Here is a 69738-nt window from a genome sequence, read left to right on the forward strand (position 1 = left end):
GTTTCATCTACTCAGGAGTTGTCATTTGAGAACTTGCTCCTTACCCTTCTACTCAATCTTTCTCCATCACCAGTGGGAACATCCGGGTCGCCCAGCAGTGTGGCTGGCCTTGTGTCCCTCCCCAGGAACAGCCCTCCCTCCTCCAGTGAGCCACCTGTGGATCTATCCAGGTTGATCAGGCCTTTTGTCCTCGGCTTTAGGTTGGGCCTATGGCTGCCCCTGACATGGGGGTATCTCCTTCACCTCCTACCTGCAAGGCCCACGGGGGAGAGGGAGAGGGGGATTCTTGCTAGGTAATGGCCCCACCTACCCAGCCACACTAATCCAGTGGGGGATGCTGAGGGTGGCAGTGGGGGTCGGCAGGTACAAACTGGGAGTGGTTTATTGGTCGTGTGAGAAGCCTATATGTACAAGAAGGCACAGGGAGGGGGAGGGAGCTCCCCGGCTACAGTACCGTGGAAGGAGGTTGGGGCAGGGGAGTAGGCCACCAATGGGGGCAGGAGCCAGGAGAGGATTTCTAGAACCAGCCTCGGCTTCTGGAATGGGGCAGTGGGCAGAGCCAGGTTGGCCCTGACAGCCAAGGACAGTCACAATCCCCTCCAGGCCCCCAGCCCATGGTCAAGGGCTACCTGGGTGAGGGACAGGCCAAGGGACCCTCCCCGCCTACATTCACACGTCACTCTGTGTCCCCCAGGCCCTCGTGGGGAGGCAGCGATGGGGGTGGTCTGTCAGAATGGCTAGTTCCTTTTGTGCCTCCCGGGCTGGCTGGCCGACCATGTTCCTCAGGGAAGGCTGCCAGTGGTTGGTCCAGCCTGGCTCCTTTGGGCACCCCCCCTGCTCGTTCAGTCAGTGGTCAGGAAGAGTCGATGCAGAGCCCCAAAAAGCAAGCTCTGGAGTCTGCGAATGCCGAGCCGAGCAATGGCCCCTCATGGACAACCTGAGGCAGGACCTCCAGCTCTGGGGCTCAGGAGCTGCCGCTGGGGGCTCGGGGGGTCCCCCTGTCAGTAGTTTCATCTCCAGAGGAGAATCCAGTAGCTATGGCTCAAGATGGGTCCAGTGTGAAAGGGAGGGGTCACCCCCCGCAGGGGCCTTTTCCTCCCGGCTCTGACAGAGGCCTTCAGGCTTGGTTTTGGTCCGGGCCCAGGCCAGTGCACACCTTCCGTTGCTCGAGGGCAGTCCAAGTGCACTGGGGCCCTTGTGTCCAGGGCGCAGGGCTGCAGTGCATGTGTCCTGCAGCAGGGGGCTGCCCACTGCACCGGTTGGTACCCGCCAAAGGCCCACGGCCCCTGTGGACCGTCGGGGGTGTAACTTATGATAAATAGGAAGGAGGGAAGTGGGGGCTGGGACCAGGGGGACATCAGTAGTATCGATCCCAAGTCTGCCAACTGGTCACCCAGTGCTTCTTGGTGGGCGCCGTGGCCCCTGCAGGCGGGTAGCGCTCCTCCTCGCGGATCCGCACCGCGTGGTACTTGGGCATGATCTGGTAGTAGCGGGTCCGCTTAAAGAAGTCACACTGGAGGGGGGGAGAAGGGAAATCACCGAGTCAGGAGCCAGCTTCCGGCCCGCCCCAGAGGTCCTCAGAGACCCCTCTATCGCCCCGCCCCAGACCCCAGAGGCAGGAGTTGTGGAGGAAGGCAGAGAGGAAAGGAAGAGGCAGATGGAGATGGAGGGGCAGCAGCCGACACGTCTGGGAAATCCTACCAAGTGCTTGTCCCCACCCTCACCCCCACTGGACAGTGCAGGGAGGGAGGTCACTTGTTCTCCTGGCTCAGGACCGGGCCAGCCTCCCTGTTCCCTGGGGGCGAGGACCGTGGGTAGAATCTTGCAAAAACGTGTTGTCTGACCTCTAAAGCCAGGGCCTTGGAGAGTCCCACTGGGCAAGATGGCCACTGGGAAGGAAGGTGTCTGGCGCCTCTCGGGGTCTCAAGTCCCAAGGGCTCGGTATGGGACTGGGGTGAGCCCGATGCTCCTGCTCCCCGGGGACATGGGAAGGAAGGCCGGCAGTACCCTGCTCTGGGGGGCAGTGCGTGGACAGGGGCGAGGGGTAAGGGGCAGAGTGGGCCCCTGAGGAGGAGGAGCAGACAGGACAGAGGCAGCAGGCCGGCCACCTGTGGGGCTCAGAGGCTGAGTTACCGGGGTGGGCCGGGGGCCGCCCCCTCAGTAGTCGTCGGTCAGCCTCTCCGTCTCTGACGGCTGGCTCTTCATCTCCGCCTTCTGCTTCTTAGCTTCGTACAGGGCGCGTGTGCGGGCTCGCTTGAAGAAGCCGCACTGCGGGGGGAGGGGCTGTCAGGGGGCTGTGTGTTCCTCCCAGCAGCACTCAAGGACAGGGCCTTAGGGCCCAGCCTGGCCGTGTGACCAGAAGCCAGTGCTCCCGGGTTCCCTTCCGGGGTGCGGCTCCCACCGGCTGTAGGATGGGGCAGGGGTGAGGCTGGAAGAGGGGGGTGGGGGGCATGTATGGGGAGAGGGGCGGATGAAAGTGAAGAATGGGATGAGGAGGGGGCAGGAAGGGAGGGCTGGCAGGTGGCGCAGCACGGAGGGGTGTCTGCGGGCAGGAGGGGTAGGGGCGAGGGAGTCCTGGGGCTGGGCTAGCACCTAACCTTCCACAGCAGCAGGATGATTAGGCCCAGCAGCAACAGCCCCGCACCCACGGCCACGAGCACCAGCCACAGCTCAATCTCGGCCGGCAGCTCCTCCACCAGGTCGGAGTCGATGTCCACAGAGAACTGGAGGGGCGGAGCAGGCGCTCAGTCCCCACGGGCCCTGCCCCCTCATCCCATGCCCACCCTTTCAGTCCTGGCTGGTCCAGGACCCTGCTGGTCTACTTCCTGCCAGGAGGAGGCGCCGGGGACTGGGGCAAAGGCCCTGCCTGCCTCAGTGAGGTGCACGGTAACAATGGCAGATCTGGGGTCTACTACAGCCTGGGTTTGGGGACCCCATAAGCCTTGAGCACCAGCCAGCCCCCTTGATGACCTGGGTGACTTTGGACAAGTAACTGCACCTCCTGGGCACCTGCAGTTCCTGCTCTCAGACAGGTGTGTGTGTCCACCTTCCAAGTTAGAACACCCTAACCAAAGGTCTGGGTCCTGGGGCTCGGATGCTTGCCGTTGGGTCCCAGCTGTACACTCAATGGCTGTGTGGCCCTGGGCAGGTCACTTAATTGCTCTGTTGCTCCACCAGGACATGGATATAATGATGAGCAAGACATGTGTTTAATAGGATAGACAGTTTCCAGTCCATAAAACTTCTCAAAAAAACACGTGATACGCTGTTTTTTCTTGCCCTACAATGGAGCTGTACATAGGGTGTCCCCCCCCCACCGACTATACGATGATTACTATTTCTAAAGCTCCAAGTGACGTATAGAAAACGAAAGACTCCCAGTCACACGCCCCGCAAACACCTAGCATTTTGATGGGTGGGCCGTGGCACTCTCCTAAAGAGGGAGGGTCTCAGAAGGCCCCGGGGCAGTTCTGCCCTGTCCTGGAGGGCTGTGCTGGTGGTACCCACTTGCCATGCGGGCAGTGTGTCGGATTATAGAGCCTCGCTCTGCCCTCGCAGACAGGCTCTTCTGCCACCTGCCTCTGTTTTCCCCCGAGGCTCATTCACAAAGATCGACTCGATCTCTTCAGATGGGGGCCCAGTCATTGTAGGAAACGTATTCGAATGAACTGAACTCCTTGCGATGGTCTCTAAACCGTGTCCTAGTTTATCTTTTCGTTCTTAGCCTCCTTAGGACGCCGGGTTAGGTGGGGGATCAAAGATAGACAGAGGTGTTTAACATTTTCACGGACAGTGACAAGCCCCTCTCCTCCATGGAGCCCAGCAGCCTCGATTGGAATCGACAGTGTGAAGGGCTCCCCATGGCCTCCCCCCATCTTCAAGACCAGGTAGCACCACAGCTGTTGTTCTTATCTGCATTTCATTCTTAGTGGAACATTAGTGTTTCATTCAATGCAAACCGCCTGTTTGTGTCCTATGTAGGTTATTAAGCAGATTATTAAAAATATCTACCAATACCAGCTCACCGTGCCATAAACACAATGCCATCAAGCCGATTCTGATGTACAGTGACCCTACAGGACAGCATAGAACTGCCCCGGTGGGTGTCAGCAGAAGCCTCGTCTTTCTCCTTCTGAGAGACAGGTGGGCTTGAACTTCTGACTTTGGGGTTAGCAGCCTAACTTGTAACCCACTACGCCACCAGTGCAGCACCTATATAGACTGTAAACTTTTGAAAAAGCACTATGCCATTTGTCCTTAGAGTTTTCTTTATGGTATCATTTGCGGTTTGCAGATTTAAATTTTTATGGTTCTTTATTTCACAGAGTCAAATGTTTCCTTTGGCCTCACACCGACGGTTTTCTGAGCCAGTCCCAGAGTTTCTCTGGATCAACTCTTTTCTGTGTGTCACTCGGCTGCATCACCAACAGGTGACCTCAGGAGACACGTGCGGTCCCAGGTTTAATAAAGTAACTTCCCCTCTCTGCAAGTCATGACTAGGATCAATCTCCGTGTTTTCTTCTGGTATTTTAGGTTTCTTGCATTTAAATATTTAATCTGGGAAGAGAAGGCTTCGATAATGATGATGGCAGCATATGTGCAAAAGTGCTTGACACATTGGATGAATGTATGGATTGTGATACGAGACGTAAGCCCCCAATAAAAGTATTTAAATACGTATATTTAAGCTGACTCAAAGATAGCTTTGTTTGTGGTGTGAGGTAGGGACTTGACTGTACTTTCCAAACATGTTAACACCACGCAGTAATTTCTTTTCTCCGTGACTGAAAATGCCAGGAGCATCACCTGACTTGAGTTTCCGATGACTCATGGCTCTGGTGTCTGGCGGCTGTTCAGGTCTGACATCCTCCACTCCTTCCACACGATATTTACTTATAGTAGGAAATTTACCATATCAAGTTTAACCAGCCTGCTTCGCCTCCCGCTTTCTATCGTCCATCTGTCGCCACTCACAGCCAGTTTCCCAACAACCTGAGCAATATGGCCATTCGTCCGTCTGAGAGTAATTCAGATTCAAGTTCAGGAACTTGCTGCCAAGTTTCCCCTCATCTCACCTGGAATGGAATACTCTGACTTGATGAAACTGGCCCTTTTCTATCCTTTATTCAGCCTCTGGTGGCCCATTCATTGCTACATTTATTCCTAGAGATGAATGGGCTTTCCTGGTCCTTTGAATGGGGGCTTTGTCTCTGTCAGTCCTTTGCAAAGCTCTGGGCTTGTTCTGAGCTCCGAACGCCTGGAGTTTCGCAGAGGGCGAATCGACTTTGGGTTGCTTCTCTTGTTAGCTATCAAGACAACCAACTGCCTCACCAGCCAACAACGGCCCCGCCCCCGTGGTAGCCCCTCAGCGTCAGCAACGGCCACGCTCTCATTCTTCTTTGCCACCAGCAATGCCCGTGTCCAGGTGGCCCGGGTTCCAGGCTGTGTCGCTTTGGGCAGCTTTGGGCAGGCCACCCCGTTTCTGAGTCTCAGCTTCCTGAGGCACGAAACAGGCAGAACAAGCTCAGGACTGCTCCCTGGAGACGTCGCACGGCTCCGATCAGACAAAGCAATGGCTCCCAGCTCTGGCTGCCTGCTGGAATCATCTGGGGGACTTGTACAAGATGATCTTGTACCGCGCTGTGATCAACGCAGCAAGCTGGCGTCCCACACCTTCAGTAGCACGTTACAGGTTGTCCTCTTTCACTGGGCTCTGTCTGTTCCCACCCCGGCACTCTAGTGTCCCTGCCCGCTTACCTCCCCCTCACCTGTGCATCTAGGAACTGTTGGCCTCTTGGTCTCGCCCTGAGGGTTTGTGAACCAGCACTGACCTTCTGGATCAAGTCCTGGCCTCTGCTTGCCGCTTGGCTGCGTCACCAACAGGTGGGTGGCCTCGGGGGACAGGCTGGAGTCCAGATTTAAAGAGTGTCCTGAGGCAACAGTCTCAGGGAGGCCTCTGTGCACTACAGCTCCAGATTGTCCTAACTTTTTTTTTTTTTAGTAAGAATTTGAGTTTTGTTCCAGAATTTTCTCCCATTCTATCTGGGACCAATACTGTAGTCCCAGTCAGAAGTCAGAATGGTCCATGGTGGCACCGGGCACCAGCTAGTTCTGGGGAGACAGGGTAGTGGCTCTTGTGACTGGTCTCGCGGCTGAGCTCTTGGCTACCTCCTTCCTGTTTTGCTCCTGGCCAGAGGAGACCTCAAGCTGTGTCTTAGGTGGCTGCCTGAAGGCTTCACAGACCCTAGATGCTGCTCACTTTCACTAAGGGGACGGTCACGCTATTTTGTGGACTACGTATGACCGAGTTGGCCCATGAGACTTGAAGGGTTCTAAGTCTTCAAACCCAGAAAACCGGTGTTGGAAAGTAGAGTACCTGTCTTTAGGAAGGAGCTGTGCCTGCCCCCCACTGTTTGTACCTGTAGAGACTCCCACCTGTCTCACCTGTGCACATCTGTACGGACCCATATTCCAATTTGCCCGGGGAACTTTCAAACATGCCAATACTGGGGCCCTACCCTCAGAGCTTCGGGTTTAATCGGGGTGTGGTCCAGGCACCAGAACTTCTCCAGATGGTTCTAACGTGCTGTCCAGCCTGAGAGTGTACCAGGCCTCGGAGGTCCTGATGAGCAAGCGCACTCACCCAGATGGTCTTGTTCTCCATGTTGATGGTGGGGACGCTGGTTCGGAGGAACAGGGTGGCCCAGCCATCGACCCTGACTCGGTCGTAGTCCCTGTAATCCTGTGGGGGAGGGATGGCAAGTAAATAGGGGCCCCTAGAGATCTCCCCCCGGGTTCTAAGCACCCCTCACCAGGCCACATCCTTAAGCAACATCCACAGGTTCTAGCAGCCAGGCCTCTCCTCCACACAAATGGATCCCACGGACTCCGAGGGTCATTCACTTGTGAGCAGGACTTGTGCTGGCCGCCGGGACAGCAGAGACCATGAAGGCCTGGGAGCTACACCTGGTCCAAGACCCGCTTTTGTCAGGGCACATGGTCATGCCCTTCACACACCTATGGGCTCACTGCTGCCATGTGCCAAGGCCAGAGAGGTGACATGGCCCACGGAGCTGAAAATACTCATTATCTGGTTCTCTACAGAGCGACGAAGTATGCAGGCAAGTGTCTGGCATGTGGGTCCGCAGCTGAACCCCGAGGAAAGTGCCCAGTGGCATAAGCTTATTTTCAGATAGGGCATCAGACAGGCATCCCCAAGAGCACACTTTGAGGCTGAGTAGGAGCTCACAGTTAGGGGGGACAGAGGGCGACGGGCGAGCGAGGGGTATGAGCGAAACACAGAGGTGGGCAGATCATAGGCCAACCGCAGCGTGACAGACACAGGCAGCATCAGGCACACCGCTGCCTAAGACGTGATGCTGTCGCCACCACATACACCCTCTCCCTGGGAAGGTGGCAGGAGAGACCCCAGGGCCCAGGCACTGACCTCAATGAAGGTGCTGTTCCACACGCGGGCCCGCACGGTCACGTTGGTGATGACCGGAGCATCAGGGAGAGGGCACTCCAGCCACACGCAGCGGGCGTGGCCATTGCTACAGGTCTGGGGCGGGTGGGAAAGACAGGCTGATAAGGATCAGGGTCTCCTGGTTCTTCATGCTTTGCGCCTGACCTCGGGTCGCTCCCAAGCTCGGGCCCACTCACTTGGGGCTGACTCCAAGGGGCTGGCTTCAGCCAGTCACTCTCCCCGTCTGGCCTCCCCCCACACGTGGATATTTAAGACGCATCCTTTGGACACAGGCACCATGAAATATGACCCAGCTCAGGCAGACAGACATGAGTCCCGACATCCCCTCCCACTCGAGCCTGGCTCCTGCTGGCACCCATCTGGGGAATGAATTCCTTCCACTTCTCCACCAGCCGGGCCTCCACCTGCCGCCCAGGCCTGTTCTTCTCATTCTTCATCCTGCCCCCATCCCTGCACCCCCAAGCCCTGGTGGCACCCAGCCTAAGGCTGTGGCTCTGTGAAATCGACCAGCATCTCCCCCTTTGGGGTCAGCGCTGCTCCCCAAGGGCAAAGGCAAGCTCCCCCACAGGAGCTGGGTCTCCTTCCTCCAGCAACATCGCCCCACCCACCTACCCACCCACCCTCCACACCCTGCCCATGCCACTCACCAGGTGGATCTCAGACTTGGCTTTTTTGGCAGCAGTCAGAGTGACAGGCTGGAGGTCCTGGTCTCTCCCAGGGTCCACCTGTCGCCGCCGCCGCCTGCGCTGTGATGGTGGTGGCCCATCCTCTGGCACCTGGAGAGCGGAGGGGGCAGGGGAGTGGAGAGTCAGGCTCCCAAGGCCCGAGGGGAGGACACTGGCCTCTCTGCTCTGAGCATGCTAACGAGATGCGACGCAAATGGCAGACCCTGATGGTGTCCTTACCGAGAAGGTGAGGTTGAGAGGGTTGACAAGGTCCCCTGGCGGTCGGCAGGTCCAGGACCCATTGCCCCGGATGGTGATCTCCGTGGGATACAGCAGCCACTTGCCATTGGCAACTTCATAGGGCCAATCCAGTCCCAAGATCAAGGTCCCCAGACTTGCCAGCCCCTCCCCCATTGGGCCCACCTGTGGGCAAGAGAGACCTCCTGAGTATTGGAGAACCACCCCCATCTCACCAACCCCCAGCCCTGGCCCCCCATCCCCAGTCCCCAGACTCAGGAAGACTGCCTTCCCTAGACGGGGACCACCCTTCCTAGGGACCCCCATGTCCCCTACCTGGAACTCATACTTGAGGGGGCTCCCCACATCCTCCACACTCTTCATGCCAGCCTCGCCCATCACTGTGCCCCCAAAGTAGCTTTGCAGTCGGTAACTCACTCTAGGGGGGAGAGAGACACCAGGTCCCTGAAAGGGCTGCTTGGGAGGGTGGGCACCAGGGGAGGGAGGCTGCTTAATAACCATGACTCTGGCTACAGCTAGGCCCAGGCTACGCCAAGCTGGGCCTCGTGGAGCTGTGTGGCCTCAAGCAAGTGTTTTCTCTCTCTGAGTCTTGCTTTCCCCATCTGTGATATGGGTCCGTGGCGGTGGCCCATCACTCGGAACTGTTGTGAGGACTCAAAGAGATGACGTGAAGGCCATCCTGAGCCCACTGAGCTCTCAGGACGACATGACCAGGCTGCTCCCAAGCCCTGGCCCCAGGCTTTCCGACTCCCATCCTGCTGCTGCTTCACCGGGAAGGGGCATCAGCAGAGCTTGGGAGACACGCTGGGGACAAGGGAGGCTCTAGGCGGGGTGGGGTTGGGGCAGAGAGAACTCACATGCTGAGGGAGGCCTGGAGCGTGTAGTCCACCAGCAGAGGCAGGGTTATGGGCTGCAGGTTATCCTGGTGACTGGACCTGGTGAGGGACACAGGATCAGGTGAGGCGGGGGACACCTGGGTCCCTCCCCAGCCTGGCCTCTAGGGGGCACGCACGTGGTGAGCTGCAGCTGTGCCTGGAGTTCTGTTGTGTGCAGGGTCACCCCGGAGACTTCGAAGGCAATGAGCAGGTCCATCTGTCATGAGGGTCAGGGGAGGTGGAGAGGAGCGTTTGGGGTCTGGCAGGGGCCGGGTCAGGGTGGAGTGGGCTCTCAGTTTCCTCTTCCTCTGCATGTTGGCCCGCCCCGCCTCACCTCTGTCTCCCTCTGACCCCCTTTTCTCTGCTTGCTGACTAAGCTTGCATCTCCTCTTTGGTGAAACAGCACCTGGCTCTTTCAGAGGTTGTGAAAACGACCCGACAGAAACGAAGCAAAGCCTCAAGCTCAGAGCCTGGCACCTGGCAGCTGCTCAGCAAGACTGGGTTTCTCACCTCCACCTGCTCCAGCTGTGAACATGCGCTCACCAGTGCCCCACCTCCTCCCAGAGAGTCTCCCTGCCTCACCCCCCCATCTTCCCCGTCTTTCCTCTCCCTAACCCAGCGGTCAGCAGGTGAGTGAGTAGAACTCCGCAGAGGGGCAGCCTGCGGCCAAGGAGGGCTGGGAAGGGCTGGCTGAGGCTCACCCTCTGGCTCCGCTTGAAGGGGTTCCCGAGCTCACACACAATGGTGGTGTTGTTGGCCTGACAGGCCCCAGACTGAAAAAAGAAGGGAAGGGGTAAGCTCAGGTTCTTGTCAGGGTGGAGCTTGCCCCCAGCCCTGCCCCTGTGGTGGTGGTGGTGGTGAGATCAGAAGCCTGGAGGCTTGAGAACCCAGGGGCTTCCCTAACAGCAGAGTAGCATTAGGCCAGGGGGCACCTGGAGAATGAATGGCAGCCTATGTAAATGATATGCACAGAAGGATGCCAATGCGCTGTGGGCAGAACTGGGCGGGCGCTGGCTGGGGCACACTCACCGGCCTCACGTAGGACAGCAGTAGAGCAGGCGACACCTCCAGCGTGAGCAGCGCCTCGTGGGCATCTTCCCCAGCACGCTGCGGGCTCGGGAAGTTGGTCACGTTGATGCTCAGGAACAGTTTGCGGGAGTCTCTGCCATACTGGAGCCTGCGGGTGGGGAAGTCAGAATACCGTCCCCCCAGGGCCCTCCCCAGATCCATGCGGGGGCCCAGGCTTTGGGTCTTGTGGGGCTAGAAAGCCTGATTGGGCAGCAAGGTCCTGTCCTCAAGTCTCACTGCAGAAGGAGGACCCTTTTCCGGCCCGGGAATGCGGACAATTACAGACTCCGTGGGGCCCTGGTGGCATAGTGGGTGACACGTTGGGCTGCGGACTGCAAGGTCAGCAGTTCAAAACCACCAGCGGCTCCGTGAGAGAAGGACGAGGCTTTCTACTCCTGTAGAGTTCTCGGAAACCCACGGGGGCGGTTCCGCTCTGCCTTACAGAGTGGCTATAAGTCGGAATTGACTCGTTGGCAGTGAGCTTGTATTGTGTTTTTTTGTTGTTGTTTGTTTGGCCAATTAAAACTGGCAGAAAAATAAAATATAACTCCTCCCAGTTAGGCTCTTTCGTGGCCCCGCCCCTGGCCAGTGAAGCCCCACCTCTTAGATCTCACCCCGCCCCTCGGGCCTCCAGTATCACCAGGGCTCCGCCCCTCCAACTCTTTTGGCCAATGAGGCCCAAGGACTGGCGAGTGAGGGCCCGCCCCTGTCCAGTGAAGCTCCACCTCTCAGATCTCACCCCGCCCCTCGGGCCTCCTGTATCACCAGGGCTTCGCCCCTCCAGCCCTTTTGGCCAATGAAGCCCCAGGACTGGCGAGTGAGGGCCCGCCCCTGTCCAGTGAAGCCCCACCTCTCAGATCTCACCCCGCCCCTCGGGCCTCCTGTATCACCAGGGCTCCGCCCCTCCAGCCCTTTTGGCCAATGAAGCCCCAGGCCTGGCGAGTGAGGGCCCGCCCCTGGCCAATCAGCGAGGCTCGGCACCCACCTCCTCAGTCGCCGCATCTGCTCGGTCACGAAGGCCGCCCGCAACTCCAAATTGCTCTCGCACTTGTTGTCGGGCCCACACTCCTTCTGGAACTGGACCTGGGGGGGCCAAGGTGTGAGGGCAGCCTCGCCCGCGGTGCCCGCTCGCCCCACAGCCCCTTCCCCTGCAGACGCCCGCCCCACCCACCTCCGTGTGGTTCTCCTGAGACTGCGCCTGGTTGAGCACGGGGTAGGCGTCCAGGGAGCGCGGGCCCAGCCTGGGGCGCTCTGGCATCCGCAAGTGTAAAGAGTAGTTCATGGCGATGACGATGGGCCGGAGCTTGTCTCGGACGTTGTCCTGGGCACGGAGGGCGGGCGGCGCACTGAGCCCTGCCTGCTCGGACTCCCCGCTAAGCTGAACCCGTGCACCCCGGCCCCTGACTTCACGCCAAAGCTGAGTTAGCTGATCTCCTGGTGAGTCTCTCCCTCCAGCTCCCGGAAAAGACCCGCCAGAGACCTCTCCAGGGAAGCCGAGCTGTCCCCTCAGACGTCCCAGAGGGGCTGCGCCTGCCTCCACTCTCGGACCCCCTCCCCACAGCATGATCCCCCAGGTGTCCCCAACTCCTCACTGGTTTCCAAAGTGAGAGGCCCTCTTTCCCCAGCTCAGAGCCCTCTCTCTTCTCTACCATAACCCACCTGTCTCTTGGGGGATCCCAGCCCCACATCCTTGGCCTGGGGCTTTGCCCACATCCCTGGGGGGTGCTGGACCCCCTCCCCTTACCATCAGGAGAAGTTCCAGCGTCTCACAGTGCATCTCAGGCATGAAGAAGAAGCCGTTGAAGATGGGTGACTGGCTCCGAGCAAAGCGAAGTCGGGGTGGGCGGCGGTCCCGGTCAGCCTCCAGGGTGTAGGCCAGGGCTGGGCAAGGTGGGCAGGGTGGTCAGCATGTGGTCGGGTGAGCATGCCCCCCTCACCCTGCACCCCAGCACTCACTGATGTTGCGCCTGTAGTTGGGGTTCCCGGCACTCTGGTTGTAAGCAAAGCACAGCTCCACCTGCACGCTGTTGGGGGTATGCAATATAAACCTTTGTTAAAGGGGGTACCTACTTCTCAGCGCCTGTTGTCTCCCTGCACCTTCCGGCATGACATCCCCATTCACACGAAGGGGACACCACTGTCCCTGTCATCACCCTCACAGCGACTCATATTTTCTGAGTGTTTCTGGAACTTCAGCTCATTTCATTGCCCTCAACACCCCGCGAGTTGGTTACTTTTATTAACCCTGTTTAGCAGGTGAGCAACCTGAGCCTTGGCAAGAGGAACCATTTGCCCCAAGTGGCCCTCCCTCTGGTCCCCGCCTCTGAGCATCTAAATGCCTGCTCTTCCAGGCCTGCCAGGGGATTTGAGCCAGACTGCCTGGAGTTCCCTCACTTAAGCACCACCCCCAGCTGCTGCCCAGCTTCCTCTGCAGGCGGCTCCCTTTTCAATGAGGCCAGGCAGGGAGAGCAGTGGTCACTACCGAATTGCACCCAAAGGTGGCAAGTCAGGAGCTGTTTGGGGTGGTGTGGCGGCCTGGGTGTACACCCCAGACATGGGGCTGCGTGGGTACAGAAGGACGCAGGGTCTCACCAGGAGGTGGCTGTACAGAGCGCGGGGTCCAGCACAGATGGGCTGGCCACCAACGTCTTGTGGAGGATGTTGATGACCGGCCGGGCTCTGCACAGAAAGCAAAAGACAGGCAGCTGTCAGTGCCTCCTGGCTGCCCCACCTCAGGCCAGAGGGGGGTGTCTCTGGTTCGCAGGGCCAGAGATGGGCTTGGAGGAGAGCCAGGCCCCTGCCTACCATCCCCTAGCTCACCGCAGCAGCACGATTCGGTCCGACAGGCTGCCCACCAACAGGTCTGGGTAGAAGTTCTCATCTACGTCCATCCGCCCACTCAGGGAGTAGCCAAAGGCAGCCAAGCCAGGAAGTCCCAGCTTCTTCCCGTGGACCACCTAGATGCAGGGACAGCAGTGCTGGAAGGTTCTGAGTGGGACCCAGTAGGAAAGGGGTACCCGGGAAGGCAGACAGGCCCATTTCAATGTGTGTGTGTGTGCGTGTGCGTGTGTGTGCGGGAGGCAGCAAGCTCACCTCGCCTGTCCTGTCAGTACCTGCTGGGGCTGCTTGAGCAGCCCCCTGGAGCTGCTATGGTAGATGTACACTTTGCCCAAGCCCTCAAACGGAGCGCCCACAGCAACATCTGGGGAAGGGAGAGAGAGGGATGGGGTCACCCTGGGTCCACTGCTCCCTGGCATTGCCCTCCCCGGGCCCAGTTATACGCAGAGCATCAGGGAGGGGAACAGAACGGTGGGGTCCAGGAATAAAACCAGGTCCATCTAGAGCCCAACGGCCTCCTTTTACAGATGGGGAAGAGGCCCAGGAAGTGGAAGTGGCTAACCCAAATCACACAGCAAGATACTATCACAGTCAGGCCTAACCCCCAGACTCTGGCCACTGGCTGGACATTCTATCACAGTGCCTCCCACCTCCCCCACCAACCTGCGTCCTCACATCCCCGCCTCTTTGGGGATAAAGCCAAGCTTTGTTGACCAGCAAGGGCAAGAAAGGTGATGTCCCCACAATGCTTGCCAGGTATTTCCAAGCACCGATCTCATTGTAGCCTACCAAGAGTGCTGTCGGGTGGGTACTACTGCCTCCACTTTAAAGATGAAGAATTGAAATGCAAGATGCCACAGAGCTGGTGAGAGGAGCGGAGCTCTGAGGCCACGTCTGACACCAGGTGCTGGGACTTTCATCATCAAACGAACCTGAACTTCACGTGAAGTGTCGGACAGGTTTCTCTTCTAACCAGGATTTTTACAAGGAAGCCCAAGAAGCTTTTATCTTCTTAAATGTGACTGGTCTCCTGGTGTGCTGCTATGGACTTGAGAATGCATAAATAACCAGGAAGCACACTTCGCAGAAAAGCCTACAGAGGAAGCTCTAAGTAGGACTTGAGTTGAAACCGGCCGAATCTTCTATGGCCAAGTGCCTGGACTCTTGAGCAAACTTTCTGGCACCTATTTTGGCCCCTCACTGGCTCCCCTGCCTGCCTTCATGTTCTCAGCTGAGTTCTGGGAAATCCAGGTTGTCAGAGAAGTGACTTGGGGGTAAACACTCCCACAGCAAACCAGCACACCCCCTGATCTGTTCCTCTTCTTGACACTCCAGGTCTGGTCCTCACGTCATGTACACTGGCGACATCCTCTGTATCAAGGGCTCCTACCTTGTCCTAGACCTTCCGTTCCATGTCCCCGGATCCCAATGCCTCCAGCCCCGCTCTCCTCGGCCTCCCATCCCATAACCGACCTAGAACCATCTGTCAATGGACCAAAGCCTTTACTGGATTTCCCAGTCATTCACCAATATAAACCCCAGTTCCTCTGCTTGCCATTCACAGCCGCCTCTCCAGCCTCGTCTCTGACAGCCACTTTCCACGCTCACTAGATTTGGGCACTCAGGGCAAGCACCCCATATGCTCATCGGCCACCCCCTGTCCCTCTCTGTGCAAACTCAACCCAGCCTCGTTGGCCTCGCTGTTTGGTTTGTCCACTCCTCCAGGTCTACGGCGCTTGTCTCTGGCTGCTCTCTCTGCATGTGCTGTCTCTAGTACGTCTGTAGGTTCCCAGACCCCATTCTGCTTCCTCTCTGGGCCCTGTGGCTCTCCATCAGTGGGTGTGTGGGGAAGGGGTGCCGGCTCGTACCCTGGAACCCATCCTGGTTGATGTCTCCAATGCTGGCCACAGAAAAGCCGAAGGCGGAGCCACTAGGGCCATGAAGGAAGAGGGAGGGGTGGCCGGGAAAGGAGGTGCCCGCCTGGTTCATGTAGATGTACACGGCACCCCCAACCTCTTCTTTGCGCTCAAAGTAGTAGGGGGCGCCCACCAGGAGGTCCTGCCATCTACGTGGGAGAGAAGAGTGGGGAGGGTGGAGTGTAAGGTTGGCCCCCACAAGGAGCGCAGAGTTAGGTTACTGGCAGGATTGTGCCAGCACACAGCCCTGCCAATGGTACTTCTGAAGAAGGACGTGGAAATGCCCTCATGCCCCACCACAGAGGAGACACCGGACACAGAGGAGCCGTGTGGGCGCAGGTCGATCCCACCCCAATAGTCCACAGCCAGTAGGATCAAACACGTGACGGGCACAGACAAGCAGACACACGGGTCATGCAAATGACAGGTGAATACCTGTAATCCCAGAGAGTGATTGCAAACCAGCATACCAAGTGGGTCTGTGGAGCTCTGCACACAACCAGGAGACCCAGGTCCCCTGCCTGGCCCCCACCGCTCTCCCTGGCCCTGCAGGGCCTCCCCAGACTCTCACCCATCATTGTTCAGGTCTGCCAGGGCAATGGCGCTGCCAAAGTAGGCGCCCACCTGCGTGCCCTTCAGCACCTGCTTCCGCTGCAGGTCTCCGCCCGCCTCCTGGCTCAGCAGGAAGACAGCACCCATGTGCTGGTGTCGAGGGGCACCTGCCACGATGGTGATGTCTGTCGGGTGCAGCACCGCGCTGCCCACCTGCACCGTGTACCCTGGGAAACAGGGAAGGGAGCCACTCAAAGACAACATAAATCCTGTCCCCTCTACTCGCTGGATCACCCCCAGGCCTCGCGCCCAGTTTCTTCTAGTCCGTCATGGGCCAGTGGTTGTCCATCTCAGCCACTAGGCCTGCCTGCACCCTGGGCTCTGAGCTGGAGGCGGGTCTGCCTTTGCGCTGGTACACTGAGCTCAGAGCCTGGAGATACAGTGTCCCCTCAGTGGTGGCTGGTTTAGCTGCAGGCTCCTAGTTGCTTCTTGTCCATTGGTCTCACTCGTGCGCCAGACAGAGACGCTGAGAGGACACTGTGCTGAGCCCTTCCTCCTCCTGCCCAGGAGACCCCCCCCACCCCCCAATCCCCGACGCTCCGGCCTGGACTTACCGATGTAGCTGTTGCCTTGGTCTTCTGGGTCCTTGTCACTGTACTCTGTTAAGTCCCAGTCCTTCCTCTGAATCATGAAGACATTTCCTTCACAAGGATGGGACAGGGACACCCATCACCACACTGTTCTTCTGCCATGCCCACTCCTTCCCCGACTCCCCACCAAAAACCCCAAACCAAACTCACTGCCCTTGAGCCGAAGCTGACTCACGGCAACCCTATAGGTCAGGAGAGAACTGCTCCAGTGAGTTTCCAAGACTGTAACTCTTTAGGGGTGTAGAAAGCCTCATCTTGCTCCTGCAGAGCGGCTGGTGGTTTCAAACTGCCGACCTTCCAGTTAGCAACCCAACCGCAGCTACTGTGCCAGCAGGGCCCCTGAAGGATACTAACCCCCTGGGCTTGTGAGTGCTTTGTCATTTGCCTGCCACCTCTTGATTTGACCCGTTCTGTGAGGGGAAATAGTGAGGCTCATTTTGCAGGTGTGAGTCTCTAGGAGAGAAACGGACTTGCCCATGGCCCCACAGGGGGTCGGCTAGAGAAGCAGGACAGGCAGCCAGGCGTCTAGATTCCTGGCTTGGGACTTTTTAGACTAGGTGATATTTCCTTTACCTTGGTTGATGGTGAGGTTAGACTCCACATCACTGTCTGCTTCTGGACCTGCCCCAAACTCTGGGCTTCCTACCTGGTCCTGCTCCCCGCTGGGCTGCTGCTGGAGAGAGCCTGTGCACCCCCAGCCCCAAAAGAAACTGAGGAACCAAGGGTTGTCGGAGACAGTGCCAGAGAAGGGGTTGGGCGTAATCAGCTTTAAGGGAGCCCAGGCTGTGAGCAGGAGCCCGTGGGGCAGTGAGCTAGGTATGGGGCGGTTAACTGAATGTCAGCAGTCTAAAACCACCAGTCACTCTCAGAAAGGTGAGGCTTTCTACTCCCCTGAAGAGTTACAGTCTCGGAAGAGGGCCAGTTCCACTCTGTCCTACGGGGTCACTGGGAGTCAGCATGGGCTTGATGGCAGGCAGTAGGTTGGGTTGGGTTAGTTTTGGAGGGCTGTGACCATGCCCCTGACCACCTTGAGAGGGCTCCCTCTGCTGGTGGAGTCCGTGACCACAAAGGAGCCACCGCATGAGGTGCCTGCTGCTGCTCACAGCCTGTGTGGCACAGAGCCGGTGGGGAGGGGGCGTGTGAGCCAGCAAGGCAGTGTGCAGGGGAGGGGGCAGCTCCAAGCAACGAGGAACCCCTGCTGCCCACAGTGACCACCCTCTACAAGGGGGCGGTGGGACGAACGCAGAATGGAACTCTGGGAAACCCCCGCGTTTGTCTGGACATGAACAAAATTCCCAGAATTTATTGATAAATGAAACGAGAAAGTAGCAGGGCGGTATGTGTAGTGATTTTGATAGTATTAAAAAAGCCAACAAATAAAACAATAACCTATATGTTCTAGAATGAGAGGAAAGATGTGGAACTAGGGAGGTAGGTGGGAGAGGAGAATCACTATTTCGTTAAATCTTACTGTACTGTTTAGTGGTTGGGGCCACCTACTCCAGCCCTATCAAGGCAATTCCAACTCACAGTGACCCCACAAGACAGAGCAAACCTGCCCCTTAGGGTTTCTGAGACTAAATCTTTCGGGAGCAGACAGCCTCATCTTCCTCCCGCCTAGCAGCCGATGGGTGTAAATTACCATCAACCTGTGGCTTGCAGACCAACACTTAGCCCACGCCTACCCCAGGGCTCCTCCGTGGCTGCCTAAAACCTCAAAATAGCACCTGATGTGGAAACTGGGTCTTTCTGGACGCAGTCAAGTCAGGATGAAGTTTCGGTGGACTCAGGAGGGCCCTGGGCATCTTTACAGGAAAAAGAAGAGGGAGCTCTGGAGACACAGAGCAGAAAGCCAGGGGCCCGAGAGGCAGAGATCAGACTGATAGACCTGCAAGAACACTAAGACCCGCCTGCCCCGCCAGGAGCTGCGGCGGCCCTGCTGGCACTTTGCTGTGGGCGCCAGCACCTCACTCTGCATTTCTGTTATCCTAAGTCACCAGTTGTGGGCGCTTGCTACAACTTATTATGGCAATGTTATACTGCTAGGAAACTTTCCAACTGGTTAAACTGGAGTCACTGGGCCTAGGTTTCAACTCAAGTTTCATAATATCCCCTTCTCTACATCACCAAAGGCGCTGCTTTCTGTTAGGTAAAATGGGAAATCCTTGCCTCATGAGATGACCAGGAAGGTTCATTAACATCGTAGGTGTAAAGGTCTCCTGGCACATAGTAGGTGCTTTAAAGCGAGTGGCTTCCCTTATTGGCAAAAGGGCCCATCTCTCTGGCTTTTTGTGTGGAAGCTTTGGATTTCTGTCCTGGTAAGCTGGGAGGTCTCTGTTCCCTGCCCCAGCCCCCCACTGCCGTGAGCCCCACCTTTCCAGTTGTAGGCGCCGGGGGCTCCGAAATACACGGTGCTCTGGGAGAAGCCGCCGCTGGTGCCCATCTGGCACATGCCCGTCTGCAGGTAGTCGGTGTTGCTGTTGCACATCTCGTAGTGGTAGGTCTGCCAGTCATCGCTGTGGTCCAGCTCCAGGTCATTGCCCCGCACGTAGCACTTGCCCACCATGCGCCGCTGGTCTTCCAAGCCCGACCACAGCACCTGGGTGAAGCGGTGGCCACACACCTGGGGAGATCCCCCAACACACACAGCCTGAGCCTGCAGCAGGGACCCGGGGCCCCTTTTGGGGTGTGGGGCATGGGCTGGCTGAGCCTCCTGGCTTCTCCACACAGTGTTGGTGGCTTTCCAGAATTCCCACATCGGCCCCGAAGCTTAGCAGGGCTTCGGGGGGATGCCAAAAGGCAGGTACGGGGCTTGAGAGTGGCTTCGAGATTTGAGAACTAGAGTTCAGGCGCCTGGGTCTACACGGAGTGAATCGCAGAGTGGATCAGAGAACCAGCCTCGCTGCCCCCTGACGGCCCTGGCCTTGGAATGAGCAGATGATTGTTAGAGCGATCCTCATGGAACCGTTGAAGTTGCTCCCGTTTACTGTCTGCCAGGCCCAATTTCTAAGCTCTTGACAACTCATCGAGTCGTAAGCCTCGTGGGAACGCTAAGGAAAAAACCCTACTTACCGATAGGAAACTACAGCACAGAGCTGAGGCACCTGCCTAAAACCTCACACCTGTTGCTGCTGCTGGTAGCTGCCTGCCAACCCCTAACTCAGTGGTTCTTAACCTATGGGTCACGACCCCTTGGGGGGGCATCAAATGACCCTTTCACAGGGGTCGCCCGGTTCATCACAGTAGCAAAATGACAGTGATGAAGGAGCAACGAAAATCATTTTATGGCTGTGAGGGTCGCCCCCACATGCATGAGGAACTGTATGAAAGGGTCACGGCATTAGGAAGGTTGAGAGCCACTGCCCTAACTCCTGGTCCTGGTCCTTTCCTGTGACCAGAAGGGAGGCAGAGAGGAGATGCAAAGGCCCTCAGCTGTGAACTGAAAGGGGGGAGGTTCAAGCCCACCTAGAGCCCCTCAGCATCCAGGCCTGGCTGGGGGTGCTCTTGCGGTTGGTCCGATTCTCAGGCCAAGACTATCTGCTCCCCGAAATATTCTTGGCTCTCATCTTCAGGGAGGCTGTTTCCCAGGCCTTTGTTCCACGGAGGCCGAGGGTGGCTTTAGACACCAACCCCTAGGTTTGGGCAGCGATGACCTCAAACTCGTCACTACCAACCCCGTGGAGCATAGTTCCACGCTGACAAAATGGGGCGTGTCGCCGTGAGTCAGAGTCAATGGTTTTCGTTGTTGGCCTTTGGTTGTGTTTTGACAGATCAGGAAGCGACCTACCTGCCGGCTAGTGCTGGAGCAGATCAGTGTGCCTTCCAGCTCTGCAGACGACACGTTGTTTCATGTCACCGAGTACAACCCCCACCCTGGCCACATCACTCTCCTGCTTCCTCCCCGTGTCTTCTGTGTGCCTCCCGTCCTCCTCCTTTCCCGAGCCTGGTGGCTGTGTACCACGCAGTCTATGTGGACCTGCGGTGACCTTACGTGGCAGTGTGGAAGGGGCCCTGAGGTTTTCCCAGGACCAGATCACCAGCTCTTCCCCCTCGAAGAGGCTGGTGGGTTTGCGCCTTTCCTTCACCAGCTGGGCACTTAACTAGCATGCCGCTAGAGCTCCTTGCATGCAGGACCAGCCTCCGATGGCACCCACAGCCCTCCACAACAAAAGCAAGCCAGGCCCATGGCTCTCTTAGGGGCCCGGCCCAGCAGAACTGCCCACGGGGCTTCCACAGCTGTAAATCGTCACAGGTGGCAGACAGATGCTGACATCTTTCTGCCACGAGTGGCTGGTGGGTTCAAACTGCTGACTTGGGGGTTAGCAGCAGCATGCTCTAACCATTGTGGCCCCTGGGTGCCTTGCATCGGGGTGTAGAAAAGCCACTGGTGACCCGATGTAAACACCCAGATCTTAACACAGTGTCCACAGGAGACAGAAACCCCAACAGTGGTGACCATGGAGCAGTCAGTTGCCTCGAGGGGGCACAAAAGAACTTCCTAGAGTCGGGTTAATACACCCTCTGTCGGTGCTGGCTGCACGGGCATGTCACAAACCCACTGAGCTCCACATCTGCTCTATGTGAACTCCATGTCCACTGCAAAGATGACCAAACTGCCCCCAGGGCTCCAGGCAAGGGGTGGGTGACAACCAACAGCGGGAGTGGCCTCCAAGGAGGCTGGGTGGGCTGAGGTCAGCAGGGCTGTGCCTCTTCCGTCTGTCCGCCCACCCACCTCCCAGGAAGGCGTGCCTGCCAGTGCCCAGGGCCCGAGGCCCTTGCTGTCCTTTCCGCCTCGTAGTTCCCACGATGGGTAAGCACCCAGAGGGTGGGGGCAGGGAGGAATTGGGTGATTCAGACAGGACCCAGGCTGTGGCCACCCTGAGAGAACACCAGCTCTGCCCCGCCCCCCAGCTCCGAGGAGCCCTGAGAGCATGCACAGGCAGACCCAGCCATCGAGAGAGACAGAGGCCTGGGCACACATCCTGAGCACCCTTCCAGCCCCTGGCAAAGGAGGAAGAGGGACTTGGATGGCAGTGGGGTGTCAGCCATTGGTGCCCACTTACCAGGACTCTGCCTGCAGGGCCCTGGCTGGCCACGGTCACCCCAAGCCACATGTCTTCAATGATGCGATTCTTGGGGTTACCTGTGAGTGTGGAAGCAATCATGAGCTACAGTACTGCGATCCGGGACCCTCTCCTCCAGCAGGGCAGCCCTCCCTGCACCCCTTCCAGCCCACCATTCATCTATCCCATTCAGGTCACTCTTTCAGGCACCCTCTTCCCGCTGGACAGAAAGCCACGTGAAATGGCGAGATCAGCTTGCTCTCTCTTCTGGGGGTTGTGGGGGGCTGCTCACTTTTCTCCTTGATGTCCATCCGCTCACAGTCATCCTTGAGGGCTGTCAGTGGGCACAGATACACGGCACCGGTCCGGTTGGTGTAGCCATCAGTTGTGGAGATGTCCTGGGGGGCACCAGCCAAGAGCCTGGTGGGGCAGGGAGTCAGGGTTCAGACTCCACACGCGGTGCCTTGCACACAGCTGCTGGTCTACCTGTGTGCCTGTGTCGAGCTCTGTGTGTGTGTGTGTGTGTGTGTGTGTGAGTGTGTGTTGGGGGTGAGGGAACCCACTCCTGCCCTCACGGAGTACCAAGTGAGGGGGGCATGCCCCATGAAAGGAGAGGTCCCCAGAAGAGATGGTCCAGTTGAAGCAGCGAGGACTGGCCTTGGCCAAGTGAAGGAGGGGAGGCAGTCACTAGCCAGCAGGGGGCTTTGGAGTAGCCAAGTCTTTGGAGGGGGAGGGGGGGAGAGATGGAGGCTGCGGCTGGGAAGCTCAGGGAGGGACCGAAGCCAGGGTAGGGGGAGCTGTGGGGACCAAAGAGGGATTTTTAGGAAGAAGGTAGCATGGGGAGGTTTGGGTGTGGGAAGGGATGGCTTGGCTTCTGAGATGAAGGCAGGCGGGAAGAGAATTCTGGCACAGGGAGAGGAGAACCACGGGAAGGGTTGATGCCTGGTCCCAAAGTGACCTGACGATAACCAACCCCCTCCTCACCTAGGGAAGGACAACAAGGTACAGGGATAGGCGGGCCAGTACTTGATTCCAGACAGTGTGGCCCCGGGGCAGAGTTCCCAGTGGGTGAGCACGAGGACTACTGCCTTCCGTTGAGTCTGCCCAGAGCGCACCTTTGGGGACCCCAGCTACACCTTCCCACAAGGGTGCTAAGGGTCTCAGCCTCTTGGGAAGCTTCATTGCCCTGGCAGATCATCTTGTATCGGGGGTGGGGGGGTGGGGGGGTGGCCGGGGAGACAGATCCCTAGTGTGTCAGAGGCCCCTGGATGGGATCTGGGGTACAAGCCTTCATCAATGTCCAGCCAGGGCCCTTATGTACACCCAGTTTTCATGACCAGGGCAATGTAGCCCAAATACTGTGCACTCACGTCTGAGAATCCCACTTACCCATCATCTCTCACTTTCTCTCTGCAGCCTCTCGCTGTCCTGAGGACCAGTCCCCTGCAGCTGCATTCTAGCCTCCTGGGTCCCACGTGTGACCTCCTGGGCCCCAGCAAGGCTACCATCACCCTGAAACTATGAGCTGGGGCAGAACCTGGCCTCTGGGCCTCCTGTCTCAGCCCGCCTGCAGCTCCTGCCTGAGCTCTCAGAGTGGGCTCAGCAGTGAGCCCAACAGGGCCTGGGCATGCCAGGGCTTGGGGTGCCTCAGCCTACTGGGTGTCAGGAATGCATTGCCTGAGGGGTGGGGGTGGGTTGTGCTGGGAAGGGGGCAGGGCTTCTGCCTGCACTCACATGGGAAGCTCAGGCCTCACCCTGGCGAAGTGTCCATGGGAGCAGGGTGCAGCTTCTCTGGGTAGGGCAGGCTGGAGTGCCCAGCAGGGAAGCTGGCATGGGGCCAGCGAGACGGCCAGGCCCAGTTAGTCACCCTGTGTCTGGGTGAGGAGAGTGTGCCTGGCCAAGCCCGGGGAAAGGAACATGGGGTGCTGGGAGTCGCTATGTAACTAAGGGGGGCCCCTTTCCTCTCTGGGGAGCCTCATCCATGAAGTGGGGCCAGCAGCTGACAGCCCCCTCCAGGACTGGTGGGGGACCAAACGGATTCCATTTTTAAAAGTGCTTTGGGACCAGGAGGCCATGGCCAGCGTTGAGCATCATGGCCCCAGGGCCCCTCCCGGGAATCTCTGACCCCTCACCGGGTTAGAGAGCCTGCCGGTCAGAGGCCACCTGGCCACTAAGGTGGGGCTGGGGCTGGGTGATGGCCAAGTTGGCAGGAGATGGTAGATGGGGACAGGCTTCAATGACCTTGAAGGGGTCCAGCCTCAGAAGACCAGGGGGCATTTGAGGCAGTGGCAGCAGCTGCCTGCCCCTCCCGGCCTCTTGAGGCATTGAGCGGGCAGCTCTGTCCGTGAATGGATGGATGCCGGACTAAAACTGATGCCCTCACTACCTTTGTGCCCACTGATGGGGGTGGGGCAGCACCGGGGCCCAAGTTGCAGGCCCACGTCCTAGTCCCCTCCCTCCTCCAGAGATTCCACAGGGAGCCCCCCACCTCCCTTATGAGTATTTTTAGCTCCTACTTGGCCCGCTCAGAGGCCCTTTAAGGCCCTCTGGCTCCCAGCCCAGCATCCAATGGGGCTACAGCCAGAGGGCTTGGCGAGGTGGGGGAAGGCAGGGTGTGGAGAGGGTCAGGTCCAGCTCCCTCTGGCCACAGCCAGGTGTGTTGGGGAGGACCAGAGAATCGAAAGGTGACCCAAAGCCCCCACTCCTGAGGACCGGCTGAGATCTAATATGCAAACTATATAAATTAGCATGCAAAGAAATCCCTCTTGGACTTGCTCTTGGGTCCCAGCTAGAGCACAGAAGCTGACTCTCGACCACAGTCAGGAGGAAGGCTTCATGGAGAGGAGCCAGGCACAGAAGCAGGGGCTCGGCCCTCTCCCCAGGCTCTCTCCCAGTCCAGTGCGCTGGGGTCTGATCCTGATCTGAGCCCCTGGAGGCAGGGGGATGGGCCAAATGCCTTCCCAGAGCTTTAAACAAGTGCCTCTTCACCCTTTCCTTGGAACCTTCTAGATTTCCCCTCCTGGTCCCAGGGGAGCCCCCAAGAGCTCCAGATTCCCGAAAAACACTCCCCCGCTCCTGCCCTCTCAGTCCTCCTGGGGGGCTCTTCAAAGCTAACGATCAGGGCAGTAAAAAAAGGAGGCTGGGAGACAGTGGTCAGTGTAAAGCAGGACAAAATTACAATGATTTATAAATTATCAAGGGTTCCTGAGGGAGGAAGGATAGGGGAAGGAGGGAGGGGGGGAAATGAGGCACCAATACCAAAGGGTCAAGTAGAAAGAGAAAGTTTTGAGAATGATGATGGCGACATATGTACAAATGTGCTTAACACAATGGATGGATGAATGCATGGATTGTGGTAAGAGCTGGATAAGCCCCCAATAAAATGATTTTTTTTTTTAAATAAAAGGAGGGTGGGAATGGGCCCCAGGACGACTCGGACCACAGGCTGGCTCACCCCAGGGAAGTCTCCTAGGCGGGGCTGAGGGGTGGGGAGGTGATGCTAGGGATGCTGAGACCTAGCCCATAAAATTCTATTTCCCAGCAGCCTCCTCATCCCTTGGGAAGCACTGGGACGCTACCAATGGGATGAATTTCCATGAACTTGGTTTCAGCTTTACTGATGGAAGGGGCAAAGAGGACCCAAAACTCAGGCCAACTGGCCCCTCCCAAGCTCTCCTACCACCCAGGCCAGGGAATAGGTGTGTGTGTGGGGGGGGGGGGGTGTAGCAGCTCTCCCAGGATGTCCAAGCTCTGTACCAACCCTGCTTCCCAAATTAGCCCTCTTGCCAGAGGCCGCTCCCCATGGCAGCGAAACTACAGCTCCCACCATTCCCTTACATTCCCTCACTCCCAGGCTTCTCTCCCTGGGGTGGGGCTCAGCTGGTGGGAACGGGAACAGGAGATTGGGAGAGAGAAAGGCCTTGGTCCAAGCCTCCCATAAAATACAACCAGGCTTTTCCTTTTTCATTTCGATTCCCTTTTCCCTGATCTTTTGCATTTCGCTCCCTATGTTTGACCCCTTAGAAAGTTCTTCCTGTAATCTAACCTCAATCGCTCTTGCTGCAACATGACTACCACCTTTGCTGCATTCGATGAAGCACCTTTCACTCTTTTTCTTGCAAGTTTGGGTGCCCCAGCCTCCTACCCAACATAGGACGCTGCAGACGTAGCTGCCGGGCTCATTTCTGCCAGGCACGAGCCTCAGAGGAAGCCAGGTGCCAGCCCTGCCCAGGGAAACACAACAGGTAAGCCTGGTTCCTGCCTACCTCAGGTATGACTTCATCTCACCTGAGCCACTGCCAGCTCCGCCTCCAGGCTCTCCAGCAGCCATCATGGCTTCCAGACAGGGATTAAAAGAAGAGAGGGCCCACCAGTCTGGCCCAGAGCCCACAGAATCAGGCGAGCCCAGGACACTTGGGTTCTCAGAGCAGCCGCTGGGGGTGAAGGTGGCAATAAGTACTTCTTCTGCAGAGGCCCATTGCCTGTGCCCAGGAGGCCCACACACCCTAGCCCTCGGCCCTGCTCCCCACCCCTCACTCCCAGCACTTGGGATATGGGCTTGGGTTGGCATGGGTCCCCTGTGTCATGGGCAGGGAGTCCGATCCAGAGGTGAAGGTGATGGGGCAGCCTTGAGCTTCCACTTGAAGGTGCCAACCATGTCTGGCCCGAGGCCTTCATAGGGGAATGAGCAGCAGAAATGCACCAACACCCTTGATTGTGGATATACTTTCAGGGGTGCCGCCTGGAAACCTGCGGTGAGCCCCAGGCTCTGAGCCTGCCCAGGCTCTCGAATGCTTCCCCTTGTCCCCAGGACCCTGGAGGCCCACAGAGGTTGCGGCGGCAGCTTGCCTGGCTAGTTGCCGTGAGCTGTGTGTTCGGCAGCTGCTCGCATCTGGCTACCCAGCTGATTGTAGCTAAGTCCAGTTATGCCCAGCCGGCCCAGCTGGTTCTCCCAAAGGGCTTCGGGGCCAGACTCCAGTGAAGTGGACCCTGGGGAAGACTGGGGATCCCCGAGAGGGGAGCCAGAGCTCTCCTGAGAATCACCTCGCTCTCTCTTTCGAAGTCAAAGGGGAGCAGCCTAGTATCAGCTGGAGAACCATCTGGGCCCTTGGCAGCCCTCGGCCTCACTGGCCCTCCACTCAGCCGCGTGAGTGGCGTCCATGAGGAAGGGAAGTGCATCAGGGTCTTGACCTTCACACAGAACCATCAGCTGCTCCCTGGAGACACAGCTATTCAGAGCTTTCACATACTTTATTTCATTAAACCGCTCGATCGAAAACAAAACAGCAACAAAAAATAACTCCAATTTCCTCCTGAGGTCAGAAAGACCAGTGTAGAGTGGGGCAGTGCTGTTCTGTCCCAAGGAGTTGCTAGACACTGACACTGACCCAATGGCATACAACATCACCACCAGCACCCCCTGAGAAACTGTTAGGGGCTGGGCCACTAACGGAAAGGTTGGTGGTTTGAATCCAACCAGAGGGGCCTTGGAAGAAGGCCTGGTATCCACTGCTGAAAAATCAGATCTCGCAAATCCTACAGAGCACGGTTCTGCTCTGACACACACAGGGTTGCTTCGAGCCAGAGTTGACTCACTGGCAACTGATATTATTACTCTGTGCGGAAGGAAGGTGTGTGGGTCTGCTCCATGACACCCCCCCCCCCCAATTAGGAGGAATCGATGCTGCGATGCTAGAGAGGGACCCAAGACAGGTCACTGGCAGTGGGAAACCCAAGCCCCTGCACGATGCCACGCGGCTTCTCAGCAGACACCAGTCGTAGGCAGGAGCATCTGGATCCAGTTCCAACCCCTCTCTGGGGAAAATTGGCCTCGGGAAGGGAAATCTTTTAATCAAGGTCACGTCACCAGGGGAATAGTACAGGATCACTGGCGCCCCTTTTTTAATGTTTTTTGCTTCCCTTTCTGATACTTTTTATGTTTTTCCTTCCTTACACCATGCAGACTCAGCATTCAGTTAAAGAAATCACTTTCCGGGCTGGGGTAGAGAGAACACCAATATACAAACTTACACCGATGGTCACTAAGATCTCCAAAAAAGGTAGCGTGGCCCAGGCCAGAGCTCAGCTGCTGGGGCCAGGCTGGGAAGAGGGTGGTGGCCACAGCCTCTGCAGGAGCCAGAGGGAGTTGAGTCTAAGTCCAGGTAGGCAGGCTGAGCACGGGCTGGGCCTGGACTTTGGCCATTCCAAGCTTCCTCAAGTGGCTGCGGGCTCCAGGTAAGGCAGGGAGGGATTTCAAGCCACCCTGGATCCAACCACATCTTTGAGTCAGTGGGGTCTGAGGCCAGGTAGGGGCAGGTCACCCAGCTCAAAGAGGTGGGTGGGTAAGGCCTGCCTGACTTGTCGTAAATTACTGTCCCTCCCTAGTGTTCTCACCCCCTCTAGCTGTCCTCTTCCCCTAACTGCCAACGCCAGCACACTGGGGCCCAAGGCAGAGAAGTCACCACGACAGAGATGTGTCCACTGAGAGTGTGTGTCTGTGTGTGCGCGCGCATGTTTGGTGGGAATGGGGGCATGGACCTCTTGCTCCCCCCTCTCCGCCCCATGCTTGCCTGGCTCCCTCCTCTCCTTGGTGCAGCTGTTGGACAAGGCGAGGAGGGGAAGATAAAAAACGCCATTGCCCTCTTCAAACCAAAACAAACACACTCAGGGCAGAAGATGCAACATGAATCTGTGGAATGCGGGAAGATGTCTGGTGGGGAAAGCACACTGCTGGGGGCAGGGCAGGAGATGAGAAGGAGCCGGGCTGGGGCGCCCCTCCTCTCTGCGACTCCCCACAGCCTCAACAGGCCAGCATGAGCCAGCGCTGGGACTGGTCCAACCAACAGCACCCATAACCTCACCCTCCAACCAACCTCCGGCGGTGGACCAGGCCATCCAGTCCGGCTCTGCACAGGGTGTGGCTGGCTGGCAGGGCCACAGACTAAATTCCGAGGTATGCTGAGCGGGAGGAAGCGATTGAAATACATGTGCCCAGGGGTTATTCCCAGGTGTGTGGGGGCGGGGAGTGCCCCGAGGTGTGGATCTTGCCATTTGCCACGGTTCTAAGACGAGGCTCCGGTTGGGCACCTGGCTCACACAATGGAATGAGGCAGCCTGGGCCCCACTTCCACTCTCGGGAGAAGTCTAAAGGGCAGACAAGCCGTGCCTCGTGTTAATGATGGCAGTCCCCTCGCCCCACAGCCAACCCCAGCGCCCAGAGGACTACCCCATCCCTGGTCCGAATCCTCCGTTCCCAGGGGCCGCCTGGCCCGGGGCTTGCAAGGTGGCAGGCGCAGGGCTCCGGCTCTGCTCCCATCGGCACCCCACAACACACTTTCCCTCACCCCACCCCACCCCACTTACAGGTAGCGCTGCTGCCGCTCCGTCTGCCGGTGGAGGGCGACAGAGTAGCCGAAGAGGCTGCCCGGGTTCCCGGCCTCCTTCACCACCAGGAATCGGGTGTCCAGGTTGAAGGCGGAGGCGCAGCGGCTGCCGGCAGCCACCATCAGGGCGAGAGCCACGCAGAGCACTGGGCGTGGAGCGCGGGGCGCGCGGCGGGGGCCGGTGCCCATGGCTGCGCGCCGGAGACCGCGGGCGCCGCGCGGGAGCGCAGAGCTGGGAGGGAGGACCTGTTCCACCTGCTCCGGCCGCTGCCCGGGACACTCAGGCCCTCGGCGGCGGGTTCCCGTGCCCGCGGTACCGATCCGTTTCTCGCCCGCTGCGCCGGCCAACCTCCCTGACCGCTCGCGGTCTGCGCTCTGCGACCCCCAGCCTCTCCGCCTTCAGGTCTGCGCCTTAGCTTCGCCACCTCCTCGCACCGGGTGAGCGCTCCTGCCCCGGGCTCCCGGCCCCTAGCTCGTCCCGGCCGCGCCCCCTTGGCCGCCAGTCGCCTACGATCCCAGCTCCGCGTCAGCTCTGGGCCGGCGGACCCGTGGACCGCAAGGAGGACCAGAGGGAGGGGTCTCCCTGCGAGAGCCCCGCCTCCCCACGCCCAGCCCCGCACCTCCCCACCTTGCGCGCCCAGCCCAGATCCGCTTTCCTTCCGGGGAAAGAGAAAGGTCCCCGCGCTGCCACCGCCTCTTAAAGGGGCAGCACCGCCCCTCTCCCACCGCCCCCCGGCCCCGGCCCCGCCCTCTGCCCCAAACACCTGTCAGGGCCCCCCCAAAGGCTTGGAGTTGTCCTCCCCGCCCCTTGTGGCCCCGCGAAACGTCGCCTCCCGAACTAGACGGATTGGGCGGGCGGGGCTGGAGTTGGAATTTGTCCGGCCACTTTGCTGCGTCTGCTCCTGCGCTGCAAAGGCCGCTCCTCCTCCGGGCGCCCGCACCTGGACGTGACCCGCCCAGAGCCGATCCGCGCGGCCCCGCAGGCAATGCCGCGCTCGCCCCGCGCACCTTGCGTCTCCGCGCGGGCTAGCGGGCGCTCCTCCAGTACCCAGCCTCTCCGAGGCCCTGGTCGAGACCAACTTCCACCCCCGCCGCTCAGCCCAGGAATGGCCTGCAGCAGTTAGACAGATACTTAGCCCAGGTAGCGTCTAAAGACCGCTAATTGTTCATTGTAATTAGCAACCAGACGGCATTTCCCCCACAGGGCTGCAGCTGTCTCTCTGCGGAGTCCTTGGTAAAACTGATGGGATGGAAATGGGTCCCTTTGTAGTTACCGGGCTCAGGTGGTCACTCCTGCTTCCAGAGCCCAACCCAAGGGTCATCTGCTCCCCCCCAGGCAGGGGCTGCTGGTGTGGAAACTGGGTCAGGCCGCTGAGCTAGGCAGGTGTGCAGGGGGTGGTGCTTCGTAGAGGTAGGTGTTCGGGACCACAGATTGAGTTATCCGCAGAAAGATCTAACTCCGTGGTTCTCCACCTTCCTCACTCCGCAACCCTTCCATACAGGTCCTCACGTGGTGCTGACCCCCAACCATAACATGATTCTCATTGCTCCTTCATCACTGTCATTTTGCTGCGTTTCTGAATCGTCATGTAAAGAAAGATCTGATAGGCAGGATGTATTTTCATTGTGACAGATTGAGCATCATGAAAGCATAGTGATTCGTCACAAAACAATGTCATTATATATTGTGAAATATTTATTCCTAATGACAAATAAGTGAAATTTTGCCTTGAAGCAGGGTAGCATGGGTCAGTCTTCCGCCCGGTACTAGTAGGTGGGCTTTTCTGCATGTGGGCGGACCCGCCTAGAGACAGAGGAGAGGTGCCTTGGTTCCTAAGACCATTGGAAATAGGTGTTTGCTGATTGTCTTAAGGGACCCCTGTGAAAGGGTCATTCAACCCCCAAAGGGGTCTGGACCCACAGGTTGAGAACCGCTACGCTAACCTAACTGGTACAGCCGCCTGGAGAAGAACTTGCTATGCCTTTGAATCACACGCAGGTTTTCCTTGCTGTAGCTCAAAGACATCTTTCTCTCAGCTGTCTTTTCTCTTGATTAACAAAAACAGAAAACCCAAACTCACTGCCATCGAGTGGAGTCCGACCCTGTAGGAAAGGGTAGAACTGCCACTTGTGGTTTTCAGCAACTCCCGGGTGAGCGGCTGGTGGTTTCAAACTGCAGGTTGGCAGACCAGTGAGCTACCACGACGCCACCAGGGCTCCTGATAAAAGGGCTTTCCGTTGTTGGGGTGCAGACCGCCAATGCTCAGAGTCCACGCTTTTGAAGTTCCACTTCCAGCCCCGATCTCTGGGCACTGTTAATAATGAGAATATGCCAGGCACTAAGCAGGTACACAGCGGGACCTGTGCTGACGGCCCTTACAGATACATTTTGTCCAGTCACATCCTCATCCCCATGCTCTCTGCAATGTCATCTCCATTTTTGTGGTTCTTACTGTTGGGTGCCGTTGAGGCGGGTTGAACCCTGTGCACAGCAGAACGAAACACTGCCCTGTCGCCCCTCCCCCCACCCCCAGCTGCTCGCTGTGTCAATCCCCTTTGTTGATTCCTCATTTTCACTGACCCTCTACCCACCCCAGGGGCCAGTCCCTCCTGAGAATATGAAGGGAACAGGTTGCGGCCCGTTTTGAGAGTAGGAAAGCGAGCTTCAGGGAGGTGAAGCAACTCAACTTGGTGTCAGTCCACAGAGCTCGGGTTCTGACCCTGTGTCATTGGACCCTGCAGTCCTTCTTAAGGCCCTTTGCAGGGCACCCGGGGCAGGAGGCCGAAAGCGTGTTCTGTTTGGAGGCTTTGGGAGAAGAATAAAGAATTAGGGATACACATTTACATGCTGAGTCCAGGGCCTAATGTTACAGTTTAGGAAGCATTTCATGGTCAGACTTCCCAGCCTCCCTGTGAAGGCGAGACTGTCGCCTCATTTGACTCTAGAGGAAATGGAAGTTCAGAAGGTTACCTGATGTCCAAGGCCACTCAGCTTGCGAGAGGCAGGACTGGGACTGGGAGTCGCCGCGCACAGCTGTGTCTTCAGGAGGCAAACTATACAGATGTTGATCAGAAGGCCAGCTGCACCTAAACAAAAGCAGCTGTGATAACAGGACACTCGGCTCTGCCTGCCCATTGGACAGCCACCCCGCCTCTCTCGTGGTCCCCCCTCTTTGCGTCTCCAGGGCCTCAGGAGGTTAGAGGACATCTGAGGTTGAGAAACAGGATGCTGACCTGGGTAGAGACCGAACAACATTCAGGGCAACTTCTGCTGCTTCGCTGCTGGTTCGCCGGCTCCTTTCTGGAGAAGAGCGACCAGCCATGGCCAGGTGCCAGGGCAGGGGTTCCATATGAAACAGCTCCAGGGGTCCTGGGGCGACAGACGGACACCAGGGCAGGCATTATCTCTTTGGCCACCCCAAACAGGAATGAGCAGCATGTCCGATCCCAGGACAGAGCCGGAAAAGGGATGAGGACTGGTTTTTCCACCAGAGTGGCACGTCCAGAGAGAATGTGAGCATGTGGGGAGGTGGGGGTGGAGGCAGGGGCAACTGGAGGGGGGAGGGCTCCAGCAGCAGTGAAGGAATGTGGGGGAGCATCAGTCCCATCTGGGGGCTGGAATGAGGGTGAAGGGAGAGAATGGAAAGGGCTGGGCTGGAGAGAGGCCCAAAGAGAAATCCCAAAGCCATGTCAAAGACCTGGTTTCAGTGACTTTCTTGTTGATCCCATGGGCAGCAATTCCCTCCCTGGGGGAGGCGGCACCCAACCAGGAATGTAGACAGAAACCAGAGAAGCAGGCAAACCATGGGGTCTGCTGCGGGTCAGGGCAAGGAGGCTTCCTGGGGGAGGCGATGCTGGCTAAGGATGGGCAGAGGAAGGACTAACAAGAGGACAGAAAGGCCAGAGTCAGGTCCTGGTTGGATGTCTCCCAGCAGGCAGAATGACCTCAACAGGCTAGAAAAGCACTTTCCGTTTATCTGGAGTGTGCTGTCAGCGCTCGGCCCTGGTGGGGCAGTGGGGCTGAGTTGGGTTGGGACCAGCAGCTCCAAGGGAGGAAGAACTGGGCTTTCCACTCCCATCAACAGTTGCAGTCTCGCTGTGAGTCGGCATTGACTCGTGGAATCGAATTTGGTTTGGGATGCTGGTGCTCACGCATGCCTTCTCTTGCCTGCTGGCTCCCTGCACCCCAGCTTAGTCTCCTGGAACCCCAGACTGTGCTACTTGGTCCCCTCTCACGTCTTCTAGCAAGGCTGGACACCCGCGCAGCACAGAGCCTAGGAGAGAAACCGAGGGGGGCGGAACTGGGGTGCCGTGGAAATGGAACACAGAACCTCTGCCTTGTCAATAGGGGAGGTTCCTGTTCTGGGTCTCAGTTTCCCCTACTGCAAAGCAGGAGGCAGAGAGATAATCCCCCCATTCTTCTCCAGCCAGAGCCAAGACTGGGTTCCAAGGATTTATTCAACCAAGTGGACGGCACCGGATCCAGGCTGGCTCTCTGGCTTGAATGGAAAATGCAAATTACTGGGAGGGGAGGGAGGAGTGGTGCCCTGTGAATGGGTTTATCAGATTTCCTTTCTTTGGTGACCCAGATGTGGGTGGAAGTGGAGGGGGTGGGGTGCAGGAGCCCAGGGGCTGGGTGGCATAAATGGTTCAGGAAATTGGTTGCCACCTGAAAGGTAGGATGTTTAAGTCCACCCTGTGGCCCTTAAGAAGATAGAGTTGGTGCGCTGCTTGGAAACAATCAGCCACCTGTGCTCCACAGTAACTGGTTTGGGTCTGGGCGGCACAGAGCCAATAACCGGGGGTGTTGCCCAGGATGCATCTCACTGGTTCTGGTGACAGCGCTCACACCCCACGGTGTCAACTCGGTGTCTATCTGTCCCCTCGGTGTCAACTCTTCCCTCTCAGGGATGCCGGGAGGTGCATCCTCTAGCCCCAAGTTCTGACCGCCCTCCAAGTGGGGCAGCCTGAGCCCAAGTGAAGGTCTTCTGATGGTGCAATGAAGGCGGCCTGGTGGGGCTGCTGGTTGGATTGTGCTGTTAACTACATGGTCAGTGGTTCAAACCCACCAGCTGCTTCTTGTGAGAAAGCTGAGGCTGCCTGCTCCCTCCAGATTCACAGTCTCAGAAACCCAGCACCAGGTCACTCTGAGCCAGAACCAACTCAACCGACAACAGTGTGTTGGGTTTGGGGACACAATGAGAAAGCGCTCAGTGAAAGCTTGGTTCAGAGCCCCCACCACCACCCACCCCAGGGGGCAAGGGGGGGGAGTGAGTCACTCTCCCCAGAGGTCTGTCCATCTCCCAGGAAGAAGTCTTTTTCCTGGTAGGATTCTGTGCTCATGCAGGAGAGCGGGGCAGGTGGGGGAGAGTAACAAAGCAAGCGTCCCCTCCCCTCCCCTGCTCCTAGGGGTTCAGGTGCTCCTCCAGGCATATGGACTGAAATGTGTGTCTGCACATACGACCCCTCACGCAGTCACAGTTGACCTCTGTGGCAGCGTGCCATTGCATGTTTTCACGTGTGTTTGAATGTGGACAGAGGACTTATGGGGCACCTACTATGTGCCCAGCCTTATTACGTCATCTTCTCTTAACCCCGTGAGGTAGTTTATTGTACTAACTTGGCTTATAAACACAGGTGGGGTTGATTGAAGGACGGAGGGATAAATGGCTCAGTGAGCTTCACTCTTTTAGTTCTCCGGTCTCTTACTTTGTGATGGTCGGACCAGAGTGCAGCTGTCTTAGCAGTTCCCTGCTTCAACTGGCAAGGCTCACTTCCTGCGAAACATCCCCAAGGAGAAGCCACATGGACCTACCTCAGTGCAGCCCTGGGTGCTGGAGCAGCCGTGTGGAGTCCCCTGCCAGCACTGAGATGTTTACACACTCACTGACTCGGCTTTCCTCCTGCAGTCAGCATCATTGCATGTTTTGTGAGATAGAGAACTTTGTAGATTGGTGTTGGACATATGGGTTAATGCGTTAATGTTGGACTTGTGGGCTTGGGCAGCACTGGGTTGGGGTATTTTCTTGATGCGCACTTAACCTTTTTATAAAACTCTCTCTTATACATGTTTCTGTGGATTTGTTTCTCTAAAGTACCCAGACTAACACACCCTGTGAGGTGATGCTTTCTACTTGACACTTGAAATTTCGGAAGTACCCAAGGTAAAAGTGGTTACGAGGGTCCTCCATAGGGCTGAATTCACACACACACACACACACACACACCTTCCTCCATAGGACTGAATTCACACTCACTCACTCACTCACCTTCCTCCATAGGGCTGAATTCACACACACTCTCACACACACACTCACCTTCCTCCATAGGGCTGAATTCACACACTCACTCACTCACTCACTCACCTTCCTGCTGATGGTCCAGCAGGCAGGGGCTGGATGGTGAGGCCCTATGGGAGAGCCTGGGTGAATGGACAAAGGGAAACTTCCAGTTTCCACATGACACATGTGTCTGGCCTGGTCAATCCATATAGCTGACCACGTGGACCTGCCCCCATCACAGGCCAAAGTAATCACGGATTTCCAATTGCTAAAATGTGTCGCCTCCTTTCCAACCAAATATTAATGGGTGTAGGAACAAAGCTGCCATGGAGCAGGCATAACATTGTTATCTCCCCAAAGACCAGAGTACATCTTCCTGATAGTGAATGCCCCCTCTGGCTTCCGTAAAGGAGCCCTGGTGGTGTAGTGGTTACGTGTTGGGCTGCTAATTGCAAGGTCCACAGTTCGGAAACACTCGCCTCTCCGAGGCACAAAGACAGGGCTTTCTACTCCTGTAAACAGTGACAGTCTTGGACACTCACCGGGGCAGTTCTGCCCTGTGCTGTAGGGTGGCTGTCGGCACCGACTCCACGGCAGAGAGTTTGGTGTTTGTTTGGCTCCCCTGTTGCCACGAGGCAGGGGTCAGGCAGCCTCCACGTGCTGCCCTTCTGCGCCGCCTTTTCTCAGACACCAACCGTCCCTCCCAGAGCACCCGGCCTCCACGCTGGGCTGGGGGATTCAGGGAGATGGCCACAGGACTCACAGAGCGGGCTCAGTTAAGGGGGCTTCTTAGGGAAGTTAGCAGGTTACCGCAAGTCCGGATCAGCAAATGGTCAGGATACAGTCCTTGGCCCAGAGTCACACGGCTCCTCAGCCCATAAGACACGTGTGTCATTCTTGAACGAGGGGGAGGGGCTTTCAGCACTTATGAGAGGGGTGGGTTCTGGGAAGTAGAAGCAAAGCCGCCTGGAACAGAAGTTTCCATGCTCACCGACCTCTCCCCCTCCCGCTGCTTCTGCTGCATCCCAATGGCCAGTGGGGGGTTCACACAAATGGACTGATCCTCTCTATTCCCGCCCTATTTGCAATAGTCCACTCAGTCATTGGGTGGGCGTCCCAGAGAAGGGGGAGACAAGCCCTAATAAGAAATATCATTTCCAAGCAGCAGATATTAAGGGCTCAAGTAGACGGCAAATGTTTTGAGAATGATGATGGCAGCAAATATACATATGTTCTTGACACAATGGATGGATGGATGGATTGTGATAAGAATTGTACGAGCCCCCAATAAAATGATTACAGAAAAAAAGGGGAAAAAAGAAATTTCATTTCCTCACAGTGAGTGAGAAGTGAGCTTGTTGACCTTTAATACCTGCCAACATCTGGGGAGCACTCCTGGCCCCTGCCCTCCGGGCCTCCAAAGAGTTCCTGAATCGTGTCCCTGGTCGGAAGTCCTGTAGCCATTGTAGCAGGGGTCCTCAAACGTTTTAAACAGGGGGCCAGTTCACCGTCCCTCAGACCCGTTGGAGGGCTGGATTATAGTTAAAAAAAAAACTATGAACAAATTCCTATGCACACTGCACATATCTTATTTTGAAGTGAAAAAACAAAAGGGGCAAAAACACTTGGCGGGCTGGATAAATGTCCTTGGCGGCCGCATGTGGCCCGCGGGCCGTAGTTTGAGGACGCCTGCATCACAGGCTCAGGGCCCCCAAAGTGGGCTGCAGGGGCCCATTGCAGCCTGCAGCCTAGATCCTGCCCCCGTCCTCAGCAGCTGGGCCCCTGGTGGGGTATCCATCGTTGCCCACTGGCTTGGGTACTCCTAGGATTACAGCCAGGCCTTTCTGTGGCCTTCCCCACTTCCAGTTCTCCCCTCTTGGAGCCCTGCCTTCTCATGGCCCCCCTCTGCCCCCACACCTTTTGCTCCTCTTCCTGGCATTCCACTTCCCCTCGGCCTCTTGACCATCTTCTGTTCTCCCAGGAGGCCAAGCATTGGTGTCACCTCCCCTGAGTGGGGCCACCCGCCTGTCCTCTCCTGGAGTAGATGTCTGCCCCCAGCTTCTAACGGCCCCGCCCGCCTCCTCACCCTGGTGCCTACCTGTGTCTTCAGTCCCCTGCTCTCCCGGACACTGCCTTGTCTCGTGGGCACCGGCCTCTTCCAATGGGCAAACCCAGTCCTTTGCCCTCTGACCTCTCAGGGTGGGGGCAGGGACCTCTCCGGTTGTAGTAGTCGGGCTCCTCGAGAGTGTTCCCCAGCCCCCCAGCCCCTTGAAGACGCCCCAGGCCGCCTGGGCTTTGGGGCATGATCCTCTCCCCTCGGTTTTATGCAGCATCCCCAGAAACCCCTTGATTTAACTCCCTGACAGGCTGAGCCCTCGGCTTATACCTGAAGGCCAGAGGTTCAAATTCACCCGCTGCTCCAAGGACGCAAAGACATGGAGGTCTGTTCCCAGAAAGATCAAATCTAGGAGAAAAATAAAAAGATCCCATCGAGGAGCCTCTCAGAGCACGGGACCCTTCTGTCCTTGAGATTTGCTGGGAGCTGGAATGGAGTGGGCCTGGATGGGCACGTGCCAGGCTAGTGATGCCCGCCATGTCAGCTGGGCTCTGCTCCCTCCAGCTGGCTACCCAGAGAGCCTGTGCCCAGATCGAGCTCCTGCAGTGCCCCTGTGTCCCCATGCCTCTCCCCCACTTCCAGCCATGCTCTCCCCTCTGACCACTTTTTTATCATGCTCTTTCTGAATTTCACGTTCTCAGTAAACCTGCTCTCACCCCATGAGCCTCTTGTCTGTACTGCCTGGGGCCTCTCCAATATTCCAGGCTTAGCACTCACCTCCCCGATGTGTAGCCTGGGGTGACTCTGACTGTGACCTTGCACAAGCCCCCTGCCTCTCTGAGCCCCAACTTGGGCTTTGCACATCTGGGGTGAGAGATCAAGACCCCAAGCTCAGGCCCCTTGAAAACCAGTGGAATCAGGCCTGTAAGCTCCCCACGCCTGACCTCCCTGTGTGGCAGATGTTACATCTCTGCTGTTGATTCCACCTGGGTTCCCCTGCGTGCCCACAGTCCCTGCACATAGTAGGTCTTTAGCTGCTGTGTGTCCGGCCCAGTTCCATGGGCCACCTACTCTTCGTGGGCCTACAAATGGAACTCCGGGGAGGAGGAGAAGGGGCCAGTTCTGTCTCTGATCTCACTTGCCCCGGTCCCCTCCCCGCCCTAGATCCTGTTGGGACAAACGTCTTGGCTCAGTGGACTGAAAAGGAAAGTCAGGATTCTGAGGCATGAGTCTCCATGCCCGCTGACTCACTTCCTCGGCCCGCCTGCTCCGGACCGGACCGGACGGGCCTGGCCTCTCCCAGCCCCCAGCCCTGCCTTGGTTGGTCTCCTCTGGGGAGCAAGGGACAGAGGGGCTGTGGAGCTGGCTCGGGAAACAGTCTTGGTTGGCACATGCCGCCCTCCCTCCTCTGACTGTGTGGCCAGATCTGGGGAACACTGCGTCTGACTCTGGCTGCGGGCACCACTCCCCCAGGCCTGGCCTGGCCGTGGGTCTGCGCATCTGAAACCAGGACAGTGTCCAGGCTGGCAAGCAGATTTCAGCCGAGTGAAGGACCTAGCCAATGTAGAGCCGACTGAGGGGGGAGGTACAAGTCCTATGCTCAGGACCTAAGTCTGATGACGGGGACACTGTCCCGATCGTGGGAGGGCCATCACTCAGGGAAGGGGTGCAGTTTCTGGTCGGGACACCCCACTCTGCTGTACATGGCAGGCACCCTAGTGCGGTTAGATCTGGGAGATGGCCCAGCTCCCCTCCTCACTGTGCCCCTCTCCTGTCCTGCTGCCACAATGAATTCTCGCCACAGGCAGCCCTTGTGGGGGCTGGGGGGGACAGAGGGAGCAGTTGTAGACTGCTCCCCTTCCACGAGCCTCATGCACAGCTACCACCCTCTGCCAGTGGAGGTCTGTGTGCTGCTGCTGCTGCTGCTGCTGAACTGGTTTCAGAGGAGCTCCCAGGCTAAGACTAGGAAGAAAGGTCTGGCAATCCACTTCCGAAAGTCAGCAAGAGACCATCTGGACCCCAGGGACCCTGGGGGCCGGATGGGGCTGGTGCTTCCTTTGGATTTGCCCAGGTGGCCACGGCAGGATAGATCCGGGCAAGTGCACAGAGCCCCACCTGGCAAGGCGGCAGTGCGCATGAGCGCCCCCCTCAGGATCCTGGCAGGATGTGAGGGGGTTGGGGAGCCAAGGTATAAATGAGTCAGGCAGTCAGGAGGGCAGGGGTGGAACCCAAAATGACTGATGTCATTGCGAGGGGGCGGGGGGGGGCGGAAGGGGGAGGGGGCTTCCGGACGGGCTCCTCACCCTGCCCTTCCTGGCTCACTGCTTGTCACACGAGGTTTCACTTTCCTCCAAAATAGCCCCCCAGGAAAGCTCTGGGGGTCCCCTTCCCACCTGGTCATCAGACAGCAGGGTTCCCCCACGTGGAGGAGGTGGGAGGAAGCACTGGGCACGATTACAGGCACTGCCCAAATGGCAGAACTGCTCAGGGCAGTGTCCCTGCCAGGAGAGAGTCTGAGGCCGGGTGAGGACACAGGACACCTGGGCTGCAGAAGAGGGCACTCTGGGACAGCCAGGTGCCCCCGAGACAGGCCACAGGGGCAGTGGGATGCCAAGTGCAGGGCAGCAGCACAGCTGGTCCTGTGGGGAAGCTCCGGGGGCCGGGGGGCCCTGGAGTGGAGCTGAGCTAGGGCGTGCTGGCTGTGGCCCATGAAGGAGGACCTCGGTAGATTCCAGAGCCTCCTTGGGCTGGGAGTCAGGGGGACCCTCTTGGCACTGGACACGGATGGACGAGACACCATGTGGGCCGGCCCTATTTCAAGGCCTGGAGCTGGAGAAGCGGGGGAACGGGGAGGGGGTGAGCAGGACAGAGAAGACAGGACGTCAGTGGGGCCCCTGAGACCTCCTGGGTTCAAGTGCAGGTCTAGCTGTCCACCCGCCAGGGGGCTTGCGACAGGGCCGCTCCCTGCATGACTGGTGAGGAGGCTGGGCCAGGAGGGACCTGGTCATGGTGTGTGGTGTGTCCCCCAAACTCCCCAGCAGAGGGAGAGTCCTGGCAGGTGCCCTTCCCTCCTGGGCTCCAGCCTCCTATCTGATGGTGGTCAGGCCATGCCAGCCTGACTCAAGGGACCAGGCTGGGCTCACAGGGGGCCCTCCAAAGTCACCCCCTGTTCCCACCCAGGACCTCAACACCCACAGATCTCCCCTGCACCCTGGACTCCAGCTCCTCAGCCTGGTCTTTCTTTCTTCCTGGACCCCTTTATGCTAGCCCCCTTGGCAGCCCCTGCTACCTCCCCAGGGGCCCCCATTACATCCATTCTGTGCCAACCCTGCCTTCCTGTATGCACCCACAGACTCCCCAGGAAGACGCAGCACCCTAACCGCCAGGGGGGCCAGGCTGGCCTGTCTCCCCCACCACCGGAGCATGGGAAACCCCGCCTTCGTGCGCATTAGCCACCGAGACACCGGTTGGTTATCCGCCCAGGGTGATACTCAGGCTCAGGAAGAGGGTGGGCTTTACTGAAGTCGTGTGTGGGAAACACCTGGCACTGGCCTGGCCACGGAGCCCTCCCCTTCTCTTCTTAACCCCATGCCCTCTTTCCCCCAGTGGCCTGACCCCACTAAATCCACACCTTAAGGATGGCCCCTTCATGAACCAGGCTCAAAGCAGCTCCTTGGCCTGTGCACCTGGCCCTCCACTCTCCCTCTCCCGCAGCAAGCGCCATCCAGTCCCCCTCCTATCCCCCCGCCTGCCCCCAAGCCCCGAGCCTGCTGGACTGCTCTCAGACCTTGATTCTCTTCCCCCCTGCCTGTCCTGGAGCACACTGTCTCCATAGCCTTCCGCCCCCTTTCCAGAAGTGAAAACTGAGGCCCAGACTGTAAAGGTGACCTGGCCAAGGTCTCGTGGCTGGAGGGTGCACAGGATGCTCACTGGGGGCTGCTGGGCTCTCAGAGGAGGGCTCAGATGAGAGGCAGCCGGGCAGAGGCCGGTGGGAGAATTCCAGCTCCAGGCAGGCTGCCTGCAACAGCCAGGGAGGCTGTGGGCGGGGCGGAAACGGCTGCCAGGAGCCAGGGCACGCGGCAAACAAGGGTGCCAGGAAGTGAGCCGACTGGAGCCTTTCCTCCAGCCCCGCCCTGTGCCCCTGCCGTCTGCACCTCCCTCCCTCCCGTACCCCTGCTTCCTCCCAGCCTAGGGGGGAGCTCTGTGTCCCAGGAGGTTCAGCTCTCCATACACCTGGAGGAGGGGGGCAGGAGGGACATAATGTAACTGCCCTCAGAGAGGTCTTGGGCCAAAGCTCAGCTTGGGGTCTGGCACTAGTGTTGTGGAGGAGCAGTGAGGTGGGCAGCCAAACTGCTGAGTTAGGGGGGAAGGGGGCAGGGGAGGGGGGGGCAGAAGAGAGCGGGAGCCAACTGGGTCCTGATCCACCCACCCCCCAACTTGTGACCCTGGGTGAGTTGTAAGAGGCTGGATCCCCCATTCCTCCAGCCCAGCAGCTATTCCGGAGTGCCCGCCACCACTTGGGGCTTTTCCAGCTCTGGGAATGCAATTCTGTTCATTCTTTCACTCACGCGATAACTTGTTTTTTCAGCAAAATATGTGGTTGAGCTCAGTAAATACATTTTGGGCCAAATGAAGTGGTGGGCAGCGGTGTGGTGATTAGCCCAGGCTGGTGGGCGAGCAGGGATTTGGGAAGGGCAGGGACCTGGGGCCACAAGGTGTGGGCTTTCAGGATCTCCCTTCATCCCTGGCGAACTATGTATGTAGCCCAATACAATGATTAAAAAAAATTCGATGAGAAAATGCAGATGGAGTGTTGGGGAAACTAGCACATCGAAAGGATCCATAATTGTTAGCCATGATAGTTCTTCAGCAGGAGGACGCTTGCGTGCGTGCGTGCGTGTGTGTGTGTGTGGTGGAGGTGTGAGCAGGCGGTGGGGCCAGCACGTGCGGAGGCACTGAGGCAGGAGAAGCCAGTGCGCGTGGAGGAGCTTCCCCGAGCCTGATGGAAATACTTCAGTTGGTTCGAGCAACGTGTGCGCAGCTCTGCGAACATACTAAGACCGCCGGGTTGTGTGCTCCTGGCAGGTGGCTTGTCAGATGCAGGAAAGCCTGTCTCAGGAAAGCTGTAGGGACGGTGGCACGAATCTGTCGTCAAGGGGCCTCCTCGGGGGGGGGGGGGGGTTCCGTACTTCTCTCCTCCCTCCTAGTTCTGGGCAGGGTCTGGTCGGAAGCGCTGGCCAGCAGCCACCCAGGATACAACCATGCGTCTCCGAGAGAGCAGAGGGAGGGAGTCAGGAATCAGAGAAGCAAGGAGAACAGAGAACGTGCAGCTGGTTGCCTCCACGGACACCTGCCTCCCGTGCCATCGTGCTTGGTGCCCGACTCCCCTTGCTGAAAGTTCTGATGCTAGAGTCTCTAACAGATCTGAGCAGAAGGTCAGTGAGGGGCGGAGGCAGGTACATGTCGAGTTTGAAATCCTCAAGAAGGTAGACTGTGAGGAGCTAGCAAGGCTGGGTGGGCCCTTGAAACGACGCCCTGAGATCGCCCTGTAAGGCGGACCTCAAACGGGAGCGCCCTTTGCAGCCACAGTGATGTAGTTTAGTGAGTAAAACATGTCTGCCTGGAGCACTGCTCCTTGACAGGCCATCCACGTCAGGTCCAAGTGTCCATGAGCTGCCCAGAGGGGCAGTAAGCGGCTGTTGACAGTGGTGGTATCATCTGGAAGAGGGTCCCATGATTTGGAGGAGTAAAACCAAGGTCACGAAATTGTGCCTGTAGATGGCTGGCACAGGGTCTCTTTCTACCCAAGTCAAAATTAAGGAGAACTCTGTCGGGGGATGCTGGGTAAGAGCGGTGGTCTGGTTGAGGGGCTCCTCCAAGCCTTTGATATGCTTTTGGTTGATTTGGGTTGGGTGAGTGACTTACAAGACACACACACACACACGCACGCACACACACACACACATTGCAGAGTAGAACTGCCCCACGGGGTGACTTGGCTGTCATTGCTAGGCCTGAGGACCTTCTTCTGAGTGCCACTGGGTGGCTTTGAACCGCCAACCTTTGGGGTACTGGATGAGTGCAAACTGTTGGTGCCCAGCCCCCGAGGCCTTGAGCCTTTAGACGTTAGCTTGTGTTCCTTGTCGAACTCCTGGAGGGGCCAGGGTGCGAAGGGCGAGTTTCCTAAAACATGTCTGCTCCAGCAGGAGCCGCTCTTAATCTCCCAGAAAACACTGCCGGGGGACACAACCCGACATGCTTGGCGCCTGAAGCAGGCAAGGTTGGACAGGGAGCCGGGCAGGTTGGTGCAGGGCAGGGCCTGGCTGGCTTCACTCAGAGAGAGGCTGCAGTGGGCAGGATGGGAAGGAAGAAGCAGCCTATGGTGTGGGTGCTCACGGGGCAGAGGTGGAACTGGGGAGAGCTTGGGTAAGACCATGGGGAGGGAGGGGATGACAGGGATGGCCAGAGGTCTGACTGGGCACTGGGGAGGCACCACTGTTCACCCCTCCCTGCCACCCCCCACCCCCAAGCTCTCTGGCCCAGCCCAAGGAATCCCAGAACCTTCCTAGCCCAGGCAGGAGCCCTGGGCCATCCTGGAGCTTCCGGAGAGGATGCTGGGGGCCCTCATGGATGCCAGCTGTGTTTACGTCCTTCTTCCTGGAAGTGGGATGGGCACCAGCCGGGCAAGGCCTTTGGGGGAGCAGACAGGGAGGCACAGGATGTGGGGACCCATGAGAACCAGGCGGGGGGCAGAGGTGCAGTGGGCTGGGCACTGGTTGTCCTGGTCAGGATCTGGACAGTCTCCAGAGAGGGGACTCTCTGGTCTAAGGAGGAGCAGTTGTCGCCGTGCCACTTCTAACCCGCGTGACCCTGCCCATGGCAGGGCAGGTGGCCGGGCCCTTTGCACAGGGCATCTCTGGTGGGTTTCAACCGTCAACCTTTCCATTAGCAGCTGGGGGGTAACTATTTGCACTACCAAGATTCTTGTGTCTGGTCTCTCTCTCAATCACATGTCCACCCGCCATCAGACTCCTAAGCCCCCACCCCACCTCACCTTGACCGTGAGGGACACGGCCAGAGCTCAGGGAAGAGAGAACCTGAGGAGAGGAGACAGGCAGTCCCCGTCTGCTTAACACTTTCTAACCACTGCCTCCGGTGAGTCAGTGCTGACTCCTAGCAACCTACAGCTGGAGGGGTTCAGAGGTTTTCTGGGGGCAGACAGCCCCCACTTTCTCTGGGGTGCTCACTCCCTCACCCTCCATTCTGACTTCTAGTGGACCCTCTCAGGATAGAGTAGAGCTGCCCCTGTGGGTCTCTGAAACTGTAATTTTTTTTTTCCAGACTGCAGATCTTTATGGGAGTAGAAAGCCTCGTCTTTCTCCCGAGGAGAGGCTGGCAGTTTGGAACTGCTAACCTTGAGTTTAGCAGCCCACTGAGTAACCACTATAGCACCAGGGTTCCTGGGGTGCTTGCCAGGTGATCTAAGTGGTTTGTTGTTGTTGTTGGGTGCTCCTGAGCCTGCTCCGACCACACAGGCCCCTGTGCACACCAGAGCGAAACACTGCCCAGTCCTGCGCTGTCTTCACCTTTGTCCCTCTGCTTGAGCCGCTGGCTGCAGCCACCTGGGCGGTGGAGGGAAGCCCTCAGCACTGTGAAAGTGCTCTGAGCAGACTCTCCTGTGGTCCTGGAAGCACTCTGATGTAAGCCTTAGAATGGCCCCATTCTGACGGCCTGGCAGGGGTTCCCTAACCGGCCCAATATCTGCAACAAGAGAGTGGATATTCAGTCCCAAGCCAAGACAGAGACAAGGGGCATGGCTGGAAAGGGCACATATGCTCTTGGCCTGGGGGATTTGGCTTCCTGGCTCCAGCAGACCACCCCCACCCTCTGCCTTCTGGGAGCCTCCAGGAGAAGGGCACCCAGACCACACCCGCCATGCCCTGACCCCCAGAGCTGCATGCCTCCTCAAATTCCCAGCTGCCTGCTGTGAAATCTGCCCAGTCAGTTCCTTCAAAAGACACCTCTGTTGCCCTGATCCGAGGCCTTGAGGAAGGGGAGCAGGGCCAGGAGAGGGGAGATGCCCTAGACTTCTGGGGGGTGGTTATAGGGGGAGGCAGGGGCTCCCCAAATGGTCAGCTGCACTTGGGACTGACCCTTTGAGCCAGCGTGCAAACAGGTAGACCTTTCTCGAGGAGGGGGTGCTTAGAGGAGGGTGAGCCCCCTTCCCCCCAGTGCCCCCTCATGGCCTTTCCAGAGGGCAGCCCAGACCCAGGAAGGGGTTCTGGGAAAGCAAAACCAAGCTGTCAGACAGGGTGAGGACCCGAGAGAGAGGGCTTGGGGTGTCCAGGCTGGGGGTCTTGCTGGCAACCTGCAGGCAGGAGATGGCAGTGTTGCTGGTGGACCGTGGGGTGGGGGTGGGGGGCTGATGCAGTCCTGACGCAGAGGTGGGGGCAGAGGGACTGTCACCATGGCCTTCCGCCCCAGCCTCCAGCGGCTGCAGGAAGGAGCTGGCTGTGTGGGCAGGGCAGGCGTCCTTCACTCCCCAAATATTTACCGATGTGATCCTGAGGGGGTGGGGGGTGGGGTGGGGAGAGGGCAGGCCCTGAGAGCTGTGTCCACTACTCTTGTCTCACTTGGGCCGGCCCGACAGGCTCTGGGCCCAGGGAGGGGTGGCTGGAGGAGGCAGCAGCCTGGCGAGCTGTAATCGTCTTCCTGGAGCCTACCAGCCTGCCAGGAAACAGGTGGGTGGGGTGGGCGCCCAGTGGACCCTCTGGGAGGGGGAGAGGGTGGGCAGCCAGGTCAGGGAGAAGGCCTTCCAGCTCCACTCCCAGGTGCTCTTGGTCCCGGCTCCCCAAGAACCAGGGCTGCCCCAGGGCCAGGCTGGGCTGACAAGCTGCTGCCTGCCTCACATCCTGGGCGGGAGGCCTTCCCTGCAGGCAAAGCTGACAGGACAAAAACCCTTGCAGTCTAGGGGGATGGGGGGGCCTCCCCAGGCCCTGTCAGCTTGGGTGAGCAGGTCCCTTACACCACCCGGGGCTGCCCAAAGCCCCTAGACCCAGCGGTTCTCACCCTGTGGGTCTCAACCCCTTTGGGGGTCGAATGACTTTCACAGGGGTCACCCGATTCATCACAGTAGCAAAAATGACAGTGATGAAGTAGCAACGAAAATCATGTTATGGATTGGGGTATCACGACAACATGAGGAGCTGTTTGAAAGGGTCTCGGTGAAGGCTGAGAACCACTGCCCTAGACTCATACCCACAGTCACAGAGAGGCTGGGGCACCCCAGACAGCTAAGGAGGGTTCCACCTCTGGCTAGGGCTCAGGGTTCCCAGCCCTCCTCCTCACCCAACCCCAGACCACCTGGGCAGCCCCTGAGCCACCTCCCTTTGGAAATTTCTCCCCTGTTCCTCCCATTTCACTGTCCAGCGCCCCTAGGCTACACCCCCCCCCCCCCCCGCTGGATCCCCACTGCTTCCCCTCCTCTCTACTCCTCTCCCTTTCCACCCAGGCAGGCCTAGGCAGGAACCCAGGCGCCCACCTGCCTGGAAAGGCTTGGCGGGAGGCGGGGAGCAAGGCCAGGAAGCCTGTAGCCTTCAGGGACTGGTCCTTGGTCCTCTGGGTTTTCCCGGTGAGTTTGGTGGCTTCGGTGGAGACAGAGGTAAGCATCAGCCCCTCCCCTAGTCATGTTTTCCTAGCAGTTCAACTTAGATTTCAGTCAGGCCTCGCCTGACCAGGTGGGGTGGATGGAACACCCGCTCCCTCCCTCTACCTCTCTCCTCCACAAACTCCCCGGACTGGTGGATGGATGGATGGTAAGGGAAACTGGCCCATCTGCCTGCTGACCAATCCTGAGAGGGGGACTGTCACCTGAGACTGCAGCTCCCCCGATGAAAGCCATTCGGAAAAGGAATCTGGTCCAGCCTCGGCCTCTCCTTCAAGACTGGACCTGGGCCTCCCTGGACGCAGCCAGACAAGGCAGGATGGAGCTGGGAGGTGACGCAGCGAGGCTCCCAGTTCCTTGGCACGAGGAGGTGCGGCAGGCTAGTCTTGGGACTGAGGTGGTTCTCCTTGGAGCCGGGATGTTTGAGGAATATTTTTGCTGCCACGGGAGATCCCAGCATTCCCCCACAGGCCTCAACCCTCCTTCCCTTTCTGTTTTCCCAGCCTCTGGCCTCTCCTCCTGCTCCACGTGGTCCCTCCCTCGGGAACTCCTCCCGTGGAGGCTCCTGGACTCCAAGAGGACTCGCGGGTCTCTTCCCTGTGCAAGGCCACGCCGGGGCACCTTCCCAGGGTGTCGGGCAAGTTGGAGGAGTCCACCAGGCCCCTGGTTGACCGTGTCCCAGTCAGGCAGTCGGGTAGAGCAGGCGCCAGCCTTGGGGTAGGGCAGCTGGCTCGGTCAGTGCTCTGGGTGGGGAGGGGCAGTGGGAAAGTCTCTCTGATGAGGCCCTGGGAAGGCTTCTGGAGGCGGTGGCCTTCAGGGAAAGGCCCTGACAGAGGGTCCCATCAGGTGCGGCCTTCCCATCTCTGGTGGGCACGTACCTTCACTCCGGGCCCCCACCCCAGCTCATGCAGAGCTGGACCCTCCCGGCCCGAGGAGCCGGGTGCACACCTTGCTCTCCTGCCAACCGGTCTGCCAGCCTGTTCCTCCTGCCAACCCCCGCCTCCCAAGCACCCAGCTGTGCACCCTGTGAGTGGGGCCTGTCATTGTCTACGTCCCCTAGAGGGACACTGAGCACTGCTTCTAGAGTAAGGTGACCAGATGTCCCGCTTTGGGCGGGACAGTCCCAATTTTTCCCGCGTCCTGCGGTGTTTTTAAAAAGTCCCAATGTTTTGAAAGAACGCACGACAAGCTAGGGTAGACGGTTTTCGGCTGCCATGTGGCTGTTTTGCCAGGAGATGGGTTTTATCAATGGTGTCCCGCTGTTGTGCCGCTTTACCAATGTGAACATCGGGTCACCTTATAGAAGCTGCTCAGGGGCCAACTGTGAGGAGCCCTAAGGGGTCTGTGAATAGTCCTGCCCCTCTCTGCTCAGACACCCACAGGCCAGCGGCAAGCTTTAGTCTAAAGCCTTTAGACAACCCCCCACCTGCCGCCCGCACCTGGCTTGGCTCCCTCTGGTCTCGTGGATTCCCTAATCCCCGGGAACACTGCACAGAACTCGCGCACAGCGCCCCGCTGACAACACGGCTTCACTGTCGGAGGAGAGCAGCACACTGCGATGCGGGGAGGGGTCCCCACAGAGAGCTCCCATGTCCCCCCAAAGGGACGCACCTCCTTCCCGAGTGCTTTAATGTCTTTCACCCACCGGGAAGCCCAGGATGCTGCCGTGTCCAGTCTTTCTTAGAGTTCACATGCCAGCCCCTTCCCCCTGAGGTGGGCTGACACCCCCAGCTGCTTTTAGGCATCCTCAGTCCCCACCCAACACGAGCCCGGAACCGTCTGGCGTGGTCTGCAGTCTTCGTCAAAGACACTTCAATGTCAGCCACTGGGGCAAACGCCAACATCTTGGAGACTCTCAAGAAGCAGGTGCATTCTGTACCCGGCAATGACTCTTCGGCGGGCCGCATCTCCGGGAAAGCTGCGGGCCTGCACAGGTGTTCCCGGGGAAGCCCAGGGGAGGCTGACTCCACGTGTGAAGGCCATGCAGCACAGCACGGAGGCCGCCCAGGCTGCAGTCTCCGCTGCCCCGAGCTGTCTCTGACTACAGGACAGCAGGACCCTTGGTTCCCAGTCCCCCGGGGTCAATAACTCTGTCTCCTTGGGGGCAGCACCTGCATCCAACCCACGTTTCCCTGGAGATCCACACTCACAGCCACCAAATAGATCCACTCAGAGACCCCCCCGGGGTGGAGCAGAACTGTCCCTATGGGTCTCTGAGACCGTCACTCTGAATGCCTCATCTTCCTCCTGAAGAGCGGCTGGAGTTTCAAACTGCTGACCTTGTGGTTAGGAGAGAGGTGCGTAACAACTACGCACCCCCAGGACTACAGTCCTTCAGTCCAAGGACAGACTTTGGGCGGCAGCAGTCCAAAGGTCACCGTGGCTTCTGGTCAACTGAGGTCTTCCTCACATGCTGGCTGGCGTCTGGAGGGGAGGTCAGTGCAGCGGGGGCTTGAGGACAGTCCCTCGCCCGACACACTGACTCTTCACAGCAGCCCGGCAGGGGTGGGGTGGGTGGCCCTGTGGTAGACTATTAGAAAGTAGGCAGCCAGGCATTTCTCCCAAGGTGCCTCTGGGTGGACAGACACCCACTGCCCACCTTGCAGTTAGCAGCCCAGCCCCCGATCTCTCTTGCTCACTTTGCATGGGTCTCACAAGCCCTCTCACGTGGGGCCTTGAGGCTTCCTGGGGGCCAGGCTTCTTTTCAAAGGAAACAACACCCACCATGTGCTGGAGCAGCGAGGACCCTATCCGGCCCTCTCTGGGAGGCAGCCACCCCCACCCCGGTGGTGCCAGGCCCCCTGAGCACATCATCCGGCTCCTTCTCCCCTCTCTCTGATATCCTCCTGCTTTCCCAGAACATTCCATTTCCTCCCTGCGTCAGACCTGTGGGTGTCCCCTGAGTTTCGTCAGGGGAAGTAGTGTGGGTTACACTGTGTCCCCCAAAGGCCTATGGAAATCCTAATAGAAAGATCTAGTTGGAAATAGAGTCTTGAAAGATATTATGAGTTGGGTTCCTATAAGGCCTTAGTAGGGCAGGCTGGGCCCAAGCCCAGTGGGAGTGGCGTCCTTTTACAAGGAGAAGAGACAGGGAGACGGGTGCAGGTGGGCCCGTGCAGATGTGAGGGGATACCCCCCAAAAGAAAAAAAACAATTTTTCCCAAAGCTTATGTTATATACATTTAAAACAATAAAACAAGCTTATCATCTTCAAAGTACTCTCCATTGCACTTAATACATTTGTCAAATCTGTGACTCCATTCTTGGAAACATTTTTCCAACTCACCTGTCTGGATGGCTGACAGCACCTCCCTCGTTTTTTTCTTCACCTCTTCTACACAGTCAAATCACTGCCCTTTCATGTCCCTCTTCCTTCTCAGAAACAAAAAGAAGTCGCATGGAGTGAGGGGAGGTGAGTAAGGTACATGGGGCAAAAGAGACATGTTTTTTGCCAAACACTGGAGCACTGAGATGGCTGCTTGAGCAGGTGCATTGTCGTGGTGGCAAAACCAGTCCCCCATCTGCCACAAATCAGGCCTTTTGTCTCACACTGTTATACAATCTTTTCAGACCCTCTGAATAGAAAGCTTGATTAACAGTCTGACCTGGTGGAATGAACTGCAAATGCACTACCCCCTTCTCACCAAAAATCAAATGTGTGGGATAGAAGCCAATGTATGTATATTTATATAATAAGTATTAAGATAGCAGATGGACATTGGGCCTCTACACAAGGCCTCCCTTAACACAAGAACACTGGCACTCTTTGATACTCACCTTCCTGACACGATCGCTGAAGACAAAATGGGTGCATAAGCAAATGTGGTGAGGAGCGTGGATGGTGCCTGGCTATCAAAAGATATAGTGTCTGGGGTCTTAAAAGCTTGAAGTCAAACAAGCGGCCATCTAGCAGGGAAGCAAATAAGCCCACATGGAATAAGGACACCATCCTGTGTGATCATGAGGTGTCGACAGGATCAGGCACCAGGCATCAAAAGATCCAAAAGACACAATTATATTGACGTGAAAGAGGGGAGTAGATCCAAAGCCCGTCTGTAGGCAATTGGATATCCCCTCACAGAAGGGATGTTACATGAAAGGGACGATTCAACCAGGGTACAGTGTAGCACTAACAAAGCACACATCATTCCTCTAGTTCCTGAATGCTACACACACACACACACACTACCATGACCCAGTTCAACCTTACAAATCTGCCTATCCTGGAGTACACACATTGGTACAGATAGGCGTTCTCAACACACGGAATTCAGGACAGATAAAACCTTCAGGAACAGCAGTGGGAGTAGTGATATTATGAGGCTGGGGGTGGTGGGGGTGGGAAAGGGGGAGAAAGGGCAAACCCATCACAAGGTTGGGTATATAACTCATCCTCCAGGGGGATGAATAACAGAAATGTGGGTGAAGGGAGACAACGGACAGTGTAAGACACAAGGTGTGATCGCAAGGTGTTGAAGGGATCAGGTCTCAGGCATCTACGACCTAGAACAAAATCATACCCAGTGTGAGTGGGGAGGGCATGGGGTGGAGACCCAAAGCCCATCTGCAGACAATTGGACATCCTCTCACAGAAGGGTCACAAGGAAGAGATGATCCAGTCAGGGTGCAGTATAGCACCGATGAAACACACAACTTTCCTCTAGTTCTTTAATGCTTCCTTCCCCCCACTATCATGACCTCAATTTTACCTTACAAATCGGATTAGACCAGAACATGCACACTGCTACAGATAAGAGCCTGCAACACAGGGAATCCAGGATAGATAAACCCCTCAGGGCCAACAATGAGAACAGAGATACCAGGAGGACAAGAGGAAGGTACGGGAGAAAGGGGGAATTGACCAAAGGATCAACATATAACCCCCTCCCAGGGGAACAAACAACAAAAAAGTGGGTGAAGGATGACAGAGGACAATGTAAGATATGAAAAATAATAATCTAGAATTTATCAAAGGTTCATGAGGGAGGGAGGGTGGGGGAGGGAGAGCTTAGACCAAGGGCTCAAGTAGAAAATGTTTTGGAAATGATGATGGCAACCTATGTTACAAATATGCTTGACACAGTGGATGTATGGGATGTTATAAGAACCCCCCATAAAATGATAAAAGGAACATCATTGATAAAAAATGAGCATCTTTTTGAGGGGGGGGGGCCTCGTAGAGGCAGGAATTGGCGCTACACTGCCACAAGCCAAGGACATCTGGGAGCCGACTCATGGGCCAGGGCAGAACTGCCCCTGTGGGTTTCCGAGAGGAACTCTCCGGGAGGAGAAAGCCTCACCTTTCTCTAAAGGTGCTGCTCCTGGTTCCGAACCTCTGGATCTTCCCTGGAATCCTGACCTCCTGGGCCGGGGCAGTGCACCCTGCTTGTGGCTCTCTGAGAAGGCAGCCCTCGGGGAACACATGGCTCAGGTTGAAGGCGGCCCTGTTCCCCAGTAACAGCAGTTTCCCAAAGCTGTGGGGCGGGGGCGAGGGTGGTCCTGAGGGGTGAGGATGCCAGAGGAGACCTGCTTCTTCACCAGTGTGCCACAGAAACAGACTCCGCTCGGCTGGACTACGGTCCCTCAGTGGCTCAGATGGTCTGTGCTCACTGGTAACCAAAAGTTTGGTGGTTCAAATCCACACAGAGACACCTCTGGAGAGACAGGCCTGGCCACCAGCCTGCATGAACATGGTGGTGGTTGCTGTGGGCCAGCCAGGAAGGGGTTCTGGTAGGTTTCTTGGGTGGGAAAAACCTTGTTTTTCGGCTTCGCAAGAGAAAGAATTCATGCCGAAGCCTCCTTTGTGATCCAAGCGGGTTTTTATGCAGGACGGAAGTCTCAGGTTATATAGTCACGGTACACGGGCAACTCTCGGACTGCACACCCAAGCATGGAGGCCACGGCCCACCTGCTCAGGAGCCTGAATTGGAGAATGCCCAATTTGTCTTTATTTTTTCCTAATCATTTTATTGGGGACTCACTCAAACAGCTCTATCACAACCCACCCATCCATCCATCCATTGTGTCAAGGACATTTGCACACTTGTTGCCATCATCCTTCTCAAAACATTTGCTTTCAGCTTGAGCCCTTGGCATCAGCTCCTCACTTTCCCCCTCCCTCACAAACCCTTGATAATTTATAAATTATTATTATTTTGTCACATCTTACACTGTCTGATGTCTCCCTTCACTTGCTTTTTTGTTGTCTGTCCCCCTGTGAGGGGGTTATATGTAGATCGTTGTGATTGGTTCCTCCGATATCTGGCCTGGATTTCCTGTGTTTCCAGCTCTTTTATTCCTGTTGGGGTGCACTTTTGCAGGTTGGAGCTGGGGTGCACACGCTGCCCTGGACCTGGGGCCCGAGATCCCTCTCGGCGCTCTTGTGGGATTTCCTGCTCTTGGCCACTGGGATTTCCTGTAAGTGCCTGAAACTTCCCTTTTCCTCCTAAGAGTGGCTTGGATTTATAAAAGTGCTTTTGCCGCGTGAATTCTCTCAGGACGGCACAGCAAGAACCGCGGTATCACCACTCCAGAAACCTTACAACACCCATTCTCAACCTGGGGTGGCGACCCCTTTGGGGATCAAACGACCCTTTCACAGGGGTCGCCCAATTCAGGACAGGGATGAAGTAGCACCGAAAGTCATGTTATGGTTGGCGGGTCACCACCACATGGGGAGCTGTGTGACAGGGTCAGGAAGGTGCAGAACCCCTGCCGCACAGGGTCATGGGATATTCCTATGGGAAGAAAAGAGTTGGTGTCCGTACTCGGTATCATCCACAAAAACAAACAACAACAAAAGCTAGAAGAAAACGTCCAGGGCTTCTGAGAAAGACTGGGACCCCATTAACCACAAAGGGGGGACAGCATTGTGCTGCCTCCTCTTCCTTTGTTCTCCCGCCTCTCCCACTGCAGGGGAGAGTGGGGCGGGATACGTGCAGGTGTGTGTGCAGGGTATCAGGCGCTCCTCCAGACAATGGCAAAGGCACAGACAACACAGTAGAGAATGGGCAAGAGAGCGCGGCAGTTCTGAGGCTTTCCACGTGGTCTATAAACACACGAGGAACCTGACATCATCGTCACCAGGGAGATTCAGCTTTCAACTACGGTGAGCTCCGATGAATAACCCTGACAGGACGGTGGTGGCTACATAATCCCAGGTCAACTTGATAAATAAGTGAAGGGGCGGAGTCTAGCCTGTCAGTCAGGCCATGGTCTGCTGATGCCTCCCTGTGGGCGTGGCCTTCTCAGGAGGATTCTGGGAACTCCTTCCCTCTCTCCCAGGAGGTGCACCACACTCGCTGCTTCACCTGTCCAGTGGAGGAGCCACGTGGAGACCCGCGCCAGCTCCGAGATGCTGCCACCGCCACTGGACCCACAAGACTCTCCACCCGCAGCCTGTGACCTTCCTGCACTGGCTTCATTGTGCACACTTGGCATGGTTGCATGTGCTGCGTGAGTCTGAAGAGGGATCTCTGGATGAGTATCGGACCTATGGGCTGATACTGGACTGACTTACGGGCTTGATCTGGACTGGGTTGGGATGTTTTCTCAATATACAATTGCTCTTTGATATAAAATTCTTTCATATATATATATATATATATATATATATATATATATATATATATATATATATATATATATATATATATATATATGACTCAAATTGAAAACCTCTGTTGGCACATACAGCACATTTGTTGTATTCCTGAAACATACGTGTATGTTTCCTGATTTGTTTCTCTAGTCCACCCAGCCTAGCACAAGGACTATTACTCCCCCACCCCACCTGCTCCTTTGGAAATCTACAGCTGGACAGATGCAATGAACCAGGAATTCCACATCGGGGCAGGCACGTGGCCAGCTGAAAAACAGACATCAATGCCCCCAAAAGACACGTGCGGCTAAGCTCGCCCCGCGGTCCCGTGGATCTGTGTCTTGTTTCAACAGTGTTTGAACGGAACAGATCCGGGGACTCCCTGCCTCCAACCGTCCGCCACGCAACAGGTTTCTTTCCGAAGTAACTTGGGGACCATCTTCTCGGCCAGCCCCTCCTCTTGGGACCAGCAAACACTTTATTTGGCGTGTGGTGACCTGCAAACCAACACATCATGAGCTCTCAGATCCGGCAGGATTATTCCGCCGACGCGGAGGCCGGCGTCCACAGTCTGGTCAACCTGCACCTGCAGGCCTCTTACACCTACCTCTCTCTGGGCTTCTTTTTCGACCACGACGATGTGGCCTTGGAAGGCGTGGGGCACTTCTTCCGCGAGCTGGCGAAGGAGCAGCGGCAGGGCCGAGCGTCTCTGGAAGCTGCAGAACCATCGCGGCGGCCCGCCGTCTTCCAGGATGTGCAGAAGCCGTCTCAAGATGAGTGGGGTCGAACCCTGGACGCCATGGAAGCTGCCCTAGCCCTGGAGAAAAAACTCAACCAGGCCCTTCTGGACCTGCATGCCGCGGGGTCCACTCACGCCGACCCCCATCTCTGTGACTTTCTGGAGAACCACTTCCTGGACGAGGAGGTGAAACTCCTCAAGAAGATGGGCGACCACCTGACCCACCTCCGCAGGGTGGCCAGCCCCCAGGCCGGCCTGGGCGAGTATCTCTTCCAGAGGCTCACTCTCAAAGAAGACTAGGAACCTGCGGTGCCAAGCCACCTGCCAGGGGCCCTCTGCTTCCCCACGGCCGGCCTGTGCCCCTCTGCCTGAACTGTCCGCAGCGCCAGCGCCCTGGAGCCCCTCCCCCCAGCTGGGGACCAAATGGAAACAATAAAGCTTCCTTTTGCACCAAAGGAAAAAAAAAAAAAGACATGTGCAAGAATGTCCACCAAAAGAAAAAAACTAATGTCCACCCGCCTGTGATGGTCAACAGCTCCAGCCCCGAAACAGCCCAGCTGGATAAATAGATCAGGGTGTGTTTATACCCTGTTTACTGTCCAGCATTAAGAAGGAGCCAAGTTCAGCTACCAGCCCAGACAGGGATGAAGCTCACACACTCAATACAAAGCCAGACACATAAATAAACACAGGATTCCATTGATAAGAGATTCCGTTGATAAGAGATTCCATTCAAGATCTTATCTCTGGAGGTGGAAGTGGGGATGGGAGGAACTGGGCGGAGGCAGGAGATGGACTGCCCTTTGGAGGCTGCTGGGAACACTCTGACCCTCTTGACCTGGTCACACTGGGTGTTCGCTTTGTGCAGGTCCCCGGAGCACGTCTCGGTGGGCATGTCACGGTCACCTAAAATAAAATGGGGCCTCAGAGGGATTCTCTGCCTTGCCCAGAGTCACGCAGCTGCAGCTGGTGTCGGGTGTCCCCGAGGGGTTCACAGCCACCTGTGTACCACGGAACGGAACACTTCGCAGCTCTGGGCCACGGTCCTCAGGGTCCCCATGCTGCAGCCACGGGGCTCACCCATGGCCCTGAGGACCCCCCCACTCTACCATGCAAGATGTCCTTCTCCAGGGACTGGTCTCTCCTGACAGCACATCCAGACTTTGTAAGAGGGAGTCTGGCCAAGCTTGCCTCTAAGGAGCACGCCCCCAAGACCGGTCCCTTGGTCCTTTCATGGGACTATGTTCATCATCCTTTCAGCACCACAATTCACATGCAGCCACTCCTCTCTGGTCAGCTGCACGTGTAAGGTGGACATTGGATAAGGAGGGACAGAGATGAGCCACAAGGTGGGGGTGGGGGCAGGAAATTGTAGGTTGTTATTCTGGCTTTGTTCTGCGGTCCCTAAGGCCCTGGGTAGGGCCCCTGGCTGCCCGACTCTCAGTTTCTCCATCTGCAGAGTGGGTCGGGGACAGCAAAAGAAAATGACCTCACCCCTCTTTATGACCAAAGCTGGCAGAGGGAAAGCTGAGAGCTCCGTCGGGCCCTTTGGTCAGGAAAGGGGTGCGCTGCCCCAGAAGAGGAAGAGGAGGGGCTCTAGGTCAGAGCCCACTCAGGATGTGGAAGGAGGAAGGGAGAGTGGGCCAGAGAGCTCCAACAAGACAGGGAGAGGTGAGGGTCAGCGCTGAGGGGAAAACAAGGCGGGACAGGGAGAGAGGACAGGGCCTCTGGGTGTCGGTGCCCTAAGCCAGTGGTCTCTGTGGTTGACCTGTGACTTGGGAGACCCCATGGATTAGGAGAGAACGATCATATTGGGGTGTTCGGCTGCCATCACTGTGGAGGGAGCCCTGCCTGGTGGCATAAGTGTAAGGGCCGGGCTGCTAGCCAACAGGTCCTTCACGGGAACCCAGGCGGCTGTTGTGTGCAGGGAAACCTGCCAATGCCGGACACCGCCCCCCCACCCCGCCCCCAAAGTGTCCACCCTCTAGGGGAGTTCTCCCTCCCCTGCAGGGTCAGTGAGAGTCAGACTGTGAGGGAGCAGAACAGGTGTGGAGTTGTCCCTCCACATGCCTGAGGGCCCCCCTTAGCCAGCCATAAGACTAACTGGGCAGAGGCACAGTGCAGGGACTGTCCCCCATCTGACCCGGCCACACAGAGCAGCAAGAGGAGCAAGCAACGAAGTCCCTGGGGATACCAAAAATAGACTTTGGGGTCAGGGTGTGGCACCCCATCAGCCTGGACCAGAAAACAAGCCTGAAGGTCAACAAACTGACCTGGAGCTATTTATAGGCGTGGGAGTGTGGGTGTTTTGTTTTCTTTTGTTGTTTTGTTTAACTCTGCCTTTTTTGTGTGTTTACTATTGTCTCTGATGTCTATCTGGATAAGATAAGTGGTATAAACAATCCAGGGGAGAAAACAATGGGACCTAAGGGTGGGGGTGGACATGGGAGAGGGGAGATGGGAAAATTGGGTGTTAACAAACCCAGGGACAAGGGAGCAACAAGTGATTGAAAATCAGCGGTTCTCAACCTGTGGGTCGCCACCCCTTTGGGGGTCAAATGACCCTTTCACAAGGGACGCCTAAGACCACCAGAAAACATATTTCCTATGGTCTTAGGAACCAAGACGAGACACTGCTCCTCTGTCCGTCTTCTCCAGGTGGGTGCGCCCACATGCAGATACGCCCACAGATGAGTACCTAGTGTGAAGACTGTTACCCATGCTACACCCTGCTTCAAGACAATATTTCATTTATTCGTCATTAGAAATAAATATTTCGGCTGGTCTGAAGGTAGTGAAATCTCACAATGATTGCTTACAGTCAATTACTGGTCAACCTATTTGTTTACACCTCCCTCATCACTGCACTTAAAAAAAAAGAAAGAAATATTTCACAATATATAATGATATTGCTCTGTGATTAATCACTATGCTTTAATTATGTTCAATTTGTAACAATGAAAATACATCTTGCCTATCAGATATTTACATGATGATTCATAACAGTAGCAAAATGACAGTTATGAAGTAGCAATGAAAATAATTTTATGGTTTGGGGTCACCACAACATGAGGAACTGTATTAAAGGGTTGAGGCATTAGGAAGGTTGAGAATCATTGTCTAAAAATCAATGGCGAGGAGGGCATAGGATGCCTGATAGGGCTTGATCAAAGGCAATGTAACCGAGAGGAATTATTGAAACCTGGATGAAGGCCAAGCATGATGGTGGGACAAGAGGACAGTAACAGGAAATAGATGAAAGAACTAGAAAGCAAAGGGCATTTATAGAGGTCTAAATACAGGCATGTATATATGTAAATACTTGTATACACAGAGATAGGGTTATAGGTCTATGTACATATATTTATATGTTAAGTATCAAAGTAGCAAATGGGCATTGGGCCTCCATTCAAGTACTCCCTCAATGCAAAAACACCTTGTTCTAATAAACCTGGCATTCTGTGATCCTCACCTGCGGTATAAGTTGGGGGGAACCAGCCCACCCACCACAAATCACGGGTTCAGTAAGCACAATTGTACTTACTGAGTTAAATTAAATTAATTTAATGTATTAAAGTCGAGAGCATGAGAGATAGAAGTAATGGAGTCAGACACATTTCATGGTAGCATTGCTCACCTCTGGCCCGCTTGATGGTCCACGTGGAGAGAGGGGAAGGGAAGGAGGGCAAGGGGAGAAGGAAACAGGGGAGAGGGAGCCGAGGAGAGAGGGGGGAAGAGACCAGAGAGAGAGAGGGGTCTCTATTGCTAATCCAGGCCTACATACCTTTTGGGGGGCGAGCAAGCCCACTAATTACAGGTAAAGACATACGTCACAGGAAGGAGTTGCACTATAGGTTATACAGCAATGAAGGGGGGGACAATCTAGGGACATACACGCAATAGGAAGAGGAGGGATTGGGGTTTACATGTGACACGATGGGCGGATCCTAGATTTAGGATGGCAGCTTAACTTTGGATGTCGCTGAGGGGTTTGCTCTGTTCCCTGGCTCAACTGATAGAGACCATTATCTATAGGTAGGGTGTGAACACCTACAGGAGTCAAGCTAATGGTTGCAGGCCTCAGGGAGAAATAGTTCATTGTCCCCAGCAGCAGGGAGCCAGGACCTGCCCTGTAGCCTGGTGACTAACTGCCCTGTAAGCATCTGACCTCCCCCGACACTCACCTTCCCAACACAATCCCTGAAGACAAAATAGGTGTGTAGCAAATGTGAAGAAAGCTGATGGCGCTTGGTTTTCAAAAGATATAAGTCTGGGGTCTTAAAGGCTTGAAGGTAAACAAGCGGCCATCTAGCTGAGAAGCAGCAAAGTCCACATGGAAGAAGCCCACCATGTGTGATCATGACATGTCGATGGATGAGGTATCAGGCATCAAAAACCCAGAGCAAAAAATCATATCAACGTCCACGTGACTCCTCCACTGGACAGGTGAAGCAGTGAGTGTGGTGCACCTCCTGGGAGAGAGGGAAGGAGTTCCCAGAATCCTCCTGAGAAGGCCACGCCCACAGGGAGGCATCAGCAGACCATGGCCTGACTGACAGGCTAGACTCCGCCCCTTCACTTATTTATCAAGTTGACCTGGGACTATGTAGCCACCACGGTCCTGTCAGGGTTATTCATCGGAGCTCACCGTAGTTGAAAGCTGAATCTCCCTGGTGACGATGATGTCAGGTTCCTCGTGTGTTTATAGACCACGTGGAAAGCCTCAGAACTGCCGCGCTCTCTTGCCCATTCTCTACTGTGTTGTCTGTGCCTTTGCCATTGTCTGGAGGAGCGCCTGATACCCTGCACACACACCTGCACGTATCCCGCCCCACTCTCCCCTGCAGTGGGAGAGGCGGGAGAACAAAGGAAGAGGAGGCAGCCAATGCTTGTCCCCCCTTTGTGGTTAATGGTGTCCAGTCTTTCTCAGAAGCCCTGGACGCTTTCTTCTAGCTTTTGTTGTTGTTTGTTTTTGTGGATGATACCGAGTACGGACACCAACTGTTTTCTTCCCATAGGAATATCCCATGACCCTGTGCGGCAGGGGTTCTGCACCTTCCTGACCCTGTCACACAGCTCCCCATGTGGCGGTGACCCGCCAACCATAACATGACTTTCGTTGCTACTTCATCCCTGTCCTGAATCGGGCAACCCCTGTGAAAGGGTCGTTTGATCCCCAAAGGGGTCGCCACCCCAGGTTGAGAATGGGTGTTGTAAGGTTTCTGGAGTGGTGATACCGCGGTTCTTGCTGTGCCGTCCTGAGAGAATTCACGCGGCAGAAGCACTTTTATAAATCCAAGCCACTCTTAGGAGGAAAAGGGAAGTTTCAGGCACTTACAGGAAATCCCAGTGGCCAAGAGCAGGAAATCCCACAAGAGCGCCGAGAGGGAGCTCGGGCCCCAGGTCCAGGGCAGCGCGTGCACCCCAGCTCCAACCTGCAAAAGTGCACCCCAACAGGAATAAAAGAGGGGTCAAAGAGGGGTTTCAAAGAAAGGAGTAAAAAGGGATGTGGCCTTCCTGTGGTGGGCTCTCCTGGCCTCCTGCTGGGGAGGCTTGGCTGAAGGTATTGGCCGACCTCTGGCTGAGTTTGAGCTCACCTGGGGCGATGGCATGTGGCTGGGCCTAGTCTGTGCACCCAGGTGGACCTCCCACCCGGGCCTAGGGGGCTTGTGCCTGATGGGTGCCCAGGGTCTTTCCAACCCCTTTGTTGTGTCCCTATGCAGGCATCTGGGGAGAGAGCCCCGCCTTGGCCCCAATTCTGGCTACCTAACGATCCCAGCACCATTTTTCAGAAACCACCACCCACCCTCAGAGCTACGCAGCATCACATTGGTGAAAGGGCAAAAGGCCGTGTTTGTACAGGTCTCTCTCATGCCCCACCGGTCTAGCCTTGCTCTGATACCATCTTGTAGCAAGTGTATCTCAACTTTGGGTTCCTTCAAGTGTGATCTGGTCCTTCGGATTTCCATGTATATGTAGCAACGGCTTGTCAATTTACACACACACACACACACACACACACACACACACACACCTGCTGGGGTTTTTCTTGGGATTGCATTGAAGCTGAAGATTGATTTGGGGAAAACTGACATTGACAGTTTAATCTACCAAGTGTTTCAACTCATGAACAAGGTATAACGCCCCCCTGAAAGGAGGCCTCCCCAGAGCATCCCTTGATATCATTTGACCGTTTCCTGTGTAGTGAGCGATCTGGTACATTTTTTTGTTAGATTCGCTCCCACATATTTCATATTTTCGTGGCGTGCAAACAGCCTTGTCCTTTTCATTTCCTAGTTTATTCGTTGGCGGTGTATAGAAATAAAGAACTGCATTTTAAATACTCATATCCAGTGACTTGGCCAAATTTGTTGAGCAGTTTGTAGACACATGTCTTAGAGTTCTGTGCGCATCCTCATGTCATCCGTAAGTACTGGCGGCTTCATTTCTTCCTTGACCGCTCTCACAGCTTTTCCATTGCTTTACTGCACCGTCTGGTGTCTATGCTGTGCTAGACGGGAACACTGGTAGTAGGCTCTTGTCTGGTTAATGATCTCAGTAGGAAAGCATTCCATAGCTGTGGCGGTGACCTAATTTCCGGTCAACTCGATATACAGAAGTGCAGAGGCAGAGTCTAGCCTGTCCGTCAGGTCACAGCCTGATGGTGCCTCCATCAGGAGGGTCCTGGGAACCTCTTCCTCTCTCTGTGCCTTCCCTTTCCTGCTGCCGAGCCGCTCTGAGACCTGCCCGAGCCCTGGAGATGCGTCCACCAGCACTGGATCCACAGGACTGCACCCACTGACCTGTGATCTTCCGGCATTCTGCATCATTGCGTGTGACTGCGTGAGTCTGAGGAGGGAGGGGCGTAGGAACTTGAGTGGCCTGGGCTGCAATGGTTTCTCGGTAGACAATGGCTCTGAGATATAAAGCTCTTTCTTTCTTACACATTGTCGCTGGATTTGCTTCTCTAGCCAACCCAGCCTAACACAATAGCTCATCATTAAGTGTGACCCTGGCTGTATTTTGTAGCGACCTTTCAAATTATTACTCTGTGACTCACCTTTTTGGGAAGAAGGCCCTGGTGGAGCAGTGGGTTAAGTGTTGGGCTGCTAGCCACAGGGTCGGCAGTTTGAAACCGGCAATGTCTTTGAGAGAGAAAGAGCTATCTACTCCATTGAAGACTTGCAGCCTTGGAAACCCACAGGGCAGTTGAACGCAGTCCACTCGGGTATCTAAGAATCAGAAGGGCCTTGATAATAATGGGCTTGGGCTTTTTAGAAGAGAATATGGACCTGAGATGGGGATCAATGGACAAGGGGAGCCGGGAAAGTGACCCCTCCTTATTGAACAACAAGGGCAAAGAGAAGACTTGTTTCCAAACAGGGACTGTTTCCATGATGATTTTCCTCTTCGTCACCTTCAAAACCTGGGGACCACTCTGCTCTCCTCTCAGCTCTCTGGCGGGAACCCTGGTGGTGTAGTGGTTACACATTTGGGCTGCAATCGAATGGTCAACAGTTCTAAACCAGCTGCAGATCCATGGCCTTCTACTCCTGTGAACAGCCTTGTCAACACACAGGGAGGTCACTATGAGTCAGCACTGACTCAGCGGTTGTGAGCTTGGCTTTGGAAGCTCTGGTGACACTGTAGTCATGCATTCAGATTGAACCTGCTGACCGCTTCCTGGGAGAAAGAGCAGGCTCTCTACTCCCATCAAGAGTTATAGTCTCAGGGTCGGGGGGGTTGGGGTGGGGAGGAGAATTACAGTCTCAGAAACTCGCAGAGGCAGCTCTACCCTGACCTATAGGGTCACTATGAGTCAGGATTGACTCAATGACAGGAAGCATTAGGAGTGGTTTTGTAGGCTCTTTGGCATCCCACTTTGGGTCGGGAGCTAGTCCTGCCCTGCCGTTCTTCAGGGAAACTAAGGCTGAAAGAATGGCAGTAAGCAGCCTTGGGCTCCACAGTACAAATGCATGAGGTTTCCCTGTGCACTCCCTGTACGCCCCCACCCCTGCGTCTGCAGCATGTCGGCAGTCGGGAACTGGCCACCAGGTGTAGGTGGGCAGATAGGAGTGCTTTAGGAAGGGAGCAGCGTTGTCCGCGTGCTGGGCCTCCCAGCCCTCAGAGGCTGCATGCCAAACCCAACAAACCCTTGCTGCTGTCCAGTGGATTTGGACAGCACCCTGCAGGACAGGGTGGAACTGCCCCGGGGGCTTCCAAGGCTGTAACTTCATGGGGGTAGAAACCTCCCCTTTCTCCCACAGGGAACTCCGGAGACCAGCCGGTGGTGAGTAGCCCCAGGGAGTACCACTGGGCCACTGCCAGGACCCCCCCGCTGTCCGCCCTCCAGCTGCCCTCCCACCCACAGAAGAAGGGTGGCCCAGGTTGGGGGGAGGTGGAGAGGGGAGGGGCGGATGGAGGTGATAATTAGGAAGACTGGGGACCAAGGGGGTTGTTTCCCCCTTCACTGACAAGTAGCTGGCCATGTCACAATAAAGGGGTTTGAAAGAGAGCAGGCCCCCTCCCCCCAGACAAATTCACTGCAGAGGACGGCACTGAAGCTACAGCTCCAGAAGAGGGACATGTCTGACCAGAGCACACGGGAGCAGATGTAGGGGGAAGAAGAGAGAGTGGAGCACAGCCTGGCCCACCAAGCCTTGAGGACAATATTACTACTCAGAGCAGCCATTGCAGAGAGGACCACATGGCTGGCCCCACTATGAGACGGGACATCCCTCACTGACCCATAGCCCTACAGGGGACAACACTGGAGACAATGTGTGGGAATTCCACCCAATCTGATCCCACCACACGGAGGTGAAACACTAAGGACATTTAACAGAACAGCAAAGGGAACAGAGCAACGAAATCCCCAGGGAATACCAAAAATAGACTTTGAGGGCAGGGCATGGCATCCCATCAGACTTGACTGGAAAACATGCTTAAAGGCCAATAAACAGACCTTGGACTAACTACAGGCTTTTTTTGGTTATTGTTTTGTTGTTGTTTTGTTGCTTTGTTTTGCTCTATCTTGTTTTTGTGTGCTTATTATTATCTCTGCAGGTCTATCGAGATAAAATAGGTGGGGTAAACAATTCAGAGGAGGAAACAACAGACCTATGATTTGGGGTGGGGGGAGACATGGGAAAGGGGTGGGGTGGGGGAAAGGAAGTGGGTGTTAAGAAACTCAGGGACAAGGGAACAACAAGGATCCCAAATCAATGACGAGGAGGGTGTAGGAGGCCTGGTAGGGCTTGATCAAGGGCAATATAACCAGGAGGAATTATTGAAACCCAAATGAAGGCTGAACATGATAGTGGGACAAGAGGAAAGTAAAAGGAAACAGAGGAAAGAACTAGGAGGCAAAGGGCATTTATAGAGGTCTAAATACACACATGTGCATATGTAAATATACTTATTTATAATGATGAGGAAATAGATCTATGTGCATATATTTACAGATTTAGTATTAAGGTAGCAGATGGACATTGAGCCTCCACTCAAGTACTCCCTCAATGCAAGAACACTTTGTTCTATTAAACTGGCATTCCATGATGCTCACCTTCCCAGCATGATCCCTGAAGACAAAGCGGGTACATAAGCAAATGTGGTGAAGAAAGCTGATGGTGACTGGCTATCAAAAGATACAGCATCTGGGGTCTTAAAGGCCATGTAGCTGAAAACCAACAAAGCTCAAGTGGAAGAAGCACACCAGCCTGTGTGATCATGAGGAGTCTATGTGATCAGGTATCAGGCATTAAAAAAAACCCAAAAAAGTCACATCACATCTGTAGGCAACTGGACATCCCCTTACAGAAGGGTCTCAGGGAGGAGAGGAGCCGGTCAGGGTGCAGTGTAGCAACGATGAAACATACTTTCGTCTTGTTCTCTAATGCTTCCTCCCCTCCCCCACACTATCATGATCCCAATTCTACCTTACAAATCTGGCTAGACCAGAGCATGTACACTGGTACAGATAAGAGCTGGAAGCACAGGAAATCGAGGACAGATAAACCCCTCCGGACCAATAATTAGAGTAGCGATACCAGGAGGGTAAGGGAAAGGTGGGGGGAGAAAGGGGGAACCGATCACAAGGATCTACCTATAACCCCCTCCCTAGGGAACGGACAACAGAAAAGAGGGTGAAGGGACAGCAGACAGTGTAAGACATGAAAAAACAATAATAATTTATAAATTATCAAGGGTTTGTGTGGGAAGGGGGTGGGGAGGGAGGAGGACAATGAGCTGATAGCATGGGCTCAAGTAGAAAGCAAATGTTTTGAGAATGATGATGACAACAAATGTACAAATGTGCTTGACACAATGGATGTTTGTATGGGTTGTGATAGGAGTTGTACGAGCCCCCAATAAAATGATGAGGGGAGAGAGGGAGAGAGGGAGAGAGGGAGAGAGGGAGAGAGGGGGAGAGAGAGAGAGAGAGAGAGAGAGAGAGAGAGAGAGAGAGAGAGAGAGATCAGGTGCCCACTAGCCACCTATGGGAGGAGAGGTGGGGAAATCCAAGGCTGGGCATGCGCAGATCAAGGCCACCTGGGCATGCCCACTCGTAAACAGAAACCCCACTGCACACGTGCGCCTCGGCTCAGCCACTAAGCACAGCCAGTGCCCTCCACCAGCACACACCTGGGGCAGGTGCGCCTTTTCAGCTTCCTTCCAAGGCGGGATCTCACCGTGGTTTTCTGAGCGCCTCTGAAGAGGCCACTTTCCACCTCGAACCCTCCTCCCACTGACCCCGCCATGCGGCCTCCCACCATCTCCAGGGCCGGCGTGGACTGCCTGAGACTGTACTACCAGAAACGTCCCTTTCCCTCACAAAAGCTACGTGGATTGACAAGAGCGCTTCTGCCGCAAGAGTACTTTCAGCGTTGAGAAGCAAGAACCCAGAAAACCAATCCCAGAAACGGAGCAGAGAGGCTGGTCCTGGCTTCTATTGGCGTAGGGGGCAAAGGGGCTTGGGGGAAGGGGGCACAGAGTGCTAGGCAGCGTGGTGGGCCTTAGCTTAGGGACCCATCTCCGGACACTCAGACAGACCAGGACCCCAGCTACCTTGAAGGATTGGGGTCTTGCAGGGAAGCCCTGTGGGGCGCCCTCCCCCCACCACTAACTTGAAGGGTGGCCCAGAGGAGAGGGGAGGGAAAGGAGAAAGGAATTAGAGCAGGCAAGCCCCCAAGGGTGAGGTACCAGTGAGAGGCCCCAGGTGTGTGGTCCGGGGAAGCACCTGGGGGTGGGGGTGGGGGTGGGGGCAATCAAGGGGCAAAAACTGGAGCAAACTCAGCCCCAAATATGAAAGCCAGGCAGAATTCTTCTCTACTGGCTACCCCGCCCCCGCCCTGCCCCCTGGGAATGTCCGGTATGTGATGAGCTGATAAGCCCAGGACTCCCACTCTACCTGGCACTGAAGGGAGGGGGGGGCAGGGTGCAATGCCACCCACCCATCAGAGGGGGTGGGTTTTTTTCCTGGGAGATGCTGAAGACTCCAGGGACTCTCCCTAATGGGGGAACAGCATCCAAGGTCTGAGAGGAGAGTGCCCCTCTAGTGAGGAAAACGGGCCAGATGCCAGGCCACGGTGTGCCCAGACGCCTTCCAGCCAGGCCTGCACTGTTGAGTCAGAAGGCATGGGGCCTGGCTGAGGGAAGGAGGGGGTGCCCGGTTGCCAGGAAAGCTGACGTCCAAAGCAAAGGGGGAGGGGAGTACCAGGCAGACTTCCAGAGGACAGGGCACCACAGCTGCTGATGGAGGAAGCCAGAGTGACCCCCAACCAGCCCAGCCCTGCATGGCCTGAATTCAAGCAGGGAACCCTCCGCTTGAATTCAGGCCATGTAGTGGTGAGTCTGGGTCCTGTGGCTTCCCCCAGCCACCTGCCTCCTGGGGACACCTCCCAGCATGCACATCGGAACCACCCACTCCCATTGAGTGATTCCATTCATATTGGTGGGGACCTACTATGTGTCGGGCTCTGTCCAGGGTGCTGGGGCAACTATGCTCAAGGGTGGACGGATACACAGCTGAGGGACGGGTGGGTCCGCCCCACGGGGCATCAGGGCTCTGGTGGAGAAATTTCAGTAGACTCCAGGACCTGGGCCTGCTCCAGGTACCCACCCCCTTCTGCCCGCTGGCTGGACAATTCTGAGAAAGGCTACCAGAGCGGGGCAGAGCGAGCGAGCGAGGGAGGGAGGGAGGGAGGGGGGTGGTGGAGCTGGCCAGGTGGTTTGAGGTTGGGCCTGGATGGAGGCAAACAAAGCCGGAGGAAACCTCAGCCCCAGGGACCAGCGTGCGGCTGCACCTGAGACCCATGCGGGGGCCAAGACAGCCATCAGTCCAAACCTCAGCGGGGCCCGTTGCCCGCTGGCTCTTGAAGCAGACTCAGGGCAAGGGACAGCCCTCCAGGTGGCTGCAGTGGGAACAGACCCAGACCACAGACCCCAACAGCCCAGCCCCAGACACCTGATTGCCCTCACAGGCAGGGCAGACTTTGTCTGGGCCGCTTCTGCTTCCTCCTGACACCTAGCACAATCCCTCACACCTATGAGAAGTCAAAGAAGTTCAGTAATGGGGGGTAGAACAAAAACGTAAATCAGTGGAGAGTGGATGGATGAATCCACAGATCAATCAACCAGTGATCTGAATTCCCAGCAGCCAGGAATGGAGCTTTAGAAATGGGCGGCCTGCCACCTGGTGGCGATGGAGTTAACTGCAGCCTCCGGACCGACAAGGGTCCCCCTCCACCCAAGAGGACAACCCTTGCACTGAAACCAGGAAGGCCCGTCCTCCCACTGTCTCCAGGCCCCACTGCCTTCATGTCTGACACCCCGGGGAGAATCTCTCATCTTTCAGATCCTCCACGGAAAGAGATTCCTCACCTTTGCGCCTTGTAAAATCTTACCGGAGTCCTGGCCCAGCCCAAGGTGCAGGTCCTGGAGCAGCAAGAGTTGCCTGGGTCTTCTCTTACCTTTAAAAACGTTAAGGCAGCTGGTCCCAGGTGGTCAGAGGAAGGAAGATCCCAGGCTGCCTGTGGGGCCTGGGCAGCCCCAGTGCCACACTGCCTTTCACCCCACTGAGTGGATGCTGGGCCCCGGGCTAGAGATAGGAGACCCTGCTGTGTGACTCTGGGCAGGTCGCCGCCCTCTCTGGGCCTTCGTTTCCCGTCTGTAACATCGGAGCGTCTCTGCCTCTCCACATCAGGCCGGTGTTCACCTCACCATTCCTGCTCCTCACAGGCCCGACTGTCATAGCCGTCGCCGCCTTCCCCATCATCTCCCCAGGGCCCGCTGCGGCACAGGAGGGCCTTCTCAGATGTCCCCATTGCCTCCCGTCCTCGCAGAGGAGTGTGCAGGTGTGGGACTGTCACAGGTAGACCCCTCCTCCTCCTCCCTCTGTTCTCCTCTTCCTTCTAAGTTGCTGCTGTCAAAGCTGCCAGCAGCATCGCGCACAGCAGGAGACACCAGCTGGTCCTGTGCCGTCCCCGTGGCAGGTGGCAGCAGGTGGCACGTGGAATCCACCGGGTGCTCTCCCACCCTCTTCAGTGTCCCCCCCACCACACCCCCAGCCCAAGTCCTTTGCCCACACAGCCACTGAAGGGGGCCTCGGTGGTGATTTTGGGAGGACACCGGTGTCCTCGGTGTTGCCAGTCCTGAGCCATTCAGGCAGGTGGGTCCAAGGCTCACAGCGTCTCTCATATAAAGAGCCTGGTGGTGCAGCGAGCAAGCAGTGGGGAGCTAACCAAAAGGCCAGCCATCTGGCCGGTCACGCTCCACGGGAGAAAAGGGCTCTGGAGAGCTCCACCCTCAGAAAGAAGCCCCGTGGGGTGGGGGGGGGGAGTTCTACTCCATCGCTGGGCCCATAGGAGTTGGAATGGACCGAGCAGCACATGGCAGCCACAGCTGTCGCCAGCCTGGCTACAGAGACTCAAACCCAGGCTGGGCTGGGCAGATTCCCCTTTCTTCCTTCTTCCCCCCCAAAACAAATCTCCCGGGCTCTCTCTATGCCTGCCCTGCCAGGTTTCCAGGGGTGGTGGTGTGGGGGGGGGTGTTGGGGGGGACCTGGTGGTGGTGGTGTGTGTGTGGGTTGGGGGGGCCTGGAGCAGCAGAGGGCCAGGCCCCAGGAAGCCCCGCTGGAGAGGCAGGGCTGGCCAGAATGGAATGATCACAGAGAAGCGTGCCTTGCAGGCCGTCCTGCTCTTCTGTTTAGCTCAGCAAGTTCTCTTCACAACACGCACTGGCATGCCATTGCTTTGGGTCCCTGAGTAGCTGGGCCAGTTAAGCACTCAGCTGCTAGCCCCTAGGGGGGCAGCTTGAATCCGCCCTGGAGCTTCAGCAGGACACCCTAGTATCAGCTTCCGAAAGGATGTCGTTACTAGAAGCCTTCGGAAGCAGTTCTACGGAGAAGCACACGGGGCTGCCGTGATCATGTCACCAGTCCCTCCTCCTGGCGGGGGGGGGGGGTTTGCTGAGCTCCCGGGGCGGGGGGGAAGACTGGAGGCCCCCCAGGGAAAGGGAGAGACTGATTTCTCAACCCAGGGTAGCTGTGAGCCTAGGCCGGGTGACAAGACATGGAGTGTGTCCTGGGCAGCGGGGCAGCACAGGAAGGGGAGAGGCTGAGGTTCTTGGGAAGGAGGTGGGCTGTG

General features: G+C 56.7%; 1 protein-coding gene and 1 pseudogene across 1 annotated transcript; one reads left to right on the forward strand and one right to left on the reverse strand.

Moving 5' to 3' along the window:
* Positions 1–364: 364 nt before the first annotated feature.
* ITGA3 (integrin subunit alpha 3) lies at positions 365–29322 on the reverse strand. Its single transcript, XM_075561644.1, has 26 exons — positions 28734–29322; positions 21664–21791; positions 21372–21451; positions 18682–18931; positions 16273–16359; positions 15678–15885; positions 15059–15255; positions 13466–13554; positions 13173–13309; positions 12945–13031; positions 12309–12376; positions 12097–12233; positions 11524–11673; positions 11338–11435; positions 10314–10461; positions 9986–10057; positions 9422–9501; positions 9267–9344; positions 8725–8827; positions 8392–8574; positions 8134–8262; positions 7448–7561; positions 6644–6742; positions 2598–2723; positions 2134–2268; positions 365–1513 (listed from the first exon to the last, which is right to left on the reverse strand). The coding sequence occupies exons 1-25, from the start codon at positions 28940–28942 to the stop codon at positions 2158–2160; spliced, it is 3168 nt and encodes a 1055-aa protein (XP_075417759.1). The 5' UTR covers positions 28943–29322; the 3' UTR covers positions 365–1513; positions 2134–2157.
* A 25545-nt stretch (positions 29323–54867) lies between these two features.
* Positions 54868–55417, forward strand: LOC142458273 (ferritin light chain-like; annotated as a pseudogene).
* The last annotated feature ends 14321 nt before the right edge of the window (positions 55418–69738 follow it).

Source organism: Tenrec ecaudatus, chromosome 10, assembly GCF_050624435.1.
Source record: "Tenrec ecaudatus isolate mTenEca1 chromosome 10, mTenEca1.hap1, whole genome shotgun sequence".
In the NCBI taxonomy this organism is placed as follows: Eukaryota; Metazoa; Chordata; class Mammalia; order Afrosoricida; family Tenrecidae; genus Tenrec; species Tenrec ecaudatus.

Excerpts from the sequence above, each read along its gene's own strand:
- ITGA3 (XM_075561644.1), bottom strand. The coding sequence starts at position 28,942 with ATGGGCACCGGCCCCCGCCGCGCGCCCCGCGCTCCACGCCCAGTGCTC. Across the intron at positions 16,360-18,681 it reads CGGCGCCTACAACTGGAAAG|GAAATGTCTTCATGATTCAG; the intron begins GTGGGGCTCACG and ends ATCCTTGTGAAG. Across the intron at positions 10,462-11,337 it reads CAGATGCGGCGACTGAGGAG|GCTCCAGTATGGCAGAGACT; the intron begins GTGGGTGCCGAG and ends CCCCACCCGCAG.